The sequence below is a fragment of the Pelmatolapia mariae genome, linkage group LG2, assembly GCF_036321145.2.
Source record: "Pelmatolapia mariae isolate MD_Pm_ZW linkage group LG2, Pm_UMD_F_2, whole genome shotgun sequence".
Classification (NCBI taxonomy): Eukaryota; Metazoa; Chordata; class Actinopteri; order Cichliformes; family Cichlidae; genus Pelmatolapia; species Pelmatolapia mariae.
Window position 1 is genome coordinate 8,833,651 of NC_086228.1, and position 71,221 is coordinate 8,904,871.

At 48.4% G+C, this 71,221-nt stretch overlaps 2 protein-coding genes across 4 annotated transcripts in view; one reads left to right on the top strand and one right to left on the bottom strand.

Annotated features, from left to right (window-relative positions):
• Nucleotides 1-6,677: 6,677 nt before the first annotated feature.
• ppargc1b (peroxisome proliferator-activated receptor gamma, coactivator 1 beta) lies at nt 6,678-59,784 on the top strand. 2 transcript variants are annotated; one of them, XM_063492558.1, is made up of 12 exons: nt 6,678-6,892; nt 40,859-41,044; nt 44,947-45,141; nt 49,890-50,015; nt 51,356-52,319; nt 52,448-52,493; nt 53,209-53,273; nt 53,369-53,972; nt 54,186-54,243; nt 54,413-54,531; nt 54,757-54,884; nt 55,080-59,783. In XM_063492558.1, exons 1-12 carry the CDS (start codon nt 6,812-6,814, stop codon nt 55,169-55,171), a joined length of 2,664 nt encoding a protein of 887 aa, XP_063348628.1. In that variant the 5' UTR covers nt 6,678-6,811; the 3' UTR covers nt 55,172-59,783. The 2 variants fall into 2 exon arrangements, with proteins under 2 accessions (XP_063348628.1, XP_063348621.1); XM_063492551.1 differs by lacking the exon at nt 6,678-6,892 and adding an exon at nt 28,402-28,560 and having other exon boundaries at nt 55,080-59,784.
• Nucleotides 59,785-69,196: 9,412 nt separating this feature from the next.
• The window catches only part of pde6a (phosphodiesterase 6A, cGMP-specific, rod, alpha), a 32,398-nt gene continuing 30,373 nt past the window's right edge, over nt 69,197-71,221 (bottom strand). For both annotated transcript variants that reach the window (XM_063492577.1, XM_063492585.1), the window contains exons 22-24: nt 70,336-70,419; nt 69,994-70,162; nt 69,197-69,916 (exon numbers count right to left, since the gene is read on the bottom strand). In XM_063492577.1, coding sequence (XP_063348647.1) covers nt 69,873-69,916; nt 69,994-70,162; nt 70,336-70,419 — 297 coding nt within the window. In that variant the 3' untranslated portion in view covers nt 69,197-69,872. The remainder of the gene's footprint in view (nt 69,917-69,993; nt 70,163-70,335; nt 70,420-71,221) is intronic.

The window sequence follows — 71,221 nt, forward strand, 5'->3', positions numbered from 1 at the left end:
CGGTGTGTATGTGTCTTTACCTTTGACAATGCAGCATCTCACACTGAACGAGTGGGCTGGTTTCCTGTCTGAAGCCGCTCACGCTGGACGCTCAGTGGAAACACGTTTCTGAACATTGCTTTGACAGCGTGTCGTCTGTTTGTGTTTTGCCTGCTTGTCAGAGCACATCAGGGCGACGCTGTGGGCCGAAAACAGAACGTCACTTTGGCCGTTGCTAATAATCTGCTGGCGTGGACTCACTGGCACTCACAGTTGGCTAAAGCAGGGCTGCTCTGAGCCGCTACTGTGGAACGACTTAGAGAGTCATAGAAAGACAAAGAACACACTGCTGCTGGATTGGAAGGTCAAAGGTCAAAGAGGGCTGTTGAGTGACCATAAGGAGGCAAAACATTAGACACACAGGTGTGACCAGCAGGCAGACCAGGGCGACTCCTCTGGCTGATTAAACTGGCTGATTGATTGAGAAAATGAGCCTACTGATCAGCTGACCTCTAAGTCACTGCTCACTGGTCTGATGATGGTCCTGTTAGAGCCACGGAGGAACGTTTCGGGAGGAGCTACCTGTGATTGTCTGAGTAAATGGTAGCGTCTCACTACGAGCCTCGTTCCCACTCAAGTTACACTGACTTCGACTTGCAGCTTGGAGTAGAGGGGAATTGAACCATCAGCCTTCTGACTGGTAGTTGATCCGCTCTTCCTCCAGAGCAGCGTGCCGAGTTTGACACTAACTCGGCATAAAATGATCTCACTGAGATGACATCGTGATGGCTCCGCCCATGTGGAAGCATCCACTGACACTAACGTCCACAGCCGTGGAAATCTTGTCTCAATCACTTTATCCTCCACCTTTCATGACATAATGTCTCAGGTTGCATTTATTCTTTTCACACACTTGTTTTTGGTTGTTTGCAGTGATTGCAGAGCAGAAGCAGAACCACCAACCTTCCAACAGGTAGACAGCCCGCTCTTCCTCCAGAGCCACAGAGTTTAACTGATCTGCAGCTGTGTGTGATTACTTGTGGACAGGTTTGTTTCCTCAGCGATATATGATGCCAAAGGATCAATCCTAACTTTTCTTTAAATGTTCCTTAATTATCAAATCCACATTTAGATCAGAGTGATCTCTGAGCTATGACATTTCCTTGAGTGCTGGTGAGAAGGTTGTTGTCAGAAATTTATTAATGGTGTGCAGATGCATCAGTCCATTAAGAGTTTCTTTCCATGGAGGTGACACCAAGTTTCCACTCGGTAACGCTCGGCTCTCAGGCCTGTCTGACTCAGGGCTGCCTTTAAAGGAGCACCGAGCCTGGGCCAGATCCGCACGCCAGCGTGACTGCGGTGCGTGATCCTGACATGCAGCATTGATGTGAGGCATCAGCAGAAATAAGAAATGGTGACAGGTAACTCAGCGTTACCAGCATGCATGTTTTTACTTACTGTTCATGTACTGCTTCTACATGATGAATCCATACTGATGATTGTAGTCTCTGATGGTTCTGCAGAGAGCCACAGAGATCTGCTGAGAACAGAAGCACAGTGACCTGCACTCTTTGTAACATGAATGGTTACGGAATAACTACAGAAACACAAAACTTTATATTCTTGGTTAATCTGTTAAAATCTGTAAATGAAAGTGGTGTCGGTGTGAAGCCGTCTCCCTGATAGCCAAGGCTGTCACCGGGTGACATGCTGTACTTGTCCCTGAGGTCACCTGCCACAGCACAGACCTGTTGGTGACAGTCTGACCTTACAGATCAGCCTTTCTTTGGATCAGTGAGCACTCCATGAGGAATACTCAAATGTGAACGCACACACACACACACACGCACACGTCTCTGCTTACAGGATTGTGTTTAGTGCCTGTGCAGCTCACCGGGGCCCAGTCGGGCCCTTACAGCCCCTCTGCCGTCCCGAGTCGTCGCCTGGCTCCACAGGCTTCTGTTTTCTAACCCTCAGCAGCTCTTCCTTGTTTCTCTGGCTCTTTTTGTCTTATTCAGTCTTCACTGTTTGTACTCGGGGATAACAAAATCCGAAAGGAGCTGCGGGCTGTTTATGGTTGCGACATATTTCCCCAGAGAATCAGCACTTTTAAAGATGGTGTAGTTTGGAGCGTACACTCTTGTTCTGTTATGATGTATCTCGGTCTGTTCCCTGAGCTGGCTGAAGGCCTGAAATATGATTATAAAATGCAGTAACATAAGAAGAGGACAGCAGTGGAATGCAGCTTGGAAAGTTTGTTGGTATCTCAGTCACGCTGGCTGATTCTTCTAAGGACACCACCGACAGAAACAGCGTGCAGACATGGCAGCTCTGTAAATTATGGCAAACACTATTTTTACCAGCTGGCACAGCGGGTGCAATAACTAAAATAGTTTTACTCCTGCAGGAGGAAACAGGCCAGCCGTTCAGGACGCAGGGACAGAAACTGTTCGTCACCTGGGGTTGTGTTAGTTTTCTCTGGTTAAATAGCAGGATGCCGCGCCGAGGATAATAGCTAATGATGCATTTATTTAAAGACAAACACACTGATGGAAAAGTGTGCCTGGACTCAGTCACGGGACAAGGACAGCTGTTCGTCTGTGGACCATTGTAAGCTAACACAGGGTGACACAGCTGTCTGAGTCCAACAACTCCATCTGTTATCAGGCTTCACTTATCCTAACAGTATCATCAGGTGGTCGTCACCTCCCTCAGTCTGCCAATCAGAAATCTGCACAGAACTGATGGACAGAGGAAGAAAGAAAAATCTGAGGAGGTTAAACAGATGAGAGCTGAGCTGTGCCCCCACTCAGAGACAGAGCTTAACAGTGATCAGCATCAGAGCACCGGAGCTGACTCTGTCCTGCAGCCTGGGGAGGCTTTAAAGTTGTGTCTGAGTTTGGGCTCAGGGCTGAGTGAGGATCACAGAAAAATAGAGCAGAAATACGTTTCTATAAAATTCTCTATTTTTAATGATGCTCCTCACACAAAATCCAAACCTGTGACCCTCTGAGCAGCCCCAACCCATCCTCCAGGAAATGTGGCGCTACAGTCCAGAGATCTGATTGGTCTGCACCAGAGCAGGTTAGGTGTGTCTGTTACCTTGGTAACAGATGCTCTGCGCCTGCTCAGTAATCATTACCTTTGAAAATGAAATGCTGGCGTAGCCTCACAGAGAGCAGCTCCATCAAACATGACCCGGCGCTATGAATTGTGGGTGTTTTACTCAGGTAAAGCGTGCAGGTGTGTGTAAATCTGTGGAGACTGGACCAGAACCAAACGCAGGATATGAAATCGGAGCTTCAGGTGCTGCTGCAGACTTTGGAAACGTTCCTTAAACATTGTCTGAGCATCACTCACGATGCTTTTCGGGCATTGGCCTCTTCTTCAGTGGATCAGACAGATGTTTAAACCAGTATTACTGCCCGTCCCCCCTCCCGGGGTGTGGGCCATTCTTTCCAGTTGGGCCCAGGTGTAGCCCATCGTTTTTGCTTCTGCCTCGAGGTCTTGTTGCCGGGTGTTTCTTGGGTGGCCTCTCTTTCACTTGCCTTCGGGGTTCCACCTGAGAGCCTACCTGGTGATGTTGGTTGGCGGTTTGCTTAGAGCGTGCCCTACCTAGCACCATCTCCCTCTACTGGGAATTGACGGGTTCTTTTCCATAGTTTGATGTTTCTGATGGTGGGATGTTTAAACCAGTGACCTGCTGGAAACACAGAACCAAAGAAACCTGCAGGCCTGGATGGATCAGTCTGTTTAATCCATCTTCACTGGTATTTGCTGAAGTGTCTCATGTGACACACACATAAATAAGATATGCAGAATTATTCAGACATGTTTCCCTTTTTGTTGCAGTCACTTCCTCTCTTTTATGACACTCGCTGTATGCATGCTTTGCATACTTCTAACACTCGGTCTCTGCCTCGTGCTTGTGCACTCCTCACTGACATAATGCATAACCCGGCCCCGCGTTCATGCATTAAAGCACAGAAAAGACCAGAACTGTTGAGAAACATGAACATTCAGACCCTCAAACAGGCGGCGGGGAGGCTTCCCACAGACGTGCTCCTGTCCCAAACGTCCTCAGTCACAACTACAAAATAAGACTTGGATCGAGGAGCACGTTTCTGTGACCGACGGCAGAATGATAGCGAAAACTTGGCTCTGCAGTAATCACATTACAATCACTGTGTGCGTCTCCATTTTCCCGCTGCTTTCTATCTGGAACAGCTGCCATTACACAAACTCACAGCAGTCACAGCACATTCTGCAGTCTGCATGTCAATGAAGCTTTGGATTGCATCATGCAGCAATAATGGATCGTTATGTAATATTATGGACAACGTATCCTGGAATGCATTTTCACAATAATCTAATAATGTTATAGTACATAAAACACGCAGTCACATTAAAGTTGATTTATTCTGCTCATTTCCAGCTTCACTCTTTGTTCCTGGGCTCTATCAGGGCAGCTTTGCATGATTCACAATTCAGAATAAGCCTTCTGTATCCTCCCCCGTTAGTCCTCGGTCTGAAACGAGCTGTTTCTGTTCACACCTGGTGCTGCGTTAGTGAGATCCTCAATTTGTGACATCACTCAGATCCCAGAGGAGAAACGCTGTGATAAACGAGTGTTTAAAGCAGCCTCACAGGGTTACTGTTTATATACTGACTCATCATTAGAAACTTTGCACCGGAGCACGAGATACACTCACCAGACACTTTATTGGGTACACCTGCTAATACCAGTTTGGACCTGCTTTTTTTACTGAAAATCCCACCAGCAGCAGTCTGAACATGGACACAGGCAGGATGGATCCATGCTTTAAACTTGTCAGACCAGGAAATGTTTCTCCAGCTTCTGTTGTCCAGGTTTGAGAGTCTGTGTTAGCCGTAGCCTCATTGTCCTGTTCTTACTGACAGCAGTGACACTGGTGTGGTCTTCTGCTGCTGGAGCCCATCTGCTTCAAGGTTCAGAGACGCTCTTCTGCAGACTTTGGTTGTAGCGAGTGGTTATTGGAGTTATTGCTGCCTTCCTATCTAAGCAGTCTGTCCATCCTCCTCTGACCTCAGTGAGTCATATCCTCCCACAGAGCTGCTGCTAGCTGGATATTTCCTCTGAGCTCAGAGATGGTTGGAGATCAGTGTGTGAAATACTCAGACCAACAACCATGCCACATTCTTTCTTCATCATTCTGATGCTCGGTCTAAACTTCAGCTGCTCGTCTTGCCGTGTGATTGGCTGAGTAGGTATTTGTGTAATAATCAGATGAACAGGTATACCTAATAAAGTGGCCAGTGAGTGTATATGTTGGGGACGTTAAAGCATCTTTCTGGTATAACTCGGGGTAAAGTGAGTATGTGCTGACGTGGAGCTGACCCTGTGGGATGACTCAAGTCAGACACACCCGGCTCTGTGTACAGCTCACACTTAGTCTGCTGCTTCGATCTCACACAGAGAAATCATGAAGTCCGGCTGTATTTAGTGAGCTGGGAGCAAAGCAGGCTCACCTGCCCGGCCTGACTGACCGACGCTGAGCCCACCTGGCTGATTTACTCATTTAAGAATAATTAATCAACATAATCTCAATTACAACAAAGAAAGACTAAAGTAAATACTGCAGGCTGATATCGGCCCTGCTGATCAGTTTATCAGACAAAACATGAAGTTTCAGTATTTCACAGCACCTGCAAACCTGCCCCTCTTCTCCACCCAAAGATGGAGGTGGGATTGATCCAAATATCGATAGTACTGATACAATCATTGGTATTGGATCGATATGTTGTTTCTGTCCGCTAAGCTGACCCAACAGGCACGTCTACATTCAGGAATGCTAAAAGCTGTTTTGTTATTGCTGCTCATTCAGATGTTTTCAGGATTTGTAAATTGATGATAATTCATCCTGTAAAAGTGACGCCGCGGCTCAGAAGCTGGCATTATTAAAAGTGTCGGTAACACCGGCCTGCAGCATCACTGGCACCGGGGCACAGCGCCGAGGCCCTCACCTGAATGCCTTCGGCCAATGGCAGCAGGCTGACTCAGTGACTGACAGAAGTTGGCTTTACAGTTGCCTGGCAACAGCCACAGGATGCTGTCCACACCTGTGCTTTTCAAAACAGAGGCAGAGTTATGAAGAGTCCAGAGTGAGGAGCAGGTGTGTTACTGTGTGTGTGTGTGTGTGTGAGAGAGAGAGAGTGTGTATGTGTGTGTGAGGGAGAAAGAGAGAGAGAATGTTACTGTGTGTGTGTGTGTGTGTGTGTGTGTGTGTGAGAGAGAGAGAGTGTGTGTGTGTGTGTGTGTGTGTGTGAGAGAGGGAGAGAGAGAGTGTTACTGTGTGTGTGTGTGTGTGTGTGTGTGTGTGTGTGTGTGTGTGAGTGAGAGAGAGAGAGTGTTACTGTGTGTGTGTGTGTGTGAGAGAGAGAGATTGTGTATGTGTGTGTGAGGGCGAAAGAGAGAGAGAATGTTACTGTGTGTGTGTGTGTGTGTGTGAGAGAGAGAGAGAGAGAGTGTGTGTGTGTGTGTGTGTGTGTGTGAGAGGGAGAGAGAGAGTGTTACTGTGTGTGTGTGTGTGTGTGTTCGTGTGCGAGAGAAAGAGCAGCAGGGTCCGGGCAAATGACGTCACACAAGTTAAGCCCCCCGGGGGCCGCCTCTGGGTCCCGGGCCTCATGTTTGTCCCTGTGTGGGCGCTCAGGTACGCCGACCCTGACGCTCGCGGTCCGCGCACGTGTGGCGTGCGGGTGAGCAGAGGCGCCCCCTGCAGGCGCGCTCCCGCGCCTCTGCTCCTCCTCCCGCTATACTCTCCGCCCGGCTCCGCGGCTCCTCATTCAGTGGAAGATGGCGGACTGCGCGGCGCTGCTGGATGAGGAGCTGTCGTCCTTCGTCTTCAGTTACCTGACAGAGAGCTCGCGCAGCCAGGTGAGAGACCGTCCGTGCACATGCAGCTCTGCGGACCGGGGCGCGTGAAGGGAGCCAGCGGCGGCATCCCGACCCGGTCTGCATGCGCGTGGGTCCGGGTGTGTGTGTGTGACTTTGACGCAGTGTTGGAGGAAGTTTTCTTGTCGGCGCGCAGACCGGGACACGTGTTGTGTCCTCACGCGTGGACTGTTCGTCATATTCGGGATTAAAACTGGTGTGCGTGTGTGTGTCGGTGTGTGTGTGTGCAAGATAGTGTCCGTGTCCGTGTGTGGGAACCTCTGTCTGTGCGCGTCCCGCTCCGGTCTGCCGGTCCCGGTGCCGAATCCGGTGCTGGTGCTGTGAGCGAGGAAGGGCGCGCGGCTCCGCTCAGGTGAACTCAGAGCGTTTTGTAAGGCTTTGCGTAACCGCGCGTTACAAAACGTTTGTTTGGGTCACGTGGTGTTTGTCTCCGTTAAACCGGTGTGTGTGTGTGTGTGAGGGGGAGAGGTCACCGGTGAATCGGGGTGAGGATGATGATGATGCGTGCAGTGGACCCGCGTGTATCCGAGCAGCCTCGTGCTGTGCGCGGAGGGAACTCTGCGCGTGCACGCCCCTGAAATGAAAAATTCTCACGCGACACCGGAACTTATCGGCTCTGATCTCCATCTGCTGCGCGCGGGGCACACGCGCAAACTATTCCGTCTGTCCTTATGCGCGTGCGCGTGTGAGTGGAGATGATCGGGCTGACCGCGAGGCTGGGGGGGTGGGGGGATTTGTCACAGCTGATTGGCAGCTTAAGCAGGTTACTGTGAGTGTGTGTGTATAGAGGGTAGACTGTGGACTATTTATACACTTACATGTACTTTTACACACACTGTAACACACACACACACACTGTAACACACACGCTATAACACACACACACACACTGTATAGTACGTTACAAACACACAGCCTGGGGCAACCCTCACACACATCATAGTAAATATAATCCCACACATGTGTGTACTGGTGTGTGAGTGTCCATGCTGTGTGTATGACATATTTACGTGTGTGTGTCTCCAGCTGGTACACACACTCTGCAGTCTTGAGCCGTGTTGTTGTGAGCAGCCACACGTCTCTGGTGCTTCTGAGCGTGTGCGGCTGAACTGAGAGTGAAACGTGCGAGCAGAACATGAACAAGTTTGCTCTGAAACAAAATGGAGTCGGAGCTTGGCGTGGAGCGGCGAGGACAGCGATGTGGACGTGTGTCCTGCGAGGCTGGGCTGCAGAGTCCTTGGAGATAAAGAGCAGACGAACCAATCGGGTGGTTGTTGCTATCCCTACGCGGGTCCTGTACAGAGTGATAAGGTGCCGGTCCTCTGAGGTGCATGAACGTGTTAATATTTACTGAGGTTATTGGAGCAGGCTGCTCTCTCTCTCTCACTGTGTGTGGATGGCTCTCGCCCCTGCCGGCTGCTCATTGTAATACTACTCTACTCCTCGTGACCGGAGTTACAGAACAGGCCCGCTGCAGTCATGTGAGCTGTAGTGGAGGAAGGGAGGGGGGGAGGGGGCGTCACCGTGACGTAGGCGAGTGCCAGCACCGCCTCCTCCCCTCCTCCACCTCTTCTTCTCTTTTCATACTCAAGCTTGTCATTTCCTTTTCCTGTCGCCTGTCTTAGACCTGCTCCCTGCCTGCTGCAGCCTCTGTGTGTGCTGTTTCACTAACTCTGACTGCTCCACAGCATTTCCCCAGTTTGCTTTGAGTTCTTGATGAGCAAAGCAGCAGACGGCTCAGTGTTTGAAAGGTCAGGGCTGATGCTGTCCTTCAGTGTTTCCTCCCAGCGAGCGGCGTGCAGACAGGTCGCTCTCAGCTGGAGAAATGTTCACTGCAAAATGTGATTTTTGATCAAACGGAGTCAGCTGACGTGTGCTGGGAGAGCGCAGCAAGCAGCTTGTTCAGAGCTTAAATGAACTGTGGACGCCCGGGCCAGCCAGCCAACCCCAATCGCAGGGGCTGCGGGTGAGTCGGTGCTGAGCGCCATCAGGCTGCCGGCTGGATCAGGTGTGTAAAATGAGCAGCTGGCTGCAGCTGGACTCTGGGCAGGGCCGGCTCGAAGACACTCACCTTGTTTCACTGTAGCTGGTCAACGATTAGCTCGGCTCGGTGACTGTGCGTTTAGTGACCTCGCAGCCACAGAGAGTCATGTGTGTCGACTGATGGCAGGAAACGGGGGGACACATAGGCAGACGCTCCCGTCTTCACTGCATGTGCCTTGAGGTCATGGGGCACTGAAGTGGCTGCACCTGTTTGTGGGCGTCGTAAAAACCGTTCTGTGCTCCTGAAATAAATCCTGAAGCATGCAGAAAAGTCTGAACGTGCTCAGTTTAGGGTTGGAGCAGACGTGCCCCACCAGCCTCACCGCTGTGTCTGCGCTGGGTGAGATGCTCCACTCAGACTCCAGATATTTGAAGCTCGAGGACGCTGAGCATCAGAACGTCCTCTCAGGTATCCACACCAACCAGCAGCACACTCGTGGCTGACCTGGTGCTGTGCAGGAAGCAGCTCAGACAGTCTCTCAGCTGAAGTTTGGACCATTCTTGGTGTGAAGGCTTTAAAATGTGTGGTTAGCATCATGAAAAGGATCAGTGGCTGCTCACAGCTGAGTTTAAAAAGGCCCCACACACACTCTGTGAAGCACTCTGGGCCTCCGCTGGGCCCAAAGCCACTTGAGAGCTGTGATGAAACTGAAAATCGCTCTGTGCTGTTTATCGTGTTCATTTCATGGAGATTTAGCCCATCGCCACCATGCCTCTGAGTGCGTGTGTGTGTGTGTGGCGTCAGTGCACAAATAGCTGACAGGAGCAGTGATGAAGGGTGGAGATCATGAGAACCAGAGCAGGTGTGTTCCTCCTGTGATGCTCGGCCTGCCCGACATAAACCACATCAGTCTGCAGGTGGACTCTGACAGAGGTGAGCTTTGAAGTTCCAGGGCAGCGATGGATGCAGGCATCACAGCCAGAAGCAGACGGGATCTGCATCTCTGAAGGTTTTCTCCATTTCTCCTGGCCATTCTCCTTCTCTTATCTGTCTGTGGGAGTCGTGATGTGCAGTGCTGCAGTGCAGTGTGTTCAGCTTGCGGCCCTGCAGTGACTCACCTGTCACACACACACACACACACACACAGCGGCAGTTTTAGATGCAACGTGTGTCCAGAAGCGATGTGTGTGCTTACCATGCTGCTAATATACACTGCAGTAACTCGGTGTGGCTATTGGAACACCTGCCAGACCGAGCTCAGGGCACAGGAAATCAGCGGTTAGTGGGCAGGTTCCGAGCCAGTGAGAGCAGACCTGCTGATGGTGGTGTGGATCATGTTTCCTGTTGTGTGTGTGTGTGTGTGTGTGTGTTGGGAATTTGGTTTCTTCCTCTCAAATCCCTCCGAGGTTCATCAGGAGTCCGCCTTAGAGCCCGGCCACCTTTAACGACTGTGTGTGTGTGTGTGTGTGTGTGTGCGCGCTCTGCAGGTGAGCGGTCTCTCTGTAATGAATGATTCAGCGTCACAGATGAGATTTTGGTGATTTGTTTAATGCTGCGTTAGCCTCACCTGAGTGTTCAGGTGCTCTGATCCTCACGGTCATTCAATGGTGTCACATATTCCTGCAGATAATCAGCACTGACCTCCAGATTCAGGCCGGGCGAGCGTACCTCCTCATAATGTGCCGTTTTGTGTTTCCGCTCTGGACTAGCTGAGGCAACGTCACCTTTAGCCCAGTTTCCATAAACGGGGCTAGCAGAGGCTTACTGACCTCACAGCTGCTCAGAGCTTCTTCTTTAACCACTTGAGTCCGCTGTCTTCGTGCGCATCGTTTTCCTCCTGAAGCTGTGGCTGAGAGCCGTTGGTCGTGCTGTGGGTTGTTTTGGTCACTTTGAGCTCCCCGGAGGATCTCGTAGTGGAATAAATGTGTCAGCGATCCTCTCTCACATGCACATGTTCAGCGTGTAAATCTGTTCATTGGGGCCAGGTTCCAGGTTGTTGCTTTAATGCAGATGATCTGCCTTACAGGCTGTGCCATAGCTCACACGTTTCTCAGCTCTTCTGTTTTTCTGGCTCCTTCAGAGCGTCAGCTCACATCACTCCATTTAAATCATCACAAGCCATCAAAACAGTAACCACGGCGCTGCAGCAGGTCAAGCAGGGATGTCCTTTGGTACTGGAGCTTTGTTCTGACTTCTAGTTTGAACCAGTTTTGGCTTCACTCTGTCACTTCAGAGTCAGCTGATGCTGATGCTGAGTGTAACCGTGAATGAGGCGAGCTGAATTATGGGCACACAGGACCCTGGTGTCATTATGAGGTGTGAGCGGGGCAGGTTTGCGGGTCTTTGGCTGTGAAGTTGTGGGCTTGTGGTGGCGGCGGGGGTCCTGCGGCGTGCAGAGAGGAAGAAGATGCTCCGCAGCTGTTCGTTGGTTCTGTGAGCCGTGCGCTGTGCGGTCCACAATCGGCATGATGAGGATCTGACTGTGGTGTTGTGGTCCTTACTTAATGCCAGGAACAGGACGTTTCCTGTGGTAAAGTAAGGCGTGCGTATGTCTTTCCTCGTAACATCAGAGGTTTTTTCCTAAATTTTCCGAGCGTGGATGCTTCCACATGAACGTCCTTATCTAACCTGTACAGGTGATTTGTATTCTTCCCAGGGACCCGGTGTCAGGATTGATAGTGTCAACACGAGTGTGAGGCTGGTTGTCTTTGTGCACATGCTCCTGCTGTGGCTTTGTGTAGCAGGCTGATAGGAAGGTGAAGCAGAGGGAATCCAGCCTCCAGCTCAGGGCTGCGGAGGGAAACATGGAGGCCCGGAGGTCGCAGAGCTCGCTGCCTGCCCTACTTCCTTCAACTTCTCTGTGTCTCTTACCTGATTTATCACGGCCGAGGCCTGTCTGTTTTTAAAATGAAGGCAGATAGGTGACGAGCACAGTGTGAAGCCTGCTGTCTGTACAGGAGGAAGCATGTGACACATTTAGGAAATTCAGGGTGGAGCAGATTCTGCTGCCGCGCCGAGTGGACCTTCATGCAGCGTGAGCACTGCAGAGGCTTTGACGATGCTTGGGTTTGGGTTTGAGCTCAGACTTGTGGTGGGTGAGGTTCTGTCTGTGAAATGTGTCTGCTGCTGATCGGCGAGGCCTGGGCGCCTCTCTCTCTCTCTCTCGTTGTCACGCTGCCAGTGTTTTGGCTGGGCTGGCGTCGACTCGGAGGTATGGAGCTGTAAAGATGTCTGCGATGGGAGGACACAAACATCAGCTGCACCCTGGTACCTGAGTGTCGCTCCGTCCTGTAATCCAGCAGGATTACTGGCTGAGATTACAACTCATGCTCCGTGAGTTAAGGATTACAAGGTGGTTTCAGGGGTGAAGCCTCGCGGTGCAGTCCTGAAACAGGTCTTCTCCTTAGTTCAAGCATCACCGCGCTCGTACTTTCACACACATGCGCATGCGATTGTAGGACAAGGAGGCCTTGTGAGCGTCACAGAAGAAGAGCAGAGGGCAAGCCGCTTCGTGTGATAAAAAGTACGTCTCTGTGAAACCCCGGGCTTCAAACACTGCACTACACCTGTATCCATACCTGAGCCAACATGTCATCGGAAGCATGATCAGCGCTTCTTTAATTCTGAGCGTCTGGACCGAGTTAAAGTTGCACCTCCTTGCTGTCACTCGTGTCGTAGTGCTCGCAGTAATAACTTTTGGCACACCTGGACTAGCCTCGGCACATCTTTTCCCAGCCGGCGGCAGCTGCGTATGATGGGAAGTTTCAAGTATTCTGTGCCGAGGCGTGCCACAATCTCACCTGTACACACCTGTATTCATACCTGTGCGAGGCAGCCTGTCATACGTTCTCCTTGTAGCAGAGGACATTCAGGGCGCACGGCAGCGTTCAGCTCCGTCCAATCACACGTGTCTGCATCCAGTGCTCGCTCACTCCTCACCGTGAACCACGCTGTAGCACCGCCACCACCCAGCAGCTGCTCCACCTTACTGAACCTTCTCAGGGGATAAAAGTCACCTCACTGCTGCTAACAAGTACCTACAAAATACTACAGTAGTTCTGCAGTGGCATAGTATAAATATAATACTATACTGCAGCACACAAAGTACAACTGATACAAGTTGTGGCAACAACTGAAACAAGTACTGGCAACAGTATAGTAAACAGCAAGATCAAGAGTACTCCACTGAGTAGTAGAAGCTTTAGAAGCTGTTTTCTAGTAGTAGTAGTACTATAAGTACTTGTTTGATGTAGCTGTTGTAAAGTGTGAAGCACTGGTTTGTGTTGTTTTGGTCAGACACACAGCAGCAGGAGGCCGAGTATTTGTGTGCTTGTAGTAATTGTAAGCAGGAGGCTGATAGTACTGTGACTAGTAGTAGTAGTATTTGTAGTAATAATCATCTGACTGCTAAGCAGATTTGATGGTTTTATGAGCTAAGCACACACAGTTTATAGTATCAACAGAAGGACGGCTGGGCCCTCTATCTCCATGTAGGCTGTGTGTGTGTGTGTGTGTGACAACTCTCAAGGGCACTGGTGTAAATGAGAGAAAAGGTTAAAGGAAATTTCCATGCCATGGTGTAAACGAGCACGGAGAGAGAGCCAACACACAAACACACACACACACACACACACACACACACACGCTTGCATGGCATATAGCCGTAGTAACCATGTGCCAGGGGAAGGCGTGCTCAGGCTGGTGTGAACGTGCACACTGTTTATCAGCTCAGTTACTGAGGAACTCAGGCCATCACAGTCAGCACACAGATATGGTTCAGTACACACACACACGCACTTTGGTGCCTTTTATCCAAGAAGGAAACAACAATTAAAAATAACTATAAAAGGACTAGGTTTTAAAGTAGAGTAATAGAGAGGAGTGTGCGTGTTATAAATAGGTTTGGTGCGACAGATGCGTGTCCTTGCTGTCACCTCACAGGACAGATATCGGCCTCATTCAGAGCCGTCAGCTCGACTTCCTGTGAGTACGACCTCGCAGATGCCGGCTAGCTGCCCGATGCAGGAACTCATCACCAACTAGAAACACGGCGCTCTGGCAGAGTCCAGATGTGATGCAACTGTGACGCAGTCTCACCATAGTGTGATGTAACATAATAGGTCATAAACACCCACTGCTTTCACTGAAGGGCTCAGGAGAGTCTGCAGCTTAGTGATGGAAACTTTAGACGTGTGTGTGTGTGTGTGTGTGTGTGTGTGTGTGTGTGTGAGTGAGTGTGTGAGTCATGTGTGTGGGTTGTAAGTAAGCAGGCTCTTACCTGCATGCGGCAAGGAGAGAGAGAGTAGGGTGAGGCCTTCAGTGTCCTTTGGGATGCAAAGACACACATGCGTATACACACACACACACACACACACACACACACACACACACACACGTTAGCATGCGTGTGTAACGTGTGAGCACATGCTCCCAGTAAAACAGGATTGTTTTCCACATGGAAACGTTCCAGTCTCTTCTCCTTCGTACTTCATGTTCTGCTCACATTTACACCCCAACATGCTCCCTCCTTTCCTAACTCCTAACCTCCTCACCACTCCTCCCTCCCTGCCTCTCTCACTGACCCACTTCCTGAACGCTGCTCAGGCTTGCGTGACCACAGAGCTCAGTGCTCCAGTGCTATGTTACACACACACACACACACACACACACACTGCAGTGAGGAGTGAGGAGCAGCTGACTCTGTAACAGCTGTCACTGATCGTGATTAAAATCAATAAAGTATCGGTAACACGTGTAAGTGATTTTGTTACATGTTTATATTGAGAGTTTGTGGTGACATCATTACTGCTACAGTGTTACAGTTGGCACATACAAAGCAGCACCACGCCAACGCTGTCTGTACCTGAAACCTTTGTGAGTCTTGCACAATCAGGCGGGCGTGCTATTGGCACAAGCCTGGTTATTGGTATGAGGCAATGGAGTAATGGGCCACATTCCTGTTTGTCCGAATATGTGTCGAAACACGCGTGAGCGAGCAGCTGTGCGTGTCTTCGTGTCCTGAGTTTACTCAGCTGGGTTTACCTGAGCCAGGCTATGATCAAGTGGTGATCAGGTGGTCAGAGTTTGGAGGCTGATTTTATTTTTGGATTTGTGCAGCCAGAAACTGAAACATGCACATTATTACTCCTGTGAGAACGCCGTTAGCCTCCTGATCTAAAAACACATAAATCAGTCACACTGGGCTAAATCTCATCCTCTTGTTTTGAATGAAATCCTACATATATCACCATGGCGACCGTGGGAGTTGGACATAAAGCTGAGTGTGTGTGTGTGTGTGTGTGTGTGTGTGTGTGGTGATGCTGATCATTCGTCCTGATGCCGAATGGGCCGGGTCAGCCCATCGGGCTCTCGGTGGTGATTGGCTGGTGCACGTTAATAAACGCGATCTGATTGGCTAACTCATAATTTGAAGTTTAGCAGAAACGAAACGAAGCATCACGCAACTTCACAGTGAACGCTCGTCCTGACACTGATCACCTGGACTTCTGGAGCGCAAGTGGAGCAGGGCGGGCCGGGGCCTCCTGGGTGGAGCTTTCATGCTGGTTTCCTTCTCGGCCGTGTTGGAGGGTCTTTGCTGAGGCTGAGGGGAAGAGTTTTTGAATGTTGGCTGGACATGTTCTCTGTGTGCTCATTGGTGGTTTATCTGCAGAGCACACCTGTCCCTCCAGTCGCTGCACATCTTTCACTCCTGTTTGTCTCGCAGCAGCTTCTCTTCATATGAACACTTTTCTTTTCCTTCCTCGTGCTCCGCTGCCTTTCATTATTTCCTCTCTTACTTGTATCCCACTTCCACACACACTCTCTTACCATGACACATACGTGTGTGTGCGTGTGTGTGTGTGTGTGTGTGTGTGATGGATGTTTAGTCAATCAAATGTGGGATTTAGCTTGACTATATGCGCTCAAAAGCACAGACACGTCACATTTATTGCACGCTCTGTCTGCTCGTTACTGGGACACCAGAGCTATAGGAAGGCCTGCTGCCGAGCGGGTCCCATATTTGATCATTTGACCTGGTTAGTCCACAGGCTCTGCAGCGCTTCTGTTTAACAGGCATCGATGAGTGGGTGCTGGAGTACTGGTCTGGCCCAGTCTGGCTCTGTGCTGTTTTATACCGCGGTCAGAGCCGGCCTTCCTGCTCTCTTTGTGGCGTGTGTGTGTTTGGATGTTGTTATTCCCATACTGTGTGATAACGTAGCGCACCGCCTCCACCCTGTGTGTTTGTGTGTGTTCTGGTGCAATCAAAAAGCAGCGGCCATGGTCCGGTTCTTTATTCAGTGTGTGAACTCCTCGGAAACCAGCGGAGAAAAGCCTTCTGGAGTTTTCTGTGCTCGCCCTGCTCGCCCTGCTCGCTGGCGGTGCGCCTCCTCGATTGTAGCCACCAGCGCACCAGAACCTCCACCCGTACAGATTTGAGCTTTCTTGGAAACTGCCCTCGGCTTCATTTAAGGTCCCCTGCAGAAGTCCTTTCAAATCCAGGGTCTGTTTCTGCATGGCTGCCTGCACGTTAGTATGCAGAGCATACAGCAGCAGCATACAGAGCTCTGAGGTGATGTAATGCTCTCTTTGGCAGCCATGTTGGAGCCAGTGAAGTGCTGGATGTGTCCAACTGAGGTCGAGGAAGCACTGTTGGGGGGGTATGCAATGACTCCAGGTGGTATAGATGTCACTGAGCTCTAGCTTAGGTGTAACCTCGGTCGTTTCTCTGTTAAAAACTGTGTGATAGACTGCAGGGGGTCACAGTGTGGAGTGGGATGTTTAAACAGCCGCAGAGAAAAGTGCAGGTTTGCCGGATGATTCCGGATTCTGGGAGGTTAGCGACACGGCGACACTGAAGTTCTCTCTGAACTCTGAGGTAGCACAGCAACTCGCCAGCTGTCAATCAATCCCTGCATTAGTACTAGGAGTACTTACTGCATTACTGCAGTACTGCAGTAAGTACTCCTGCTGTGTATGATTGGCTGGAGGCAGATCTGCTCCCGTACTCTGGTACAGAGACTGCAGGGATGACTAACGCTTGCATAAGAACATCCTACACACACTCACACACAAACACACACTCGCACATCAAACACCCACAAATGTGCAAATTCACAGAGTGACATGCTGCACAGCCACAGTCCATCCCACCGGGTGAAGTGTGCGTTTCCGCGGGTGACGGTGAGATTTATGTTTGTGTGTATATAAAACAGAGGAATCAGGGTAGTGTAGTAATAGTGTGAGCTGGTGGCGTGAAGGTCGCTCTGCCACTATGAACAACACATACACACACACACACACACACACACACACACACACACACACACACACACAGAGGTAGCTCTGAAAGTGCTGCAGTAAATAAATTCATATTTAAATTCATATTTAAATATAATACTCTTCTTCAACACACACACGCTGGACAGGTGTGCGTGTGTGTGTGTGTGTGTGTGTGTGTGTGAAGGCCAGGTGACGGGTGTCTGCAGACACTCTGACAGTCTGTTTTCCACAGCGTCTGTTTGAGCCGTCGTGAATAATTTTCCCGAATATGAACAATGCAATCTCTGTTTGGTGCACAAGCAGCTCATTAGTGATGTCAGTAACCATGACATCACCCTTTGGTTTGTGACGTCTCCTTTTGCAGCTTTGATTTGAGCTTTTTGGACACCATGATGTTTCTTTTTTAAGAGACCACATTTGAATGAGAGTTATCAGATAACACGAACACAGTCTTTAGGTCAGGTGAAGCCTGGCATGACAGCTAGCAGCTACAGCTGCCTGCATCGCCATCCGCCTGTCAGTCAAAGAGGCCATGCCCCTAATACTTGAAACACAGCCGTTATAAATGGGAGAATTATCTATAGAGGCTAAAACCCTCTGTGTGTCCGGCTGTAAACACGTTTATTTTAACGTGGTAGTCTGTGGGACTGACTCACTGCTGCCTCTGCTGGACACCCGAGGAACGGCAGTCGTTGGTGCTTCTGGTTTAGAAGGTTGTTGAAGAAGAGTATTATATTTAAATATGAATTTAATTCTGCAGTGAAAAGAAAAAATCAAATGATCATTTTAAGGTCTCGGTGTGTGCTGCTGTTGTGCATCCTGCTGGGATTATTAAAGCTTCATATTTATTCTCTCCTACTTTAATTGAATCTGTAGTTTACCTGCCGAAGGATTAAAAATACTTGTTTCATAACAGCAGAACCGATAGAGGAGATGTGACAGGAACAGGTGCAGAAAAAAAATGATCTGTGTGTGTGTGTGTCAGACACAGAAAGGAAGCAGATCTTTTGATGGGACAGCTGGGAAGTTCAAAGCTCTGCAGCTTTACGCCTGATGATGAGCACACACACACACACACGTACACACTAACACACTTTCTGCTTTCTGTGCTTGGTACAGCTGCAGTGACACACACCCATCCACGCACACACACACACTTGTTGGGTCAGCCTCATAGAAGCAGGTTCACCTCTGCGGAGCCGAATTTAGAGATAAACCAGGTCAAAGGTCACAGAAAGTCTGTCTTTGGTTCTCTCTTTCTTTTCTACCTTATATGGCTCTGCTGCTGCTGCTGCTGTTGCTGTAGCATGAGACCGTCCGTCACGTGCACCATGCAGCACACCACACACACACACACGTCACAAACCAGCTTCTCTCACACACTCTGATTCTCGTTCATAACGGAAGCTACAGATGGAGGGAAGTTGTAGTGTTAGTATGGACACTGACTGATGTGCCCTTTAACAGCGTTATACCTGCACCAGTGGCTGATGGGTCCATGGTTAGGGTTAGGGTTAGGCAGGAACAAGGTCAAAGGTCGAAGCCCTGTACCTTCTGTGTGTGTGTGTGTGTGTGTGTGTGCTGAGTCAACATTAAAGCAGCGGTACGTTAATGCTTAGCTCTGTTTTTATTTTTCTTCTCTTTGCATTTCACCGTGCACGTGATGCTACATGTACACGCTCCTGACAGTGACGGATGGAGCTCGCTGCAGAGCCACATCTGCTGCTATGTTACACACACACACACACACACACACACACACACACACACACACACACACACACACATAGCCTATTTATAGCTGAGCTCTTGCATGTGTGTGATTGTCTCTCTGTTCTATTTCAGCGTGGGAGCACTTGGCATGCACAAAAGACGTGCCTGAAAAGCGGCGGTTGTTTTCGTGCTTGCGAGGTCACTGTCTGACCTACCTGCGTGTGTGTGCAAGAGTGATCTTATGAAACCCGATCAAAGGTGAAAAAGGTAAAGCAGCAGCACCAGACAAATGTTCTTTTACTTTTGTGTTGCACAGCAGCATCACCGTTACACAGTGATTGTGTGAGCTGGAGGCGGAGCCAGAGGCTGTGATTGGCTGATGTGTAAATCCAGGCTGAATTTTCTGAAGTCAGAGCGTTTTAGTGTGGACGCAGTGAGCGCTGACCGCCATGCACGTGTTCATGTTGTTGCTGATCTCTGAGTGGAAGCTTGTGCCTGGCTGCTTGGTGCAGATGAGCTCTTGAAGGAGAATATGCCAGCAGCTCAACGGGCTTCAGCTCCGCAGTAGAAAGTAGAATTAAGCATTCATGAAGGTACATTGGGTTAGGGTTAAGTGGACTGGCAGTCTGTAACCCCACGACTGCTCAGCATGAGAAGGACACGCAGAGCTGCTGCATCATCCACATCAGTGACTGTAAACACAGCTCCTCCATCACTCTGCACTTACAGTTTGGGTTGTCTGTGGGCGGAGCAATCTTCTTTTAATTGACTGTAATCAGCTGCTCATGGACTCACAAACTTTTAAAGCTGCGGGGTCATGCAAGATGGCTTGGAGCCCCTCCCACCAGGTGAGGCGTATACACCTGCTGCTCAGACGTATATGAGGGTGCAGAACACAAGTAAAGATTACACAGAAACAGATTTGAGCACCAGTCAGCTGAATTCTCCCAACGGCACTCAGAAAAGGAGGCCGAGCTTTTTGTTGGCGCAACTGAGCATAGAATTTGAGAGTTTGGGGTGAGAGAAGTCATTGGACATATTATGATAAAAAGATTTTATTACCATTACTTTTTTGTGGGTGGCTGTAGCTCAGGAGGTCGAGGAGTCCAATTAGAAGGTCGCTAGTTCGATCCCTGACTGCTCCAGTCTGAGAGATACTGGACCGTGATCCGAGTGTGAATGTTGGAAAGCACATCTGTGAGGGTCTGTGTTTGGGTCTGTGTTGGTCTGTGAGGGTCTGTGTGGGTCTGTGTTGGTCTGTGTTGGTCTGTGTTTGAGTCTGGCTGCAGTAACAGGGACTGTGTGACTCTTTCTAATACTGTGTAGCGCTGTCTCAGTCTGGTCTGTGATTGGCTGATGTATAAACTGAAAACTGAAGTAAAACGTTTCAAAACCAGCTGTCAGGACAGGTGAGGTCACGAGCTGCTTTGCTGTCGATGGCGGTCTATAAATAAAAGACGGGCACAGAGAGCCTTCAGCTGACTCCAGACCCTCTGACATGCTCAGTGAAGTCTGCTACACCTGCGGGTGGTGCAGGGGAAGGCTGCATGCTGTATTTATAGCTGCACTGTTTCCATGCTAAGCTCTTACATGTTTTACTGCATAGCAGCACACGCTGCATCCACTGACAGCGTGTCCTTCAGGCAAAGAGCTCACTGACCTTCATGACTGCTGCATATCAGCAGATATGGACAGCTGAGGGGTGGGGGTTACTGTGGGGAAAGGGCACCACAGCTGAAACGAGTGGGGAGAGGAGCGGGAGGAAGTAAGGCCACAGGAGAGGAAAGGAAGGTTAGAAGGAGAGAGACAGAGAGAGAAAGAGGAACTCTGCTTTTAATTCTGTAGAGAGCAGTGAAAGTCTGCCTCAGTGCACACACACACACACGGTAGTTTTTTGTTCCTCTTCATCACTTCGGCCGCTTCCTTGGAGACGATTCACAGATTTGAAAGCGAGGGGAGATAATTAATAGTGTTTATGCGTGTGTGTTTGTGTGTGGCGACCAACTCTGCAACACTGACCGTCTCCAAGGAGACGCAGAAGGCGAGAGAAGCAGCCAATATGGCGTAGTAAACCCAAGAAGTGTCCCCCTCTGTGTGTGTGTGTGTGTGTGTGTGTGTGCACCTGTACCTGCTCGTTTGTTGCCTAGCAGCTCTGTGTTTGACCCAGGTGCGTCTAATTCATCCTTCCTCCCTTCTTTGGTTCCTTCCCTGCTCACAGCTCATGTTGATGTTACCTTTGCTTCTCCAGTTTTCCTCTCTGGTTATCTGCTGTTCTTCTCTTTCTTTCATCTGTCATTCTGTTGGCACCCTTTTTACTTACCTTTCCTTCTTCCTGTCCTTGCTTCCTTCTGTCCTCGACTGTATGTGGACAGAGTGAGCACGATGGTGTTACAGGCCGAGAGTGACCCCATCCTTCCATCCATCCTCTTCCACTTGTCCAGTTCAGGGGGTGGTTTGGTTGGAGCCTTTTTGAACCGTCATTGGCAGAGAGGCGGGGCACCTGGACAGGTTGCAGGTCTGTCACAAGGCTAACACATAGAGACACGATTCACACGGACTCCCACAGCCAATTAGAAGTCTCCATTTGACCTAACGAGCATGTGTTTGGACTGTGTGAGGAGGCCGGTGGGTTTGAAACCAGGACCTCTTTCCTGTGAGGCGACAGTGCCAGCCTCTGCACCACCATGCCGCCAGCTTTCGTTCAGCTCGGCTTCACGCATGAACTCAGTGATTCTCGGGTGGAGGCTGCTGCGGCACATGGCTGCCCCTCCCTTAGCCTGTTTCAGCTGGACGTTTCTTCCTGTTAAAAGGGAGTTTTTCCTTTCCAATGTCGCCAATTGCCTGGTCATCTGATTATTAAGACTGCTGGGTCTGGGTCTAACCCTAACCCCTACAGTATGAAGAGGCTCGAGCCTGCGAGTGCTGAATAAATACACCTGGACGGGTGAGAATAATTAGCAGAACGCAACGATCGAGGATTGTTTCCTTTATATTTGTTGTGATGTGCCGGGACAAACGGTGTGTTCCCAGCCATCTGATTTGAGGCCGTGGTTTCAGACTTTACGGATTTCCTTTGAGCTTCACCTAAAGACGATTCCTTCCTGCTTTTTATGAAGCGTTCCAGACATTTTTCCCTCTTGGATCTTTGTGTGTTTTTGGTTAAACAAAAGCACAAAAGGCTCCAGACTCACAACAGCACACATTAGCTTTGCTGCCTCCAGGTAACCGGCCTGTTTTATCCTGAGAAATGCAGCAAATTACTCATCAAACAGCCGACTTCTGCTTTAGCTGTCACTGTGTGTGTGTGTGTGTGTGTGTGTGTGTGTGTGTGTGTGTGTGTGTGTGTGTGTGTGTGGTGAGAGAGTTGAAGGTTTGTGTTGGCGGCCGGCCAGCGGTGGGAATTACAGGTTATTTGTCAGAATAATGTTGTTGGCTGACTGCAGGAGTGTGTGAAGCCCCGTGGCTTTGGATCGTATATTTGGAGCTTTGGTAATTATGAGTGTGTGTGTGTGTGTGTGTTTACATGACAGTGGCAGAAAGATGGATGTGCATGATGAATGTTGTCAGCTCTGTGTTTGCAGCAGATCGTCTGCTCCTGAAAGGTGAAAGGTCATCACTATGAAGCTCAGCGGACTGACCCTGTGTGTGTGTGTGTGTGTGTGCGCGCTCCTGAACATTACGTTACCACACACTTAGAGTCCCCCCCCCCTTCCCTACACACACACACACACACACACACACACACACACACTTTTTTGGTGTTAAAGCTGCAAATCTCCCACCTCACCCAAACAAGGTCTGGTCTGGGTGTAATCCTGTCATACTGACGTGTAGATGCATTCTGGGATATCGGTAAAGGACGGGGCCTGCACAGAGGTGATAGCTGCAGATCGCTCCCATTAGCTCAGTTTGGTCGTATTTGTTAAATCAGATGTGGAAGCCAGGCTGAGTTTAAACCTGATCTCAGTGGGTGATATGATGAGTGCGTAAGATCTTGTGGTGTTTGTGAGGCAGACTGAGAAAGGGAACTGGAATCCTTACATCTACTGGCACCACATTTACAACATTTAAAGTCTGAATCCACCAAACAGAGTCTGAGTCGGTGATATTCAGGTCCAGCTTCTGCCGGCCAATCACGCGGCTTGCTGAGAGCAATGTTGCTGGGAAAAGTCACTGATTTGTTGTTGCCTTGTGAGCAGATGGCTCGGCCGTCTGTCTCCAAGTTAGCAGGATACAGATGAGTCAGCTAACGCACACACACACACACACACACACACACACAAACACACACTCTCTGTGGGGACTGTAGTGTCTTTTTCGTGATAGAAAATCAAAGTGTTTTTGACTGAAAGTTTAATGTTTTCTGAGTGCCAAGTCAAAACCAATCAGAGCGTGCGTGCTCACTCACTCTGGTCTTGAAAACACACCGTTCTCAGTAGAATGTGCTGCTGCTCTGACAGCAGCGTGTCTGTTACGGGCGATGAGGATGGATCTGGAGGATGTGTGAGGAATGAAGAGCTGCAGTTTGAATCAAACACTGAAGACAGCCAATCAGAGCAGAGAGAGGCGTTCCATGTGACCTGCAGCAGTGTGGGTCAGTGATCAGACTCAAGTTATTCTCTTTACAGTTCGGGTTGTTTTCCATCTTCTGGCTGAGCTGCCTCAGTAGTGACCCACAGGAAGTCTTTCCTCTGTGTGAGGTCACATGACACCATGTGATGGTCGGACTGCAGAACAGTGTTAGCTGCAGGCTATTAGCCGTAGTTTTGCATTGCATTGGTGACCCTGAGCCGAAGCCTCCTGCTCCTTGCACTGCTTCAGGTGTTTCATTTAAAACAGCTCTGAGGTATTTCTGTGTATTTAATCATGATGCTGCTTGGCCATCAGCTGAAATAACACACACAGCTCTGCAGTGAGAGTCTGACATGTTTACTTCCGGGACTTTGTAGCCATTGGTTGCAAGTTTATTACAACTTGACATAATTCCATAATTGGCCGAGTGTGACTGGGCTGGCTCGTCGTTGCCCTCTATGCCGTGATATGGATGCGCGTAAAGAGGTGTGCGGGGAGGAAGGGGTCAGGTGAGCTTCAGTAGGGATCAGGTCACATGGTACATGGATGAGGTCACTGTCAACCTGTGTTTCTGTTTCTCCACATAGGGTTCCTGATTGGAGGAATCAGCTGGCTGATGGCTGAAGAACGCTGAGCTTTCCGTGATGCGTGCAAATATAACACGCTTATTCTATGTGTGTGAAACCTGCTGGATCATCTTTACGGTGTGAGAAGCACACTGCAGAATCAGCAGCTGTGCAGTTTAGCATGTGTCACATCTGACACATGTTTTGAAATGGTGTGTGTGTGTTCGGCTGGAAGGCCTTTTGTTTTGCTCAGGGCATGTCCGCTGCTGGGATCGAACCTGCGACCTTTCTGTTAGACGTGGAGTGGGCTCAGAGGCAGTGGGAGGCAAGTGGAGCAGCCCCAGGCCTTTTTCTGTCTCTGTGTTTTTATTTACTGTCTAGTATGTGCCGCTCTTTGGCACAGCTGTTTCTCACTGTGCCCTTTTTAACCCCACAACACCAGCGCCCCAACACACACACACACACATACACACACACACACACACACACACACCAACAGTCCAGGATAAAGGTCAGAGTGCCACCGTCCAAGCTGCTAGAGTTACAAAACAAATTGTGGCGTGGCCTGGCGAGGAGGGGTGGAGGATACAGTGACAGCCCAAAACTTCACACACGCCCACACATGCACACAAACAGACACACACCAAGGATAAAGTGACACTGGAACATTGAACTTTGAACCTTTTCTCCCAAGAGCTGCTCACCTCCTCCTTTTCTTCCTTCAGTTTTATGTCTGTAGGTGTCTATGGGTGTGCGTAGGTGTCTATGGGTGTGCGTAGGTGTCTATGGGTGTGCGTGGGTGTCTATGGGTGTGCGTGGGTGTCTATGGGTGTGCGTGGGTGTCTATGGGGGTGTGTGGGTGTCTGTGATGGAGAAGGCAGGAGGCTCTGCTGATGTTTGGAGGTCTGCCTGCCTCTCTCTCACTGCATTAGAGCTGCTCCCTGAGGAGAGAGTGGAGAGATGGATGACGAGCGTGGCTGCAAAAATAACTTCCATATTTAGACTCGGAGAGGAGAGATCAGGAGCGGCGTGGGTTTCAGGACTGCTCGGAGAGCTGAGGCATCCTCGGGAAAGCTGCTGGTCCTGATCCGTCTGTAGTTTCAGGGATGTCAGTGGAATGAGAGCCTGCGAATCGGTCCTCTGTGGAACTGATGTCTGCACGTGAGCTCTGATAATTGATGCTCATGGCTGGTTTGTGACGATGCCGCTTTTTCCTCTTGGCTGCACTCTGACCTTTCAGCCACGTGCCCCAATCCTCCTAAGAAGGTTTAAAAATCTTAGATGAAGTATTCAAATCATTGTCTTTTACAGCGTGTCTGTCTGCCACGTAACATGTTTATGGGTGACCCACAGCTCTGTGGGTTTTACTGTGTTCACGGTGAAACTCGGGGGTCGCTGGGTGACTAAGCTTTCTTTAATGTGAGCGGATCGTTGGGTCTCAGGAGCAGGTGCGTCCACACATATTAAACACAAACTGGCTTCATTAGTCAGCGTCTGGAACGCGTTGAGAGTGGCAAAGGTGACTAGTGGCCGCGGTTTTGGAAAGAAGCTGATTGATTATTTGTTGTTGATCGATGGGATGTATTTGGCTCGTGGGCAGCCGTTAGTCTGTGTTTGTGTCAAAGTGAAATGTACAGAAAGGTACTCCATCATATTTTAATTCTGCCATCGCGTTGTGATTCAGCCTGGGTAAAAAGGTCCCATTGTTGCATTCAGGTGCTTTCAGGAAAGCAGGAAAAAAGATTCATCAGCAAAACAAACTGATGCAGCTTTAGCTGTTTCCTCCATGTTCCCATCTCCTCCGCCTCAGCTGCCCTTCTCGCACCATTAAGGAGTCGTGACTCTGTGGATGCAGGGAGGCATCGACTGAGAGGGAGGGGCGGGGGTGTGTCGTGATGCTCGGCTTCACCTTTCTGCTCTGCTACAGTGAGACAAGGTGGAAGCGATGGAGGGGTGGGGATCTGTGGGTGGTGGAGGAGAAGTGAAAGAGCACAGAAACAGAGTGAGGGGAAAGGATGATGGAAAGAGAGAGGACTCGCACGCACACATACGCGCACACACACACACACACAAACAGAAGGAGGAATTTAAAAGCTTGAATTTGCTTCGACCCCTTGATGAGCTGGCTGCACTCACACCTGTGTGTGTGTGTGTGTGTGATTGAAGGGGAGGCAGAGGTGTTGTCTGTATGATCAGTGCTTGTGTGCGATGATGTTTCTGATGCTCCTTAAAAGCTTTCACTGCTGTCTGTCCTCCTGCAGATCACACACTGAAACACACACACTTCCTACGAGTCTCATAACGACCTAGAGAAAGCAGCCGTGTTTGTGTGTGTGTGTGTGTGTGCATGTGTGTGTGCGTATGTGAGAGATGTCCAGCAGTGATAAGATTTTTCTATTAGTTACACACGACTCGAGCTGCCCGCTGCAGGAGGACACGTTCCATTAGAAGAGAAGTGAGAGTGCCCTGCAGACGAACTCTGGGTCACTGATGAGTGTGTGTGTGTGTGTGTGTGTGCGTGCGCGCGCGCGCGTGCGTGCACGTGCTCAGTAGGTGTTTTTAACTGACCAAGAACTGATGCAGCTCCGCACTGTAACATGCAGCCTGCAGAAACACACACACACACACACACACAGATTTGTTTATGTTTTTGTGCGAGTGCAAACAGGATGTGATTAGGCGTGTAATTAGCTGTGAGTGCTCACGGTTTCATGAGGTTTACACGTCTGAGCTGCGCTACAGACACACACAACAGACACACACGAGAGACACACACTACAGACGGGTGCAGGTTGAATTTGGTTCTGGAAGTTTCCCGGATCTGTTCTGGACTCGGATGCATGTGCTGTGACCGCTCCTGTTATTGACCGTGCCAGGAAGTGAAGGCTGATCGATTGGCTGTTGCGATTGATTGACAAGCAGATAAAGAAGTCCAGAGTGCGTGGATGTCACGGTAGCAGAGGGCAGCGGGGCCTGCAAGCCTCCAGCTCGTTACTTCACCTTCTCCGCCCTCAGCCCGCTCCGTGAGCTCGCCACCTTCCTGTCTGTGGTGTTTTAGTGTCAGGGAAGTGATGCCTTACACCTCTGTGAGTTTGAGTCCACCTGTAGGGGCTTTGTGTGCAATCAGGTGGTTCCACATGCTGAGCCATTATCTAATTTGACTCTTGATGATTGATTAAAGCCCACTGCTGCTGCTGCTGCTGCTGCAACTTGCCGTATTGCATTGCGAGGCGAAAGGATCGTATTTCCTCCCGGCATCCTTGCTCTGTTTGTCTGACGTGTTCCTGAGCCTCAGCGGTTCTTTAGTCACAATAAGTTGAAGGCGTGTGCTCTGCTGTGGCGTGCTGCAGTTTTGCTGACGGCGTGGTTATGAAGCAGGAAGGACGGCAGCGAGGCTGAGGAGGTGCAGACTCAGTTTGGTCCGGAGGCTGAAAATGAGATCTTTAAGTTTAGATTTGAAATAAGTTTGTGAACAAGTTTGACCAGCTGGGGTTAACATATAGTTGGCCTCGATTAATGAAATCTGATTGGCTGATGGGTCAAAAAGGCGTGACCGTGAGTTTAAATGAAAGTGAAGTAATCTGATTGGCTGACCTGTCACAGTTGAATTAAGGTCAGGGGGAAGTGATGTAGTTTCAGAATGAGCGGGTGTGGCGCCGTGCAGGCGTCTCAGATTCAGTGAAAACGGTTTCCATGCATTGGTCAAACGTGAGGCGAGGCTCCTGCTGCGCTCCTGCTTCTGTCTTGGAGAACCTGCCGCCATCCTTCGGATGGTTTAGGCTGTCTGAGTCTTCCTCATTTAATCCCAGATCGACTCAATGATGTCAGGGCGCTGTGGCGACCTCACCATCTGCTGCAGGACTCCTTCCTGTCACTGATGGTCAGGAAACCTCTGACCATCAGATTCCCACAGAATCCACCTGCTGGCGATGAAGCCTTCATCCTTCTTTGTTAGTTTCATCCTCCTTTACACACACACACACGCCCTCATTAACCCCTGCCCTGCTGACCTGCCCTCGCTGATGAGGTTCTCTCTGATTTTCTTAATCCTGTTAAGAGATTACAAACTGTGTCTGACTGAAAATATAGATTAACAGGGTGGAGGTGGAGGAGGGTGGAGCTGGGGGGGCTGTGATAGATGTGGATTACTGGAGGGTGGTTGGTTGCACATTAGTGGGATCAGTGTGAGCGATGTGAGGTTGAAGTTCACAGGAATAATTTGGGGCAGTAATAAAATTCAGAACGTGTCACAGGATGAAGAGGAGGAGCAGAAAGGCATGATGGGTACTCCTGCTCCTTTAACAAGCACCTCAGTGCAAAAACAAGCATGTGGACTGCATGAAGTAAGAGGAGGAGGAGGGGTGGAGGCAATGCTGTAGGAGCACAGGGAGGTGGATGAGCTTGGGTCGGGTGTGTACGTATGGCTGGGATCAGCTCCGCTAATGGCTAGCACAGCTTTGAGGAGCCTGTCAGATCCTCTGATCCCTGAAGACTTCGCAGACATGATGGAAGCAGGTGCAGGTACAGCTTCACAGGTGAGAGGTTAAATAATGAGCTTTAGGAATCCAGGTGAGAGCAGACCGGGGCGGGGCTCAGAAACAGGGCAGGTAAAATATACAGCTGCTGTTGTGTATATTTCACAGTAAAAGCCTGAGGTATAAGATTAAATAAAGTAATTTCATCTGGAAAACTGAATTCAGAATTTTAGTGGCAAGCGATGTAGTGATGTCAGCAGAGGTGTGACATCAGATCGTGGATGGTCGGCAGTGTTCTGTCGGCGAGGGTTTCCTGCGATGAGATAAAAACACGAAGAACGATCCCAGATTCAAAAATAACAGGACAGAGTATTAATATGTGTCAGACCTGGGACACGCACATCCACACAGGTCCCATCGGAGGCACCTGACAGACCTTTACCTCAGTTTTTACTCTAAACAGTAAGTCGGGCCACAGAAGAGTGTTCATCGATCAGCCTGCGTGTGTTTGAAGCCGACCTTCGTGCCGCAGTGCCATCGAGCCTTCACTGCCTCTGAGAGAGGAGGCGAGTTGGGCTGATGGATGGAGAGCAGCTAAAGGGCGAGCTGCAGCGCTCTGGAACGAGATACTGGGATGGCCGGACACCTGAGACTGGAAGTGCGTAGACACTGAGGGATAAAGCGTGCTCAGTGGCACTTCAATCAGCACAGGTCTCTGAAAGGGAAACTGTGGAGGATACAGAGGACACTCGGTCTAAGCTTAACTTCATGTTTCTTTAATTTATCACGATGAGGCCTTCCTCTCCATGTTTAGCTGTGCCGGCGGTCCGTTGGAGCGTCTCTGTGTGTTCAACTGGAAGTGGAGCCAGTTCAGTTCAGTGTGGCCGACTCTCCTCTTTCATCACCGCGAGTGTTCTTCCTCGTTCTCTTTCTCTCTGCTCTGTTCTCGCTTTCGAGGCGCCGCCTGAATGAACTGAGCTGGCTCGGCCTCCATGCTGTCTCAGCTGCCACCAACACTCTTATACCTGAGCTTTAAATCGGCCCTCCCCCTCAGATCCCATTACCCAGCAGCCCTGCAGAGCCAACTCAGCGGCTCTGCCTCCGTCCGCCAGCCGCTCGCCTTCGTTTTCCTCGCTCCATCACCGTTCTGCACCTTGCTGTCACTCCACACTGTCTGAGTGTTCACACTTTGGGTCCAGATGTTCTCTACTGTTGCAGGGCTTTGATTTTCTGTTTATTGGTGTAATTAAAAAACAACTGCCCCCGCCCCCCACCCCCCTGTCTCAGACTTGTACCCATCAGCCCCGAGAATAGTTGGATTTAGCCTTTACTGCTAATCTGAAGTCTTACTGGATCTGCCTACATCCCAGGAAGCCCAGTCAATAAGTCCAGCGACTGCCAGGCTGTGTCTCACAGATGGCTCTTTAGCTCAGGTGGATATAATTTACCTGAGGGCAGGACGGGACAACAGGAAGAGTGTTAGCACAGCTCCGGCCTGTCGAGTCTGGTAAAGACTGTTCAGCTTAACGTGCGTATTTCCATCCTGGCATCATTAGCCTCTTATACTCAGGCTAGATTTAGCCCCACGCCTCTGCTGCTCTTCCTGCCTGAGAGGTGGAGGAGTCGTGAAGGCGGGGCGGGGTGTGGGGGGTGGATGAAGCCAGATTAGGTTTCAGAGCGACAGAGGTTGGCTGGAGGTGAGATCAGTGTAACGGATCTGCCAGCAGGAAGAAAGAGAGACAGGTAGACGGGCCGGATTCCACGACGCACGTAACCCGAAGAAACCCAGACTCTGTTTGTTAACCCTTGCGAGTCCGAGCCACGACGGACGGGTGAACCCGAACCCTGCATACAGACAATGTTTGTCGCATTGTCAAGCTGGACAGGAAGTCTCTGACATGCGGCTCATTCAGCGAGCAGAAGAGACGCTCACAGAAATATTCCCATAAAAACCAAAAACAGAAGTTTTGTTTCTCAACATTGAAACTGAAATGAATCAAAATGTTCTGATTGGCTGACTTGTGCCTGGGCTTCTGGTTTTAGACTTAAGGAGAGGGATGAAATGAGGATTTGGAACGAAGGGGAGGAAAAGAAGAAAGAAACAGAATCTAGAAGCGTACTTTTGGCTATGTCAAAACAGAACAGCCTGAGGTTGAGCACTTCCCCACGTCGCGCCCTTGACCACAATGTGTCTGGTCCTCACTTCATCTCTGCTAAGGTTGGGTCATTGCTCACATTTGAAGCTTGTGGCAGTAACGAGGGAGGGCGGAGCTTCACAGATGGACCAGAGACATAAAATTATGACAGTTTCATGAACGCTGAGTGGGACTGAGTGTAATTCGTCAGAGCAGATTCAGGAGTTTGTGGTGCCGAGCCTGCACGAACAATCTTAGAGCCACAGCTAACAGATAGTTAGACGTGAGGTGGTGAGATGCTCACTCAGCTCAGCAGGAGGCTGTTATCAGTAGTGGTGCAACGGATCACGGTTGATCCGTAATCCGAACTGATCCCACTCCACGGTTCGGCACGCACGTGATCCGAAGATTCGAAAAAGAAGAAAAAAAGTATGTGTATGGTGGTCAGTCTGTCAAGCGGTAGTTATGGCCAGCGATAGCGGTCCAAGTGGAGGAGCAGAGGAGTTTGCGGCATTTAAGCAGCCCTTTGCTGCCCAATCCAACCGGGCTAAAGCTATTACAAAAGCTACTGGGGTGTTTAGCTGCAGACGTGAGGCCATACTCCGTTGTGCAAAACAAGGGGTTAAACTATGATGAACGTGCTTGAGCCACATATACACATATATAAATACAGAGTATACAAAAGGGATAAATAGAATAAATAGGAATAAGAATACAAGGGAACGGCACATTTCAAGTATTGTGACTCTATTACACCGTTGGATATCAACTAAAACTATTGCACAGGGAAAAGGCACTACAGCTTACTTGTCCCCCCCTCCTCTGTCCCCCTATTTCCCCTCCCTCTCCCCTCCAGCGAGGAGTTAAACAGTTTGATAGCATGTGGGACAAAGGAGTTTTTAAGTCTGCTCGTCCTTGACTTTGGGAGAAGCAACCTCTCACTGAACAGACTCCTCTGGTTGTTTATGGCCATGTGCAGAGGATGCCCAGCATTGTCCATAATGTCCATATTGCACCTTAATTTATACGTGGAATGAGTCTTGAGTTGAATGTTTTTTAATAGGCAAAAAATACTTAAATAAGTAAATGGCGAGTCAAATTTTTGTCTTTTTTTTTCTATTTTTGCTGATCCGAAAATTGATCCGATCCGTGACTTAAAACCGTGATCCGATCCGAACCTTGAGATATTTGATCCGTTGCACCACTAGTTATCAGTGTTCCTGACAGTTTCCTACAGCTGGGTTAGAACTCCAGTAACTCTGCAGCTGGATTAGATCGTTAAACTGAGATTAATCACCTCACAGGTGAAAGATGCTTCACCTGTGACGTCTTTGGGCAGAGCTCTCACACAGAGCATCCACCAGAGTTTAGGTCTGATCACACTGAAGGTCATGACCTTTGGTGCAGGCCGACACACAGACATAGTCTCGGCCGACCGTGGCTCTTTATGACATCATCATCACCACCCAGAAATAAAAATCATGTTGAAGGACGGTTTCCCCCTGCTGGAGGAGGTCCAGGGTTCCTACTGGGAGATTTAAGAACGGACACCTGTGTGAAGCCGGAGGAGAGGGTGGGGCTCTTCTCAGATCTGTGATCACACATTGTTTCAGTCCTGCTTTAAATATACAACGTAAAAATGGCACCTCAGCAGGACAAGTCATTATACCCCGCTACACACACACACACACACACACACACCCTGAAGCAGCAGCAGTGATGGGAACAGCCAGTACTTCACAGCACTCTGGTTTAGCAGCATCTCACTTCCTCCTTCAGTTGGCCTCAGTTGTACTCATCACTATACACACACACACACAGACACACACTCCTGTGTGTCTGGCAGCAGCTCCTCGAGTCAGCAGCACTCTGTGGAAGAACTGGTCATGAGACCAGGATAAGAGCTAAACATAGTAACAAACACACTATGACAGGACACACACATACACACCTATTACAAGTGTGTGTGGTTTACATACACACACACACACTGTAATAGCACATTTACGTTGTGTAAAGTTTGTTCTTTCTCCTCTCAGACAGAAAAGAGGAAGTCCAGAATCCAGACTCTGTTCCAGCTCTGAGCTGTTTGTCTTTGTAAGGAAACAGAGATCTGGGGGTGGGGCTTTCTCTTGTGCACAGACACACCTGTGACACCTGTCCCATCAGTGCCTTGGAAATTCTGATGGACAAACGTCCCGTGGCTCTGTCTGAATGAGTGTGAAGAGCTCGGTGTGGTAGAGCAGGTCGTTTCCCTCCTGCTGCTGCTGCTGAGCTCAGGCTCCACCAACCTGCTGTTAGCGAAGGGCAGCCAATCAACAAGGATGAACTAAAGTTCTGCACGGAGGCTCGGTATCAGAGAAAGGAGGATTATTTTGAGCTGTGAGTTATGCAGAGCTGCTCTGTGAGTCCCCATGCAGCAGAATGGATGGATCAGAGATCTCAGCAGCCAAGCTATGTTACAGCAGCCTGACAGAACCATGTTTGCATGTTTGTGGCATCATCTGCATGTTATTGGTCAATCAGCAGATTAAAGTTGAGTTTACACGGTGAGCTGTCGCAGGAGGAGGCGAGGGAAAAACTTCTCGTGACAAATGGACTAAACGCTCAGCCTTGGCATATACCCCTGTGAGCTTTCACTGTCTCACTTTGTGCCTCAATAATCAAACGGCACGTAATTGGCTCTTTGTGGGGGGAGGAGGGAGGGGCACTTTTTTGTCTGCTGTGATTAAGCTCATCCTTTCTGTACTGGCTGCGTGGAAGTTGAAATCCTTCCACTGCTCGCAGGTGTGTCGCAGTCAGCCTTCAAACAGACCCTGGGACTGCGATCAGCTCCAGGGATCACTGTGTCAGCTTGTGTTCTCCTGCTGTGTGTGAGCTTAGTGTGGTTCTGTGGGCCGTCAGATTCCTGCACGAAGCACTTCCTGTCGAAGTGACTTACAACAAAGTGGGCGTTGAAGGTGCCCCAGCCGGGCGCACTGCCTTATCTCCTCTATGTCAGTTCTTTGTGCGGAGCTGGGATGTGATTACACCTTCTCCATCCGCCGCCTCTCATCACCTTCATGTCTGTGCCACGCCTCCTTTTCCTCATTACAGCATCTGTCAAAGACGAGCTTGGGTCATTTCAAGTCCTGATAAAATATGTCCGTAATCGCACTAAAGCCACGGGGAGCAGACTAATCGTGGGTTCGCTGCTCAGAGGATCAGGAGTTTGAGAAAGGTGTCGATCCAAGGATCGATTACTTCCGTTTGTGTTCCGGGATTATTTCAGTGATTCTGCAGTGAGTGCTGTTGCAACATCAGCTGTTTGGTAATCTCAGCTGATCCGGAGCTGCAGGCCCTGAGGGCAGCCCGGTCTCTGAAACTCGCTAACCTGGAAACACCACCCAGTGCTCCGCTCTCAGCCTCCTGCGGTGTGCAGTCCAGAGAGCCTGACCTTGTATGGTGTTGGTTGTGTGTGTGTGTTTGAGGGAAGTTGGGACAGCTCTCACATGACCGGATTTGTGACTGACCTTGCGCAACATTACAACAGGCCTGCGTCCAGCTGCCAGGACAGCAGCCGAGCTTTGATTCCTGTGTGTGGATCAATAAAGTTACACGTTATTATCAACGCTCCACTATTTTTATTGTCGTGATTTTTGGCACAAAGTTTGGAGGAGGTGTGATGCATGTACAAAAACATGACAGCCTAATTTCACTCAAGTTATGAATCACCAGAGAAGCTAATGTTTGTCCCAGTTGTGTGTGACCTCCTCGCTGCTCGTGATTGGCTTGTGTCCTTTCTGGACCCGTCTGCAGATAGTTGTGTGTTCTTTGTGTTCTTGCTTCATATTTTTCTTAAAGAGTTAAAAACGCGTTCAGCTTTGAAGGGTGACCTCAGCTAACGAGATGATTTCAGCTTGTGTAACTCTGAGTCCAGTGGAAAGACGCGGCGCTCGCGCTCAGCCAACCCAGAGATAAGCTTTGAGGAATCTGAGTGTTTAAAGATAGAAACGAAGGATGCTGGAGCTCCACCGCAGAGCCTCGCTGGCCTTTCCACATCCACTCTCTCCTTTTAGCCCAGATAGCTCTCCCACGTGCAGGCATGCTATAAATAGCCCAGGTTTAATGCGCGATTGTCCCGGCGGACTCTTCGTGCTGGTAGCGTCTCGCTGCTTTTGCTCAGGCACACATTAACCACAAATGGATCCCACCACACCTCCACCCCCCAAAACAGCAGAATTACACAGTGAGGGCCTCCGGAAGGAGCTGATAGTGAGCAGATCTCAGAGGTCAGAGGTCAGGCTCATTCATTTGCACATTACCTCTGCTGTTCCAGCACCGTTCACGAGGCGGAGGCTCAGCGCAGAGCCTTCGTCTCTGCCTGTCAGTAACTTCAAAGGTGTGAGTATTCTGCATTAATTTCATGCCCATTTGTTTAATCTGCCCGTTCGAGCAGTAACGGCTTCAGAGACACTCTGAGTGATGCTGACGGGCCGTGGTGTCAGGGAGGAATAAACCCGCCTCTGCTGCCGTTTGCTTTCAGAGAGGGGGATGACGGAGCGCCGTGCTGTCACTCAGCAAAACCTCTCATTTAAAGTCACATCTCAGGCTCCTCGGCACGAGTCAGGACCTGCTTTGTGCAAAAGCGGGCACGTACGTGCTGCTCTCACCTTCTGGTCACTTTCCCTTCTCCCTCAACTGATGCTTGATGACTGCAAAAATTTGAGCCCTGACTTCGATCGGCAGGAGTTAAAGCTCCACCTCCTCGCGCTCACCTGAACTCGACCCGATATGGGGTCAGAGTGTCAGAGCCGGCGTACATTCGCAGCAGTTGGAATAAACGTGGGCAGCGACAGAAAGGCTTCAATGAAACACGAGCAAACATCTGCTCTCAATCACACGCAGGTCAGCAGTAAATCACTGCATCAATGCCTTAAATGGGCGTCTGGAGGCTCTGAGAGCCTTCCTGTAAATGCTCTGACGCAGTTTGACTTTTGGACCTGCAGTGAATCCCCTCACCTGATTGGATGCTGCACACGTGTTTATGTTTGGTTTGTATCTTTGCAGAGACGGTTAACACGAGCCTCCGTAACCAATCCTTCCTGGAAACAGGAGCAGAATTGCTCCTCGCCGAGCTGCTTCCTCCTCCCGGCGTCTGATTCATGTCAAGAAGCTTTCAGGGTCTTTGTCGCTATTCAGAGTCAGTGCAGCACTACAAGCATGCCGCAGCCTCGTATCGCCTTCTGCTGCTGCATCGTCACGTGTGCACTGATGTTCTGGGACATGTTCTACATACGTGGGATGTCCCCATGTGTGTGCCTGTGCATGCGTGTCATGTTCAGGGATGGTTTTATTGATTGATGGCTGTGGTGGAGGGAAGGGAGGATGATGGAGGGAGGAGTGGTAACATTCAATCAGACTGTCCTCTGATGGACGAGGGTAAAAAGAGTATACGAGAAAACTGTAAATGGAGAAAAGGGCAGAGGAGGGAAGGCTGCATGATGGTAGGGATGAAGAAAGGATGGGGATGAGTCAGAGCCACGTGAGGAGGATGTGAGCTGCATGCTGAGGGAGGTTCACGCTCAGTGAGGTGAAACACACCTGCATCAGCAGCGGGGGGAGGGTCTTACCGAGGGCGTCCTCTCTCTGTCACTCCCCCCTTCCTCCTCCTCCTCCTCCTCCTCCTGCTCAGTGAAGTCATGACCGCTCTCCCCCCCTTTCCCTTCGCTGCCGTTATTCTGACCTACATCTTCCTTCCTGTGTCCTTCTTCTTCTTCTCTCCTTCAGCGCGTCTTCTGTTTCCAGCTCCGTTCATCAGCTCGTCCACCTCTCAGGTTCCTATGCTCTCTGCTGATTGGCTCTTTGATCATGTCTCATGAGTCGTTTATGAAACCGTAAACACTATCAGCTGATCTTATCTCTTCCATGACCCAAATAAACACGCTGAATAAACACTCATAAACCAAGATGCACAGCGAGGCGGTGAGCTGAGGTCAGAGATCACTGAAGGTGTGTGTGTGTGTGTGTGTGTGTGTGTGTGTGTGTATGTGTGTGTGTGTGTGTGTGTGTGTGATGTAACTATGCTTTGATTTAAAAGTGGGATAAAACACGCAGTCCAAAAACAGCCAAATATTAAAATGATGAGGCAGCGGGATGGGAAGAGGAGCGATGAGGCTTTTATCATTTCTGTGTTCTGGCTGTCGATCGAACAGCTGATTGGGAGAAATATACGAATACTGTTAATTGCTTTTATGAAAAATGTGTTCATTCATGGTGATCGTGAAGAAGAAGACGGCTCAGAGCTGCTTTGTTGTAGCTGATGGTGGTCTGTCAGCTGGACAAGTTGCCGATGTGGACTGTGTTATGTGTTACAAACGGAAGGATGCTCCTGCACAGTTCCAGAGATTCCCAGAGCGGATCTGAATGTCTCAGCGTTGGGTCTAACTAGTGCTGGGCGATATGGAAAAAATATTTATCACGATATGAATTATTTTATATCACGATAACGATATATATCACAATATACGACCTGACCTGTGGTCATCTAGAAAGTACGCAGTCTGTAAACAGCGAGTGCAGAGGGTGCAGTCTTTGTTTTGAGTTACCGTAAAGTATGTCGCAAATCCGGGTGCACGTACAGCAGCACCAGCTCGCAAACCACGAGATGGAGTTTCTTTGCGAAAAATATCTTTTTTTTTATACTTTATTTTTTCTTGCATAAAGTTAAGAGCATGTATAGTGAGAAGACAACACTAATATATTTGCCACAGGCTATTTAACCCTTTAAGACCTACCATAGAACCAAGTCCGCCAGAGCTTATCTTTATGTTTTTACATGCTGTAGTGCCACTTGTGGGAGTATTTCAAGTTTCCATATATCAATACAACCGTTATAGCCCAAATTTTAATAATATGTATGCATTAAGTCCATAGTAACTACATAAATTGCAAAAACTTGTAGTGCAATAAACTACAAAAAAATTGAAAATCGTTTTTGTTTTGTTTTTTACATATATTTCTAGTTAAAAAAAAATTTAAGAGGTGTATCCCTCAAAACTGTAAATACAAAAGTTTCCAACCACGAGAAATTTATTTTGAGTGTCTTCATAGTTTTATTTTTGAGATACACTAATTTTTATATACTACAGGAAAAATGAAAATAAATATTATAATGCATCAAAATAAACTATTTCCAACAGTGTAATTTGAGTTCTAAGCATCCCAGAAACGATACAGAAAAGCATAAAGTCAAACATGTCTTTTAAAAACACCAACATAGGCTTATAAGGCCCTTTCGCGAAAATGACGTCACTTCCGGTTTCGGGCAGGTAATGGCGGACATGCGATAGTTCGGGCTGACGTATATGCCAACGTAGGAAGTCTTATGACCGTGGCAAAGCCTGTTTCTGGAATATTATCTTTTTGTTGCTGCAAGTTTGGAATATTATGTTTTTGTTGCTGCAAGTGCTTCTTATGCAATTTTTGCAAAGTTATATGTGGAAGGAAACCGTGACCTTGGACAAGCTAATGGCATTAGATGTAAGTACAACTCCTCCAGTTTCACATGCAAAAAAAAAAATATTGCACTACCTTACGTGGTTCCAGTTCTACAGGGATTTAAAAATAGTTAGGTAAAACGGAGTGTACCTGCTCCGACCGGTTGTAAAGGGTTAATTATATATTTTATGTAATAATTTATAAAATTTGGGTTAGTACGATATAAACGATAGAAGACAAATGGCACGATAGACACTTTTCTATCGTCCACACGATATATATCGTCATATCGCCCAGCACTAGGTCTGACGTAGAAGTGTGCTATATACACTTGATGTATCACGAGTTTTTCCACGTACGGTGGTTAAAATATCTTCGAGAAGAAGTTGCCGTGGAAATATTAAGCTGTCTGCATGTAATTCACTGTGAGGTTTTTTTTTTTCTCACACGCTGCGAATGCTCACACTCCCAACCGGAAATCTTCTACCTGTGCTGAGCGTGCGTGTTTATATCCTACTACAGAGGGAAAAATATGGCAACAGCGGGAGTTTGAGACGGGCGAGGGAATGAGGCTCACTGTCACTTGGATTTCACGAGAAGGATGTTGAACAAAATGCGGTCATTTCTGAAACATGCCGTAAAACTGTTGCCGCAGTGCCACGAATTTATTCCAGCAGCTGAAAAGTCGTCCTCTGCAAAACAAAGACTGTTTTAAACTGTGCATGTGAACATCTCCATGTTACAAGCACAAAAGAGAACCTTTGTAAGTAATTTTGTCTCATTAATTCTTGTTTGTGATCGTTTGTTTGTCGAGTGTTGACCACAGAGACAGACGTACTGTCACTGGTGAAAAAGCCTCTGTGTGCACATGATGCTTCAAATAAAACATTTAAATTGAACGAGTGCAATTTCAGGCCATATGTGGTTAAATATAACATTAAAACATGTAACATAGTCTGACGGTGGGTCCAAGGATTTCACCCTGATACCTAATGACAGGATACGCCTCCTCAGAGCTTCGCTGACCCACCATCTCTCTGAATAGATGGTGGGTCTCTGAACTCGGAATAAAAAGTGTTCCTTTCATTGTGTGAGCAGAGAGCACTGCTCGTGTTGAACGTGCTAATTTGGTTAATTTCATCACCACATCAGTGGTCTCGGCTATGCTAGCATGGCAGGTTTCATAGAAACTGTCACGTTTCTATGAAACCTGATAGAAACGTGACAGTTGCTGCTGGGACAAAGTGTTCTGCACGCTCAGACACAAACGGGAGAGGACGAGTCGGCTACAAACTGAGCTGCTTTGTGTTTGAGGAAAGCTGATCTGTTTGAATCAGTTAAAGACGTTTAACTGGTCGACCCAGTCTGCGTGTGTGTGTGTTGTGGTTTCCTTATCATTCATAAAACAGGACATTGATTCTGTGTGTCGTCTTCATGCAGACATTAAGGAAGGAATGTTTCCTCCTTCCCTCAGAGACCACGCAGTCATTTCCCATCACGGTGAGTCACGCACACACACTTCCTGCTCTTCGCAGTGACGTGGCTCAGTGTGTGTGAGAGGCTCGGCCTGCCGTGACTGTGAGCCACATGGTACAGAGTTTAGAGAGGTGATCTCAAGGGTAAAACACAAACACGAGCACAGTTTACCTTTCCACATGTTCCTGAGAGCATTTCAGGAATTCTTGATTAGGAAGCGGGATCTGAAATCGTCTTGTATGGGCAACGGACATTTTCAGGGAGTGAGTTTTTCCGAGGGGGGCTGGCCAACGCTGAGGTTTTAGAGAAGTGTTTGGCAGTTCCTGACTTTATGAAGGATGAAGGCTCTGGTTCCTTCAGGCAGAGGCTTCGTGTAGGTGTCGAGTGATTTGGTAATGGGAAATGATTCTTGAGGTCTTGTTACCTCAGAGGTTGCGAGGGGTCAGAGGGTGCCTGCTGAGGTTCTTTATGTCCATAAGAGTTCATGTGGAGGTTCCTGTGATTTGATGTGATCGTAGGAGATCCTCGTTGTTGATTACTGCCTGGAAATAATCTCCATTCCTCTGCTGTGTGTCTGAGCCTAGGCCTCCTTTTTTTTTTTCTCTTTCGGTGTTTGCAGTGAGTGACGAGCAGAGCTCGTACAACTTTGAGATATTTGTCACTAAAGAACATCAGAAAACAAAGTTATATCAACCATCCGCCTCCTCGATCAGAGTACACATGCAGCTCAGTAAAACCAGCACTCATCACATGTGTCACTGTGACCACAGTGAGACGTGCATTAATAGATGAAGACCGTCCACATTGGCCGACTGTACATGTGACAGACAGTCAGTGCGATCCTGAGGTTGAACCTCCTCTAATGTGGAAGCCTTATTACATCTAATGAGCAGCTGTTGATGAGAGCTCCTTGTGATGCTGACAGCGAACAGTGATTTACAGTGCAGACTTTTATCCAAAGTGCCTCTCACTTTGAGAAAGGGCGGCTTGATGGGAACTGAAGCTCTGACAGTACAGCCACACAGAAACATTCAGACTCATCGGAGTCGTGGAAGGAGAACCATCTCCACGTTTGTGTTTCAGAGAGCACAGATAGCATCATCCACTGCTTAAGGCAAAGCAGAGCAAAAACACACTTTTACCCAGCTGTGATCTTTGTGACTTGTGCTATTTTTTTTGTATCCCGAAAGAACCCAGGCTCCTGGGAATGCTGCTTTGATCTCGATGTTTAACTAACGTGACCTCTCCTTCTCTTTTTCCGTCCTCAGTATGGGGAGGAGGAGGTGTGTTCGGACCGTCTGGACACCGACTTCCCGGACATTGACCTCTCCCAGCTGGACACCAGCGACTTTGACAGCGTCAACTGCCTCAGCGAGCTGCAGTGGTGCAACGATCAGTCGGCCAACGCGTCGCCAGCCTCCATTCACTACAGCACAGCAGACGAGCTGTTCGAGGTGAGGTTTCTGTCCTGAAGCCGGCGCCTCTTCTCTAAAATACGTCTCCTTTTTCGGCGTCTTTCTTTTTCATACCTATGCTTGTTATCTTTCTATTCTTGGAAGAGCTGGTGGTCAGAGGGAAATGAATCTTCGTCCCTTGTTTAGTGTTGAGACAAAGTTGGTGTTGTGTGAAGGACTTCCCAAATACTCCCTGCTGACTCCTTTAGCTGCACAGTGTACAAAATATGTGCTCTGATATTATTTTAGTGAACTGAGGCGAGCACGAGGTGTCAGGCTGGAATCAGCCGGCAAACATGTCCACGCGCTGCAGGCTTGTCTCAGCACTTCACACCAAACAGAGGCTGAATCTGTGCTTTTTGTTTTGGCACCTTCTTGTTTTTTCAGACCTTTTGACCAAAGCTGTTGTTTTATGAATTAATTCAGCTGTTAATTGAATCTCACACGTGCCTTTCGTGGAATTGGGTCTCAGAAGCATGTTGTTAGAGAGCCAAAGTTTCCTATGCTGAAGTGGGTGTAAAACCCAAAGCCCTGTCTTGACCCTTGTGCTTAGATGTGGACATGCAGCGTGTCTCTGCGGGCCCAGCCAAGAAAGTAGTTCCCAGTTATGCTGTGTGTAACACGATGATGCAAGCAGCACATCTGCTGGGCCGCTGAAAGCCCGAGGCTCCGGTGTCTGGTGCCCTTCCTGGATGAATTCAAGGAATACCCTTCTAATCTTTCTTTATCTGCGAGCCGGCCCTGGATCATTGATCGTCCATAGGTTTGCAGTCCCTGCAAAATCTTGCAGTCCCATTATGGAGGCTAAATTGAGAGCACCTCGAGAATAAAAAGACAATAACGGAGAGATAAAGTAGCATTTAGGTCCACATCATCTGCTGTGTAATGCAAGTCTGCTGATGGAAATTGCTTTGATGCTGCAATGTGCCACAGAGAGTATTGGTTAAATGAAGACAGGCAAAGCATTATGGGAATTCAGGTAAATAAACACCCACAGCCCCTGTCTGCACTCCGAGCGCCTCAGTTTTATTCTTACTTCGATCCACATTAGCTGATGCCTGAGCGACTCTTTGACTTCCTGCTGCTGACACGAAACTAAACTTCACAAGATCACAGACGCACAACACAGACAGTTACAGGCACAATCATACAGCACAAACACAATCACAGACACACAACAGACAGTTACAGACACAATCATACAGCACAAACACAATCACAGACACACAACAGACACAGTTACAGACACAATCATACAGCACAGACAAAATCACACACACACAGTCGCAAAGACACAATCACGGACACACAGCACAGACACAATCACACACACAATCGCACAGACAGTGTCACACACACAATCACAGACACAATGACACCAACACAGTCACACAGACACCATCACGGACACACAGCACAGACAAAATCACACACACAATCGCACAGACAGTGTCACAGACACCATCACGGACGCAGGTGTATTCATACTGAGACGTTACAGCAGTGAGATTCTTCATGTCTAACAGCAGCCGACTAATAAGAAAATACACGAAGAGGAAACGGGCGCGTTAATCTCACCGTTTTTCTGGTTCTTTGTCTCGATCAAACACTGCAGCTGCTGTACTTCCCGGCCTTTGTGTTATCGGGAGCTCTTTGATGGCTTCATGGCACTTTTTCCTCTCTGTGTTTGTCACCAGTAACTGCTCCTCCTGATGCATTCTGGTCTGTGTTCACTCATTTTTCGGTTTCTGCAAACTCACTCTGCACATGTACAGCTTTTAAAAACACAGCACCCCCCCCTTCATTCCTCTGATTTGTTATATTTCAGTCAATATTATATTGATCAGACTAATACAGCAGTGTAGATGGTCAGACCGCGTTTGGTTATGAACACGAGTAATGAATAGAGTGATAAGCAGGCACATGAAGCCCCCCCAGTGTCTCTGCCCCTCTGCTATCAGTCAATATGGTGCTTATTTACGGTCGCGTGTCGCAATCTCATCCCCAGCTGGAGGTCATCGATCGTGTTTGTGTGACTTAATTTAACCTCAGAGTGCAGAGATCAGGAAAGGAAAGAGCAAATTGATTTAGAATTATGATTTTAGCAATAAAAGCCCACACACGCTCAGTGGACATCTATTTAGCTGTTCATGTGTCAGCCAATCACACGGCAAGACGAGCTGTCGAAGTTCAGACCGAGCATCAGAATGATGGAGAAAGAATGTGGCATGGTTGTTGGTCTGAGTGTTTCACACACTGATCTCCAACCATCTCTGAGCTCAGAGGAAATATCCAGCCAGCAGCAGCTCTGTGGGAGGATATGACTCGCTGAGGTCAGAGGAGGATGGACAGACTGCTTGGAGCTGATAGGAAGGCAGCAATAACTCCAATAACCACTCACTGCAACCAAAGTCTGCAGAAGAGTGTCTCTGAACCTTGAAGCAGATGGGCTCCAGCAGCAGAAGACCACACCAGTGTCACTGCTGTCAGTAAGAACAGGAAACTGAGGCTACGGCTAACACAGACTCTCAAACCTGGACAACAGAAGCTGGAGAAACGTCTCCTGGTCTGACGAGTTTAAAGCATGAATCCATCCTGCCTGTGTCCGTGTTCAGGCTGCTGCTGGTGTGACTCTCAGTACCAGCTGAGCATCATATAAACTCCGTAGCCTGGCCGAGTGCTGCCGCTGACCACGCCTATCCTTTTTGACCTCATTGCACCGTCTTTAGCAGGATAACAAAGCTCTGTGTCTCAAAGCTCAGATCATGACCGTGAGTTCACTGCACTCAGACAGCCTCCACAAACACAGATCTCAGTCCTGCAGAGCAGCTTTGAGATGCAGGAGACACATCTGCATCAGCTGTGTGATGATGTCATGATGATGTCAATCTCTGAGCAGCTTGTTGAATCTGAGCCATGAAGAATTAAACTCAGTACTAGCAGGTGTACCTAACAAAGTGTAAGTTTGTCTGTATTTTGATTGTCAGGTAAATGTAAATCTGTTTTTCTGTGACTGTTAAATTAATTATTGCTTTTAGCCAATCAAAGGCTTTCCTCTGCTGATGTAGCACTGTGTAGATTCCCGCAGAGAAGACGTGAGCTGGCCTGAAGATGGAGAATAAATGTAGGAATAAATAGTTTTGGCAGCTGGGGACAGATGGATCTGGATGATAAAAGAGAGAGACAGATGAATGAAGCTCGCTGGCTTCCCGTAGGCTAGCCGTGCTATCGCCTCTCCACCAGACTCTGCTCTCAGCAAGATGGCAGCTCATCAACAGTAAACAACTCCTGTGTGGATGTCACAGGAGGGCCGGCGGTGGAAAGAGAGCTGAGCTTGGACTGAAATTACACATAAACATTATTTTCTCCAAATGAGACAATGTTCATGCTGAAACATTACAGAAGTGCACATACAGCATTGCAGAGAACTTAGTGTCGTACTGACGGAGATAACGAGGTCAAAGGTCAGAGTGGAGTCACCTGACCTGTGATGTTATTGTGATAAATGACACAAACGAGAAGAAAGAGTGATCAGAATGTATGGGGCATTGTTTGGGGAGTGATTCAGCTCCCAAAGAGTCCAGTCTGAGAACCAAGACATCTGTCCATCCATCCATCCAAACATACATCCATCCATCCATCCATCCAAACATACATCTATACATCCAAACATCCATCCAGCCACCCATGTATACATCCATCCATCCATCCAAACATCCATCCAGCCACCCATGTATACATCCATCCATCCATCCAAACATCCATCCTTTCAAACTCCCACCTATAAGAGTATGGTTTAATATGAATGTGGTGATGATGATAGATCTGGTGTGGTGGATTAATAGTGGATCTCTGAGGTTTGTATCTGTGTTCCTGATCCCGCCCATGTTCTCTTCCTGCAGATAGAAGAGGAGAACGCGGCTCTGCTCGCCGCGCTCACCGACAGTTTGGATGGCATTGTGGATGCCGAGGTGGGTGGACTCTCTGTGTTCCCCGCCCTGGGGGAGGAGCCCAGCCAAGAAGAGGAAGATGGTCTTTCTCTCAGCGCCGAGGACTTCAGCCAGCCTCTGGGGTCCGAGACCGAGGACCCGTCTCTGGTAAGAACACAGAGCGGCGTGAAGCAGCATCAGAACTGTTTCTTTTGTCTCTATTCTGGGTCTGGACCTCAATTTTCCACATCTCCCTCTGTTATGTTTGGTATATTCATCTCCTGTTTCTCTTTTGTCATTGGTCTGCAAATCAAACGTCTCTCACAGCCCAACAGACATAGATCCTTTAATGCGAGCTTCAAACCATATCCAGCCCTCGTCACCCCGACGTGCTCAGCCTCTCCTTTCCCATGCTCTCCCTGCAGCTTTCTCCCCCGTATCTCCGTCTGTGTCGCGTTCACTAACCTTCATGTTCCCCTCATCGGCCTGCGAGGTTCAAAGTCTGCCTTTAACTGCAGGAAAACAGAGCAGCACAAAGTAACCTTTCATCCTGTGTGTGCGTGTGGTGTGGGGGTGGGGGTCCCGTTTCTGGGAACCAGAAATTATTTCTGTCACACAAATAGGGTGAAATGCTTCAGAGAGAGCGCCTTGTAGAGGTTTGTGTGAGAATGAGATCTGGTCATAAATGATGAAATCCTGAAAAAGAATAAAGTCTGAGATGTGTTGAGAACAGCGATACAACAGATTCTTACAGCGAGCTGCTGACCTCAGACTTAGGAAACTTTCAAAGTTGTGTGAGTGATTTGACGATTCTGCAGACCTACACAGTCTCAGGACCATGAGTTAGGTGGTCTGTGTTGGTCTTTGTGCTGAAGTGTGTGCGTGTCTGTGTGTGTCCCCTTTCTCCTTTCACTCAGAGTCCCCCCCTCCCGGGCCTCTTCCTTGTTCCCTGAATCACTCTTCCTGGAACAAATCCTGTTCTCTTCCCACTTGCCCCTCCCTCTGTTATCAGCCCTTGCCTGCACCTGAGCCCGTCGCCTCCTTACCAAAAACTCTGAAACCTGTTGAGCACCCCCTGCTGGGCTCAGCCTGGAGGTAATTGAAGCAGGAAGTTATTTGACTGCTCGTGCGATTACCTCCAATGCGGTCTTGTTGCTCTCGTCACAAACACAAATCCACCCGCTTCCTCAGCGCGCAGTGCTCGCAGGCTTTTCTTGTGTGCTCTGATTTAGCGGCAGCTGACAAAGATGCTATTGTTTGGCAGTCGTGAGTCATGGCGGATGTCTGAATACCTGCAGTGTAAATGTTTACCAGCGTGCTCTGACTTCTTTTTGCGCTGATACGATGAGGCCATCTATAAAACCAGCCTGTCGATCCACATTTGCTGGGCTCTAAAATGAATGCAGTGATAGACTGTGAGATAAGAACGGGTCAATATCCTTTATGGAACAATAAAATATGTTCTTACAGCAAAAGAAGACACCATTGAGTCTCCTAAAATCAAGCTTTTTGGATTGAACTGCTCTGCAGAATTATACCAGCAAATGAATGATGGCGCCTTACAGTGAATGCAGCTCTGCTGCAGTGTGTAAGCCGTGAGGAAGCAGACTGAGCGATGGCAGCAGATCAGCCGATGCTCTTCTCTGGTACAGGGTGCACTGTAGTAACTGCTTTGGCCTCAAGCCACTTTATACTAGAGTAATAGAGAGAAAAGCCCAACAATGAGACAACCCCCTATGAGCAAGCACTTGGTAACAGTGGAAAGGAAAAACTCTGTTTAAACAAGAAGAAACCTCCAGCAGAACCAGGCTCAGGGAGGGAGCCTGCCTGCTGTTACCTCTTCAAACCGCTTTGCAACCCACCCCACCCCAGCACCTCCACTTCATGCTTTTACTAACTTAATGTAACTGACACCTGCTCAGATCTGTGCCGGGGTCAGATGTTGGTGCTGGGGTCAGAGGTCGGTGCGGTGCAGTATAAAAGAAGGAATCTGTGGATTTTCATGCCTTGTGCTTCTCACGTATGTATACAGAAGGACCAGGAGGTCGAGGAGCGCCAAATATAAATGAGACGTTCTGTTCCCCACCTAAATAATATCTGAACACTAAGACTACAGAACCACAGACACTAACAGACACGTAGGTGGAGCCTCGACAGTGTTGGTGTAATCATGTCCAGTGGGCCAGACACCATCCTTGGTGTCTGGCCCCATCATCGTTATCCCTGTTCATTTAAAGGTACACTGTAAAGTGTGTGCACCCACTGCGAGCTGTTTTAGTGACACCACTGGGATTGAGTGTTCAGTTTGACAACATGCAGAACACATCACCAACGACACCTTTAGGAATAATACTTATATACAGGGTACTAAGCCAGAGGTTTTACTGTATGACTGGAGTACTCTAGTGTACTAATAGTAGTGGGGACGGATCTGAGAGGCATTAGCAGGAAAATAGGGCATTCCTTCCAAATTGGTGGAAATTGCAGTGACGGTAAATGTTTCAGTAATCAGGACAGTTTGGCTGTTGAGGAAGCCAAAAAAGAAGCAGTCAAGCCTGTGAGCGCTGACGGTGAGTGTGTGCCGGCAGGAAGTCGGGCGTCACTGCAGGCGGTTAAATGCAATGAAGCTTTTGTTTGGTGCAAAACAGGCCAAAGATAGCGAGCTGTCACGCCACGACGTGCCGTCGTCTCTGCTGTCTCACACGTTTGTCCTTGAAGCTTCGGCGGTCATCAGTCAGCCGGAACTCAGGTTGTAAGCAGGAGACCCCGAAGGTCACAGAAACGCCAGCTCAGACTTCATGACTGTCGCCGCCATTTATTCTTGAAGTCTTGGTGCACTTTTGATAATATTGATCCAAAAGGTCCACATGTAGAAAACTCCAGAGCAGTTAGATTGTGACAGATGCAGCTCTGAGACACACGGGGCTCCATTAGCTTTAAATTATTACACTGCACAGGGCTGCGTTTGACTTGAGAAACAATTTAAAAAAGTGAAGGTGTTCTCATAACATTTGCTAGATTTCGCTCACAGGTGCAGCAGCCGGACATCCATGCAGGCAGAGCAGCCTCCTAACAACATTATTCTCTTTACTCTGTGTGTGTCTTTGTGCTGTCACATGACTGCTGTCACTGTGTTCAGGCTTAAATGAGGCGGCGCCCTCTACTGATAAATCCTAGAATCCTAAATTTTGTTCCAAAGTCTTCTAAAAGTCGTGTCTGTGTGGTGTGATTATAATTACATGACATATACGTATACAGCTGCATAAACAGTGACAAGTTCAGTTTCCTCAGAGCTAAAAGAGCCGTGCAGAAGCTTTTAACATGTGTTTTCTCTGCACCGTGTCCCCCTCCTTCGGTGCTCGTGCACGCTCTTGCAGTTTGTTCACACGTGATTGGCCCTCGGCTCTTTCTTCCTGCCTGTTTGTCCCAGTGTAGAACAAGGCCTCCATTGATGAGGCCACTGAAGCTGTGGGAGGTGTCCAGAGTAGAGTAGAGCGAAGAAGAGTAAACTGTGTGTTTGAGGGCCCCGGATGCTTTCAGTGGTCCAAACAGACACAAACCTTCAGTCGCCACTTTCGCGCCCCTCAATGGGACTCTGAGCGGAGCATCAGCACGCGCTCAGAGCCAAATTGGCTCGCCCACAAAGAGCCGCTGTGGCCCATTAACGATGTGGGCGACCGGCCCGCTCACCCCGACCCAGATAGTATCTGTGCTTGCAGCCAGTGCTGACGGCTGGTGATGATGTGCAGCGTCGCTCACAGGGACACAGCTTCTAATGCTGACCTCCAGAGAGTCAGCCGCAGCATCACGCCATCATAAACGCTCTGCACGCCTCGCAGCAGGTCTTTATATAACGTTGCTTACCTGTGACAGCCCCAATCAGAAACAGAGTTTTTATGAAGCGGCAACATCCGTGAGTTTCTATCAGCGATTCAGACAGACCCAACCCCTGACCCAATCCCTGCTGTCAGGAGTACTGCAGTAGTACAGTATCAGTGAGCTGGTCACACATGCGAGCTGTGCTTGTGTATAATTGGCTGATAATTAACAAGCTGAGGTCGTACCACAGGAAGCTTCTCGTCAGCTGGTACAGCTTTCAGTTTTACAGCAGCGGCTCACCACAAACTCTGGCGAGCTCAGAGAGACCGCCGCAGCAACAGAACCAGGTCACGGTTCTCCAACCTCCAAACCGTAAACCAAACCTCAAACTAAAATCAGAGCTGAGACTCGTTCGCCTCGCTGCAACACACTGAACTTTACTGTGACTGCTCTGATGTGCACACTGTCAGCTGACCACAGCCGCGGTCAGCTTACCACAGCTGCCCGCTTCAGCGCGTGCTGCTTCAGGAAATCCTCCGCATGGCTCCGGTCCTCCTCCTGCAGAGCTGCATTTTCTGCATCGTCTTCTGCAAAAGGAGCTGATGGAGCTGACATGAAGCTCAGACCTGCACTGAAGGGGTGACGAGGACAGTGGGCGGGGCTTGGGGGGTGCTAGTGTTAATATTCAGCTGAAGGGTAATACTGGGGGATGATGAAGGACAGGTTGGCTTCATGCCTGTAAGAAGAGTGTGATGGAGGGATGAAGGAGCAGTCGTGCTTGGTTATTATAGAAAGAGAGAGTTTTTAATGGGAACGTGAGCGTGCCGTGTCGCTGTCAGCTTTAGTCGAGTGATAAATGTACAGTATGTTGACCCGGCCTGCATGTTACTCTTGTACAAACATCCATCAGCGAAGTGTTAACAGCTGACAGAACGTAGATTAAAAACTGGCGCATTCATCTCTCTGTGAGCCCTCTCCCGTGTTTGTTTTTACTACATTTGTATGTCTGCCTCGCCGTTGTGCACGCGCACAAAGTGGCGCTCTTTGTCTACGTCATGAAGACATCTCTGAAACCTTTTGATTTTCTTCCTCCTCAGCTGAAGAAGCTGCTGCTGACGCCTCCCAACATGCCTGCAGGCATGGACGTGCACAAAGAGGGCGTGAACGGCCATCGCTACTGCAACAGAAGCTTGCGCCTTCGTCCGGTCAGACCTCTGCTGAAGGTGAGACACTTCCTGTCAGTACATGCTGTTTAAAAGTTCACTACTTGTTGAATTAGCTTTTCAACAGAGCAACGAATTATCAAAACTAAATTCTCCAGTCTCTGGATTTTTACAATGAGTCGACGCAGTACTCGTGGCTGCGTAGGTAGTAGTACATCAGCAGTAAACGGTACGGTACGAAGCAGTTTTTACAGATTGTTAAGCTGTAGAATAAAAGCTTGCAGAGACCTTCCTGAGGAGAGGATGCTGCTGATGCTGGACAGAGTTCACAGAGCTGTGGGCTTTAGCTTTAGAGCTGCGTAGCTGTGCTGTGGCAGATGGTGTGAGGGCAGCAGTGAGTTATGTGGATAAGCCAGAGCTGCACGCAGCACAGGCATTAAACGTGAGCCTCTGTGCAGGGCAGGAAACCGCTTCCATGTTTTGTTGTGTGGGGCTTCATTTTTCGTTTCCATGAACAGCTGCAGACAGGAGAATGAAATAAAACAGTTCATCTGAAGCATCAGGATGTAGTGGAAGACTACAGGCTGCTGTAGTTGCATCCTTCATTACTGCATAGCAGGCCTTAACTGTGTTAGCTCACAGCACCAGTGCTACAAGTGCTGCAGACCAAAAAGTTGTTCCACAAGCTTTTAAATATCTAGGCACAGAAAGGCCTTTTGACTTTTCCTTTCTTGTCCTTCAGATCGTGTTTTTGTTTCGTCCCGATGGCTCGTTTTCTTTAAAATGCAGCTTCCAAATTCCATCAGATTCTCTGAGCCACCTGAACATGCCGTCTACCAGCACACTGGCGGCAAACACAAAGCAATTCTGAGAATTGTTGTAGAATTTGAGTCTAATTACACTGATCCTTATCATCTGTTGTGATAACAATCACAACAGACTACAGCTACTCTGTAGCATTGTGACGTAGTATGGCTTCAAAATCATTTATGGCACTGATACTGCCTCCTGTAGAGGGAAACAACATCGACTGTGTCGGAAAATCAGAAATTGATCCATTTTTACAATTATTTTATGTTTGTTTGGCATCAGAGCGAGGATTGTTGCCATGGATACATAATAAAGTTACGTTATAGTACATTTTTACAGTGAGCCGAGCTGTTTTTGCTCAGCAGTGCACACACAGAGCTGAGCATCATCATATATCCCTCGCATGTTATTTTTTCCTACATGCTCACGTTGTTTCTCACCCTTTGGTTTATGCTCTTGGTAGACTGTGGTGCTCATTTGGGCAGTGCTTTTTGCAAGTTGTTGGTAGACACGCCCCCACCGCCATGTTTTTTTTTATCCTGTATGCAGAGCACTTCCTGTTCTCACCGCTTGTTTGTCTCCATCTTCAGAGTGACGTCCCTCAGGAGAGGAAGCCCCGGGCGGTGCGTCCCGCTGGGCGTCTGTGCACAGAGCTTCACCGCCACCTCACCACCACGGAGGACACTGCGGCTCCTGACACGGAGGAGGATGACGAGGAAGAGGAGGACGAGGACAGTGAGTCTGAGGAGGAAGAAGAGGAGGAGGAGTCCTCCAGCAGTGAGGCGGAGGGAGCGGCAGGCGTGGCCGCTGCCCCCGCTGAGGCACCGAAGCCTCAGTTCAGCTCAGAGAAGGAGCTGCAGTCTGTGGTGGAGCTGATCAGGTACATGCACACCTACTGCCTGCCCTCGCGCAAGCAGCAGGGCTGGGATCGTAAGGACCGTGACCTGCCGCGGCCCCGGGCCCGACCTGAGGCCCCCCGCTCACCTGCCACAACCTCTCACAGCAGAGTGGTACTGGTGGCTGGTCCCGGGACCGGCGGGGGCTCGACTGGGTCAGCCAGCGCCACCCCCAGGAAGCTCCCCTTCGCTCGGCGAAGGGAGATGAAGGCAGACTCCCTTCTCCGCACGCTCTTGCAGCAGAGCAGCTCTTTTGACGTGAGCAAGCCTTACAGACTGCACCGCCCACCCTACTCCCGCAGCCCCGACCGAACGGGAGAACCCACTCCCTCAGGCCTGGCCCAAACCCCCACCTCCGCCAACCCCAAGCCAGACCTTGAGACCCCTGAGAGGAGAAGCCACTCCTCTGAGCCACCACGAAGCCTGGAGGAGACTGCAGACTGCAGCGGCTCCTTCTCAGTTCGGCGCTCACGGCGGCTGGCATCGTTTCCCAGCCGCTTTGCCAAGAGGCTGCGGCCTGAACGGGCCAGGGAAGAAGACAGGAAGGAGGGACGGGCGGGGCTCAAACTGCCGCCCACCCAAGCTGGAGGGGAAAGCGCGACGGAGACGCTGACAGGAAAGCTAACGTCCAGTGAGCTGAGTCACCCCTGCTGCCACGGTACGTCACGCACGTCCTCCTTCGTTCGTGAAGGCGGGGCCTGCGAGTGTGACCTCGTCACAGCAATACTGACCTACATGCTGATGAGTTTGTACATGGCAGTGAGAGGATTTTTGTTGTGGTTGCAGAAAAGCCAGCCTGCCTGTGTCTGCCTCTCAACACAAAGTCTGCAGGGTGAGTATCCACAGCTCAGAGTACCTGTAGGTTTCATCAGGCAGGTGCACCTTAGTTATTTAGGCCGGAAGCTTCACTTTAGGTTTACTGATGTTGAGCTGACAGCAGTGCAGAGGTGACTCAGCAGGCGCTCCACGCTGAACATACTTCAGATTATGATGCTGAGAGGATTGTTTCAGCTGTACTAATCTAAAGCCTGTAAACATGCAAATGACTGTTAATCACTTGGAAACCATAAAAACCTGCATTCATTAGTCTTTTTGGGTATTTGCTTAATGATCTTAATTGTAAAAAATTGAATGGTTGGCAGTTTGTCAGTGTGCGCACTGTTTGGGCTGACACTAAATTTAAGGCTCCGTGCAGGAACGCAGGGACATCACTTACCCTGCAATGAAACGGTCTCTCACCAGTTGAGCTCACTTTTACTTCAGTATAAAAGATGCTCATGTTCATCAGAAGTTCTAGCATAAGGTAACCAAAACAGGAAGAACCATCACATTCAGGCTGCTCACCTGTGGGTCTGATGAGATTTCAGGATAAAAGGCTTCAGCACCATCCATGGGACCATTTCTGAACTTATAAGCCAGACCCAGATTCATCAGGACCCTGGCTGGTTTATCAGAATTTAATTTGGGCAGACAGAGTACTTTTTTGAACATTATTGAATGGTGATTGTGTTCTGGGCTCTAATGTGTCCTCTGCTTTGATCCGGCAGAGAGTCCCAATACAGCACCAAGGCCTTCGAGCAGACGCTCAGCGTGGACCTGTGCGGAACGGCGGGTAAGCCTCTTGCTGCTGGGGCCCCACGTGATGACATCATAGATGCACATGCTGTTTCTCGCTCATGAACTCAAGCCTTTGTCGTCCCCACTCAGGTCTCACCCCTCCCACGACCCCGCCTCACAAGCCCGTGGAAGACGAGCTGTTCAAGCCGGCAGACGGAGGAAAAGGTGGCGGTGGTGGAGGCGAGCCCGCCCACCCAACTTCAAACAGCAGCGCTGCCGCAAAGACCTCATCCTGGGCGAGCCGGGCTCACCACCAGCGGAAGCTGCCGGAGCAGACGGAGCTATACGCTCAGCTGAGGCGCATGGGCCAGGCCGGCGAGGCTGACGCCCACCGCGGCTTTGGTGACCACGACTATTGTCTGCTGAGCCTCGGCGAGAGCTGCAAGCGTAGCGCTGCCATCTTTGGCGCCATGTTGCAGGGACGAGCAGAGAGCGAGAGACTGGGCGTTCCAACTCCCAGAGTGGCCGAGGAGGAGCGGGAAGGGAAGGAGAGCGAAGACGGGCTGGTGCACCCGGAGGCTGCAGAGCCGCGGGAGCAGCTGACATCGTCATCGTCACCTCCGTCAGACCGCCAGTCGGAGGCCGCCACACCGCCAGCTTCTGAAGAAGAGGCAGAGGGCTCGTTGGTGTCTCGCTCGCCCTCGCCCATCCCCCACATGTGCCCCGACTCCCCCTCCAGCAAGACAGACTCCAGGTAAGACGGACACGTTGTGTGTGGGGGGGGGGGGGCCGTGGAAGGTAGAAGCAGAATCTCAGTGACTCTCACATTGTCAAAGATCAGAGGTCATTATTTCTGGAACACAGGTTTTTTTTCTTTGCCGCATTCACCTGTTACCTGCTTGTGTCTTTCATTTTCACCATTTTGTGTCTGTCCTAATCTCACATTCAACCCCCCCTGCTCTTTCAGTGAGAACTCGGAGATTTGTCCTGACGACACGCAGAGGATCAAAGCCAATCCTGACGAGGTACGTTCATCGTTCCAGAGCCTGAGCGCTGATGTAGCCACGGTCAGGTGTGCCTCTGCGTACCTGAGAGCGGCTCTGCGCTCGGCCTCCCCTCGCTTTAGTTCCCACATCTTTCAGTATTCTGTATTGTCCTTTGTCCTCACTGTTGCCATGGTTTCCCTGTTGCCAGGACAACTGCCAGGTGTTTTACATCCACAACCTGCCGAGCAGCGTGACCCAGAACATGCTGAGGAAACGCTTTCAGGTTTTCGGCAAAGCAGAGGACTGCAAAGTCATCATCTGCAACGAGTAAGTGTGTGTGTGTGTGTGTGTGTGGGCCACCTCCCTGTCGTGGAGTCTGTCCCGTGATTGGCCACGGCCCCTAAAAGTCAGAGAGGGTCACTTCCTGAGGGGCTCATTAAATGTGACTTTGAAAGTTTGTATCCAGGATGTCACTGATGAGCTTTCTGTGTCTGCACCACGCCTTAAAGCATCAGTAAGCTAATGCACCACCTGTCCTCTGCCGGCCTGTAGGGAGCGCTGCGGGGTGATAAAGATCCGCTCGTCGGGCGTTCAGAAGCACTGGAGAGAGCGGGAAGGTGTTTTCCAGAACGGACCGGTGAGCCCGCGGAGGCTGACGAGGAAGCGCTACATAGACCTCGGTAATGAACGCACACAGCAGCACTCACAGGTGCACTCAGTAACCTGGGCAGGTGTGTCAGTCATTAGTGCTGCAGAGGAAGAGCGCTTCAGCTACCGCAGAGCATCCTCCCGCCTGTAGAGGCAGGGCACTCACCCAGCTGTGGTTTGTTTCCCAGCAGCACGCCTGACCTGAAGCTTTGCTCTGTGTGTTTCAGATGAGGCGGGTCCCGGCCCGGTCAAGAGCAAGTACGACGCAATGGACTTTGACACTTTGCTGAAGGAGGCCCAAAAGTCCCTGCACCGCTGACAGAAGAGGTCCACCGTCTGGCCAGCCTTAGTAAAGAGCATCAGCCCTGCAGCGACGCTGCTCTGCCCTCAGACTGACTCCTGGTTCCTCCACGCAAGACGACCTCGCAAAATGTTTACATTTTTACCGTTGGAATAAACCATGAGGACCTCGTTTTTTTAAGTTCTTTCACCGGAGGACACTGCTCATAAACGAGGCGCCGCTGGGACCGCGGAGCGGCGCAGGGTCACTTCAGAGAGATCGCTTCTGTGCTGCTTTCTTGTCTGCACCGGGATGCCGTCGCCTCGCCATGGACGAGCGGGCATGAGAGACCCCGTAGCAGATCCTTGCTATCCCTGCGTGGCGTTGGTTGTTGTGGTGTGTGTCCCCATGTGTTCGTCGTTCTGTTTGTTTTGTAAAAAAAGAGAAACGCCCCTCTGAGGTCACGACAGGCGACTCTACGAGCTGCATTTGCTTGTGCGGTCGCATAACCCCAAAAAAGAACCTGCTTTGTTTCAGCGACAAATTGTGGATGTTATTAATTTTAAAATTACTGTGTGTGCGTTATGGACAAAGAATATAAGAAAACATTTAATGTAATCATTTTATGACTGAGAAAGTTTACAAATCTAATATGAAGAAAAAAAATCATGTTTTTTCCTTTTTGTAATTGTAGTGCTTCCTTGATTTGATCTATGCACTGTAAGGACGCACCTGTTTCTGCTGTCCCGCCCTCCGATCTCCGCCATGCTGACGTTACGGCTGCTGCTGCTGCTTCACACACGAAGGCTTTCGGGATATGGGAAAAGTGTTCCCGCACTCGTTCACACACACTGTAATAAGATGTGAGTTTACTTGAACGTGACGCCTGGAGGCGTGGCCTGAGATGGAGGCATAGGTACAGATTAGTTTGCCCACATCCATCAGAACCAGGACGAATGTTGGAAACACTTTTCCCAGATCTTAGAGCCTCCCTGTCTCCCTGATGGGAGCCACGTCCATCCCCCCCAACCGCCAATGCAACCGTTACTGTTTACATCTGGACAGCAGCAAGCGTGAGGAAAATGGAGAGCACTCTGTACAAATCCAGCACTTTGTCCAGTATTCACCCCTTGAAGCTGCTCATCAGCCCCATGGGGCCGAGAGCTGCCCGCGGGTCACATGTGCGGGCCGGCCGCGGCGCGAGCGTTGCCCTCGACAGCACGCAGAAGGATCGGCTGGTCTCGTGGAATGTATTCGAGGACTTGAATGTAATCGTGGCGTTTTCCCCGTTTCTGCTCGCCCAAAGATTGTGGAGCTCTCCGGTGCTTGAAAAGGCTACACCGGCAGGGCTGCGTGAGCCGCTCCGGCCTCAGCGGTCGTCCGCTTGCGGCCGATTTACATTCCCGGCGCAGCTAGCAGCAGCAGCACGCCGTCAAAGGGAGAGAGCCTCCACAGCTGCCGGCGAGGTGGCATGATATGGCCCGTGGACGAGCAAGGGGCCGGCCGAAAGGGAAGGAACAGAGCGGGGGTTTCCCGCCTGCTTCAGATGAGCATCTCTACCTCACATCCATCTGCCCCCGCCCTTTGTCTGTGTACGCTCTCCCCCTCCTCTTTTATAAGTGTCTGTCACTGGTTTCTTTGCTCGGTGTTCTCGGTGTGGGGCTTTTCTCTGCTGATGGGCGGTGTGGGTGGGGTTTTTTTAATACTGCGACTCCTACCACTACTAGCCATGGTGGGGGGCTACTCTCTGTATCTGGGGCTGCCTCACGGCGGTCCTCGGCGTGTCTGTTTCTTCGAGTCTCGACCATGTCCTTGTGTAGCTGAGTGTTTCGTCTTCGTCTCGTGTTTGAGTTGGACACTACTGATGCTAACCCTAACCTGGGCCGGGCCAGGGGGGCGGAGCAGGTCAGGTTACCCGTCTTTCCCTCGTTCTTCCTCGGGAACGCGCCCAATCCTGATCTCCTGCTCATCCTTGCTCCTGGCCCGACTCTCTCTCTCTCGCTCTCTCTCTCTCTCTTTGGGTTTGAGGGTTCCGGGTCTTTCCAGACTCCTCCCACTTCTTTCCCCTTCCTCTTCCTTTCTCTATCTAATCGACTTGTTGGTAACACACAAAAAATTGAATGTTTACATCACTTGATTCTCGTCTGACTTTATTAGGAACACACACTAAGTACAAAGGCGCCTTATTCAGTGTTTCAAACTAAAACAGCAAGCAAAGTGTCCCGGGGGGCCGCACCCCTCCCCCAAGGCTCACTGATGTCCAAAACGTATACATACTGATGGAGGAACAAGAACACCTGAATGAGTATTTGTGCTTAGTATGTATACTACTCAAAAGTGAGAGAATGTGCTGGTTTACATGTTAAAAAGAAATATATGAGTATATAATGTGTACATAGCACTATGCCTCATTGTAAACATAAAATGTATTGTGTGTTTTTGTAAAGGTGGTGGGTCACTGTTGATTCTGAATCAGGCGGGAGGTGCTGGTTTGGGTCGGGGAGGAAATCCAACACTGTAGTTCCCTTTAGTCCGTCACACTAGCACGTCCCATTTCTTTGCTGTTTATGAAACGATTCGTTTTATTTTCAGTTTTCTGAAAAAGCAATTTAAGATGCAATACGTAATAATCATCTGACTACAGCCTTCCTCACATCCTGAGGAAATAATGTGTGTGGGTGGTGCTGAGGCGTACTGCCGGATGTTCTGTGCGCAGACCGCGGCGGGAGGAAAGCGGTGCGTCGTGAACGGCCTGAATTTACTCTTGCACAAAATTGTCACAAACGGTGAAACGGCGTTTCCCATCAAAGAGCCAATGGGAAGGAGTTTCTGTCGTGTGTCAGCAGCAGCCGATCCACACCGCGACCGGAACACGGGATGTGAGAGGGGGGAAGCAAAAGGAAGCTGTCGCCGGTTTGACCCGTTAAACATCTGCGCCCGCCCCCCCGCAGAGGCACAGGTGTGTGAGTTTCTGGCTGAGGTTTCCGCCCTGCTTTTAATTTGAAAATCTGAGACCGAGAGGGGTTTCTGCAGTCAGTCCTCCAGGTGAACGACATCAGCTACCCCCGTCTCCAAACGGCAAGCCTTAAAAACCAGCCGGGGGAACCACTAGCTTTTATTATTACTGTTTAACCTCCTTTCCAATCCAACGTGGTTTATTATTAAATAATTACTGACGTAATTACAACTTTTTTCAATAGCCATATTATAAAAAATATATACATATATATGAATATATATTTGTGTGTTTGTGTAGATATCTAGATGATTATATACTTTCTTATAGAAAACTTTGATGTTGATCATTCTCCTGAGTGTTTTGAGAACACATTTCAGCATATATATATAAAAGTGCTGTCTGCCTGGTCTAGGTCCTAGGTCAGCAGGCAGCAAATCCAAATAATTAAAAAAAACCTTCCAAAGGGAATACCCTCGTCACAATGCAATACCTTTCTTTCCACTCTTCCTTTCAGAAAAATGGGAAATGGCAAGAAAATCATTTGTTAGGCAGGTTAACCAAAAAAATTTTAAAAAGTCTTCAGTAATAAAGAGCTTGGCTCGCAGCTCGTGGAAAAACACGTAACGTCTTGGGTTCTCTACGTTGGCGACGCCGTGGCCATTTAAAAAAAACAAAAAAAAACGCGTCCACCCACGCCTCATTTCACGTCTCGTCGGGTTTTTGGTTTGAGAATGGAGCCCAGCATCGACGCGTCTCTATCTGCTAAATGTGAGTTTGGAAACTCGACAAAGGGCATACTTGTTTCATCGTTTCTCATTTCTATTGATTTCCTGTCTATTTACATCTAATGACTATCAGATTCACAAATTCTTATTTTTTCTTTTTTAACTTAGTTTTTGGTAAAAGACAAAAAGGTAAATACTGCTAGTGAGATTTTATATTTTTACATATGTTGGTTTTATTTCGCGTGTCTTCTTTTTTATTTATATGCCACTTAGTTTGGACGTCTTTGGTTTTGTGTGAATTCATATGTCTGCAGAATGTGGAGACAAAGGCATTTCAGTATTTTTGAATTGTTAAAATCTAGTTTCATAGAAGCGGAGTATCTGATGTTATAAATTATATTTTAATTCATGTAAATAGTTTAAAACAGAAGATTATGGCTTCCTTTTAAACTGAATACATTTCTCTTCAGAGATTGTTTACATTATGAAACTGTAGAGATGTGCTCCTCATATACTGTATAAAGTACATATATTCATTGATTTGCCTCCAAAAATAAAATCCTAATGAACAAACCTTCAGTGCACGTGCTGCTTTTTGGCACAAACGGGCGAAGCCACCGGAACACCACCCAGGTCTCCAGCCGTTTGTCGAGGCCGAAAATTGGAGCCACCGACTCTGTCCCACGTGAACAAGCTTTTTCTGCTGTTTTAATGCAGCAGTCTGTGGTTCGCCAGGTCGTCTAAAGGTGCTTTACACAATCAGACCTCCCCTGTAAGCAGCGTTTGGCGACGGTGGGAATGAAGTTAACTCAGTTAACTTTCTCCCTTTTAACCGGGAGAAATCTCCAACCGAACTGGGGTAAGGGAGGCCTCCCGGCTCTGTACAAATCCATCACTTCTGCCCCTTGTCCAGTAAGACATTTACTCAAATGTCACTTCTGAAAAATTACTGCAGCTCATATTTCCAAAATCGTCTCTGGAGCCAAAAGTGGTTAAGGCTAAACTCTGTGACTTGGCACGTCGTGCACGGGGACGCTGAGTGCATGTCACAGTAAACTACGCTGACGCAAATAAATTTTAGCCACTGTGCCGTCCGTTTGACTGACGAGACACGGTGTCTGTCTCCTGAATCCAAACTGGAAGCTGGTTCCACACAAGAGGGGCCTGAAAATTGAAGGCTCTGCCTCCCATTCTACTTTTAAATACTCTAGGAACAACAAATAAGCCTGCAGAGTGAGAGTGAAGCGCTCTAATGGAGTGATTTGGTACTATAAAGTCATTAAGATAAGATTGGGCTTGATTATTTAAGACCTTGTATGTGAGGAGCAGGATTTTGAATTTCAGAGCTGAAAAACGAGGTTGGCTTTAAACCACCAACCACTGCAGTTCCTCTAGCATCCAGCAGAGGCAGCAGTGAGTCACTCCCATAGAGTCCCATGTTAAAATAAACATGTTTCCAGCCTGATACACAGTCTGTTCTGATCTCTATAGATAATTTCCCCCTTCACAACAGCAGGGGGGCGGGGTTTCTGTAAGTCACATTACGTGTTAAAGTTTGCACAGTTAGGGGGTGTGTCCTCTTTAACTGACAGGCTGATGGTGACAGGTGACTGTAGCTGGATTGTTGTCACTTTGGTTTCATTTTGTGGATGGGGCGGAGTCACACCGGTCCAGATCTGGAGGATGGTGCATGCTGAGTGGGATTCGATGCAGATGAGCTGCCTGTGGGGGTGTGTTTGTGCTGCAGCCCTGCGAGTGCAGGAAAAACAGTAAAACCTTAATGAGCGTGTGCCTGGCCATGGCCTGACCTGCTCTCTCTCAAACACAGGAGGACAGGCCCTCTCTCCAGTCTTCCCCTGGTTAAACAGCATGCTATTAACAGGCCGCTGGCGAGTTTCTGGCTGGCTGGGCCGTGATTCACACGTCACTGAGCGCACTGATGATTGCGCACGAGGCAGCACTACACCAGCACTGCTGCACTCGTGCTCTTGACTCTGCTGCGATTCCCACGCCAGCAAAAACACAGAAGAACATCCCAGAACCCGATCCTGATGCGTGGGGAGCGTGGAGGCAAGAAAGGAAGGACTAAAGATACGAATATCTGCAGTTTGATGTTCTGATTGTCCAAATCCACAGAGGTGTCATCGATCCTCTCGGTGGAGATCGCACTCTGTCTGTGAGCTCTATGGTGGGCCAAAGTTCAGAATTACATTCTAATTTCAAATCAAATATATTGAATATTGAAATTGGACTTAATTACAGGGAAATTACGCCCTTAGTCGTAGTGTTACCCAACAAACCACGACCACAGGTTTACGCTCCAAGCTACGTATTCTTCGTACTCTCTACAACCAACCAGAGACACTTGGGCTGACCGAGCAACTAGGTTACACAGCTTTGCATGCTTTTATTGTTTAATTTGTTTGCATGCACTCTCTCTCGTGTGATGCAAATTCATCCGAAGGTCTATAACTGGCGATGACATCATTACTTCACTGGCACTGAGGCCGTGCTGTGTGAGAAATAAAGAAATCCAACTTTTCCAACTGAAAAGCAATACAGTTTTTAAAAGTTAGAGCCTGGAGCCTCGGACAGTGAGGTGCAAACACAAGCAATCATCCCAATGTCGGTGATCTGGTCACGAGAAGAGGAACCTGGTACCGTTCTCTCACCGTTACCAGCTCCTCTCTCTCTTGAGCTCAGGTCCGAGCTTCGTCACGCTGCGCTCAGGCTCACAGACCGATGTAGTGACTTGGGAAACTCTAACAGCAGAGTGTTAGAGCACAAATAGTATTTCTGTAATTAATGAGGCCAAATATCAACCTGTCAATACAAGGATTAAATCCAGCAGCAGCGTGTCCTCGGTGTATAAGAGCCCAAATACAGCTGATATATACATTAATGCGTGATTAAACAGTTAATACAGATGTTTGTTAAGCATCTGCCTGTTTAAAACTTTGGCGATTAATTGCACAGCCCAAAGCCAGAGGAGAAAGCACGCAATTGGAAATCATCCTGTCAGCCATTTCCTGTCACGCTGTCCTCTCTGTGGCTGTTTCTGTGGGGCAGTCGTGACTGCAGCAAACAGAGCTCTGCACTGCAGTTATCAGACACACGCTGTCATCCCCAAGCTTCAGCTACGCTCTGACGGGGACACCAGGACGGAGACGCTGCTGCTGAACCAAACCTCAGTACCATCCAACAGCCTCCCACGCTGATACACCTGGATATGTTTATCCATTTGAGCCCAGCAGAGCTACGTGTTGGTACATAAAGGAGGAGAAAGGACTCCTTTGTGTGGGCAGGAACGGGAACTCCATCAGGCTGCTCATGCATGTTTCCAAACTGTGATGACACGCCAGCCTCATGTGGCTTGTAGGCGGATCATAGACACCACTGACTGGACCTCATGTCAAATAGGTGATATAAATATAAACCATAGAAGTCTGAATACATCTATGAAAGACCCGACAGCCTTTATGCTCGTCTTTCGACACTTCACACTTTCTTTTGATGTCTTGGCCCCTACCCTGGTTAAATGAAGGTTTCATTACAGTTAATTATCCATCCTCTGTTCTTAAGTAATGTTGGACAGTGTCCTCTAACCTTGGCCCTACAAAAGACTGGAAGCCTGTGCAGACTGGACCCCACCCCGACGTCAGCTGTGATAGGCTCCAGCCCCCTGCGACCCTGAATGAGGTAAGTGGAAGAAGCTGGATGGATGATGTCCCAGAATATCCAGAGAACTACTGTAACATGGTGCAACATGAATGAAGAGATGCAGGAAAATTCGGTGAGCTGGTTGTTATGTAGCGAGGTGGGACGAGTCTCCTTCCTGTTTGAATTTAATTCAATTCAGTTTTATTTATACAGCACCAAATCACAACAACAGTCGTCTCAAGGTGCTTTATACTGCAAGGTAGACCCTACTATAATACATACAGAGAAAAACCCAACAATCCACATCTGCACCAAAGGGTAAAACAGTGAAATGTGGAATATTAAACATTAGGTCTCTCTCTTCTAAGCCTCTGTTAGTACATGAGTTAATAACTGATCAACAAATCGATTTACTCTGCCTTACAGAAACCTGGTTACAGCAGGATGATTATGTTAGCTTAAATGAATCAACACCCCCGAGTCACTAGCGATCAGAATCCTCGAAGCACAGATCGAGGGGGTGGCGTGGCACACCAGCCCATTAATCAACCAAAGACCCAGACAGATTTTTTTCATTTTAAATGTTTGATCTAAGCTCTGCTAATTCCTTATGTCATTCCAAATTCTTGTGCAGGACAAGCATTTGTTAATTGGCCACGGCCGCCGGCATGTTTCTGCTGCTGTTTGTGTAAAACATGTTTTTGAATCAAAAAGAATCATCTGATGTCAAAGTGCTTTAAATCTGCAGCTGCTTACCGGTAACTATGGAAACATGAACCGTGAGACAGAGGGGATTTGTGATTATCTCGTTGTTGCTGGGATGGACTGGTAAACGGGCTGGTTCTTATGTAAAACCCAACCTGCGCGCGAGCCTCCTACACCACGGACTCTGGGTGGTGTTGGATTGGGCTCACAGTAGAAAGATGAGTCGGACAGAGGTGTTCAATTTGTGGCTGTGACGGCCGTTTATTCAGACACCCTGACGTAAACCACCACATCTCTGCTGCTGGCCCTTGCAAAGCAATCACAGTAACCACTCTGCTTAATTATTAAAAGTAAAACAAAGAAAACCAAATGTATAAAACATAGTCATGTAAACGAGGCCAGTTCCTGGGTCAAAGCTATTAGCAAAGTGTAGCTTAACAGCTAATGCTTTGTCATGCATTACTTTGCATGAACACACGAGAACACAAACTCTTCGCATCCCATCAGCCGCCACATAAACATCTCATTAAACTCATTATCATGAGACTAAACTTAAAAAACACTGAGCAGCAGCACGAACTATAAACAGGAGCCTGTTAACAGGGCATGCACAGCTCAACAGTGACACCTGATTTATCCAAGTAACTACCCTAAACTTATCGGGGGTTAGCATGTTCTGCTCCGAGCAGGTAGCATGGTCAGACGTGCAGAAGAGTTTCCCACGAATGTAGTAGGATGTAAGCCCCCCTTTAGGACATGCTACGTTTTAAATGTTGTATGTAAATAAATTAATAAATAAAAATCAGATGAAGGTGTAGACGACACAGGAATGCCTACGACTGTGGCATGTTTAGCCGTGTCACCGGTCTCTAGCTACGTGCGTAAAACACGATTAGGTGGAGTGCAGTCTCTGCTACTGAATTCAAGATGGCGGGGGAACATGGTGGCATCCACAAACCGGCACCCACATGCATTTTAATAGATTCATTCCACGTTTGTAAGAATGCATCAGTTTGCTGGAAGATTATTATAATTACACTAACGTGTACTATGATGTTTTCTATGACATAAGCTCACAGAAGCGACCGATGCAGATTTAAATGCACTTATTAATAAACAGAAGCGTGAGATCACCAGCATCCACTGTGGAAATGAAAACAGTGACAGCAAAGGGAGAACCACCGTGATCACAGCACAGGCTGCAGGCAACACTGCTGCTATAAATAGAGCCGGCTCCCTGCAGCTCTGCAGTCACCACGGCCCCCTAAGCCCCTCCCTCCGCCTGCGTCACAGCCCAGCGCTTCACGCTCCGCTGATCACCATCACCGTATACGGCAATCCTGCCAGCTCCCAGCATGCCTTTACGTCACAACAGCTTACGTCATGCACAAGTGACGCCATCCTTCAGATTGTGCATCGATGCTATTATTAGAAAACTACAGCAAGCGTGCGAGGAAGGCAGGGAGGGGCGCGTGATGAATACAGCTCCTGCTTCACCCCCCCCCCCCCCCCCACCCCCCCCGCCCGACGGAGGCTCCAGCAGCTCTCAGCTTCCATTCTGCTGCTCACACACCAACACACACACACACATTCATATCTTAGTGAGGACATCTAATTGACATAATGCTAAATCTTGTTTTAACATATGGCATAGAAACTGAACATTTAACAAAAACCCTCTCCTGTCTGATCATTTCCTGATAACATTCAAATTTACAATAATTGATTACACAGCAGTGGGGAGTAGACTTCATCACAGTAGATGTCTTTCTGAAAGCGCTGTAACTAAGTTTAAGAATATAATCCACCCACTGTTATCATCTTCAATGGCCTGTACCAACATAGAGCAGAGCAGCTACCTGAACGCTATTCCAACAGAGGTCGATCATCTTGTTAATAATTTTACCTCCTCACTACGTACAACTCTGGATACTGTAGCTCCTGTGAAAAATAGAGCCTCACATCAGAAGTACTTGACTCCGTGGTATAATTCTCAAACACGTATCTAAAAGCAGATAACTCGTAAGCTGGAGAGGAAATGGCGTGTCACAAATTTAAAAGATCATCATTTAGCCTGGAGAAATAGTTTGTTGCTTTATAAGAAAGCCCTCCGCAAAGCCAGAACATCTTACTATTCATCACTGATTGAAGAAAATAAGAACAACCCTAGGTTTCTCTTCAGCACTGTAGCCAGGCTGACAAAAAGTCAGAGCTCTGTTGAGCCGACCATCCCTTTAACGTTAACTAGTAATGACTTCATGAACTTCTTCACAAATAACATTTTAACCTTTAGAGAAAAAATGACTTATAATCATCTCACAGATGTAATATTATCCACAGCTACTTTCAGTACCATTGATATTCATTTAGACTCTTTTTCTCCAATTGATCTTTCTGAGTTAACTTCAATAATTACTTCCTCCAAACCATCAACGTGTCTTTTAGACCCCATTCCTACAAAACTGCTCAAAGAAGTCCTGCCATTAATTAATGCTTCAGTCTTGATCAGCCTATTTCTAATAATTGGCTATGTACCACAGGCCTTCAGGCTGGCTGTAGTTAAACCTTTACTTAAAAAGCATTCTCTAGGCCCAGCAGTCTTAGCTAATTATAGGCCAATCTCCAACCTTCCTTTCATATCAAAAATCCTTGAAAGAACAACTAACAGATCATCTGCAGAGGAATGGCTTATTTGAAGAGTTTCAGTCAGGTTTCAGAGCTCATCACAGCACAGAAACAGCTTTAGTGAAGGTTACAAATAATCTTCTTATGGCCTCTGACAGTGGACTCATCTCTGTGCTTATCCTGCTAGACCTCAGTGCAGCTTTCGATACTGTTGACCATAATATTCTATTAGCACGATTAGAACACGCTGTAGGTATTACAGGTACTGCGCTGCAGTGGTTTGTATCATATCTATCTAATAGACTCCAATTTGTACATGTAAATGGAGAGTCCTCTTCACACACTAAGGTCAATTATGGTGTTCCACAGGGTTCAGTGCTAGGACCAATTCTGTTTACATCATACATGCTTCCCTTAGGCAGTATCATTAGCAGACATAGTATACATTTTCACTGCTATGCAGATGACACCCAGCTCTATCTGTCCATGAAGCCAGGTAACACACACCAATTAGTTAAACTGCAGGAATGTCTTAAAGACATAAAGACCTGGATGGCCGCTAACTTTCTGCTTCTTAATTCAGATCAAACTGAGGTTATTGTACTCGGCCCTGAAAATCTTAGAAATATGGTATCTAACCAGATTCTTACTCTGGATGGCATTACCTTGGCCTCCAGTAACGCTGTGAGGAACCTTGGAGTCATTTTTGACCAGGATATGTCCTTCAACGCACATATTAAACAAATATGTAAGACTGCTTTCTTCCATTTGTGCAACATCTCTAAAATTAGAAACATCTTGTCTCAGAGTGACGCTGAAAAACTAGTTCGTGCATTTATTACTTCCAGGCTGGACTACTGTAATTCATTATTATCAGCATGTCCTAAAAACTTCCTGAAAAGCCTTCAGTTAATCCAAAATGCTGCAGCAAGAGTACTGACAGGGACTAGAAAGAGAGAGCATATTTCTCCTGTTTTGGCTTCCCTTCATTGGCTTCCTGTTAAATACAGGATTGAATTCAAAATCCTGCTCCTCACATACAAGGTCTTCAATAATCAGGCCCCATCTTATCTTAATGACTTTATAGTACCATATCACCCCATTAAAGCACTTCACTCTTGCACTGCAGGCTTACTTGTTGCTCCTAGAGTATTTAAAAGTAGAATGGGAGGGAGAGCCTTCAGTTTTCAGGCCCCTCTTCTGTGGAACCAGCTTCCAGTTTGGATTCGGGAGACAGACACTATCTCTACGCTTAAGATTAGGCTTAAAACTTTCCTTTTTGCTAAAGCATATAGTTAGGGCTGGACCAGGTGACCCTGAATCCTCCCGGGGTATATTTCAAAAATCTAAATATTTCCTACACTCAAAACTCTTCCACGTCTTCAAACAGTCTGACTGTGATGTCATCACTGTGATCTGCTGGTTATGGCCAGTGTTAGGAAGGTTGCTTTTAAAATGTATTCCACTACAGATTACAGAATACATGCCCCAAAATGTAGTTTGTAACATATTCTGTTAAGTTACTCAATGAGTAATGTATTCTGAATACTTTGGATTACTTAATATATTGTCATGCTTTTTACAACTACATGAATGTAGCAATCACATCCTGCAAATTCGTGTTTATTCTTCTCTACCAATTGGCTGTTAAGCCCAGATCTCCCTGAATAAGCAGTATATTTACTGTAGAGGAGCAAAGACTTATGTTAACATAAGATGTTAGCTTGGTGGCGAGTAGCCTTCAGTAATAGTAATAAATCACACAGCATTAGTACATCGAAGATACTGAAGTGGCAACCCAGGTAGCTACCACAACTAAAACAAGGTAGCTGCTGTAAGCTAACATTAGTTTTTAAAAAAAGAACTTACTTGCAGATGTTTCTTTAGGTTGGAGACTTGATGCTGAGAGCACCTTGTAAAGCACTTTGTGACACATGTCTGTGAAAGGTGCTATATAAATAAACTTTACTTACTTACATACTTACAACTTGGTTGCTGGCAAACAGAGTTTGCATTGCACGCCCAGATTTGGCCCATCCCTTACTTCTTTAAATGTGAAGTGGTGTGGGAATTTCCAAGTAAGAAATGCATTCCTGCCCGTGCACTGCTAGCTCTGTTGTGCTGGCTCAGTGTAATCCATTTATTTCAACAAAGTAACTGTATTCTAATTATCACCTTTTTAAACGGTAACTGTAATGGAATACAGTTACTCATATTTTGTATTTTTAGTACATAACACCAGTACATGTATTCCGTTACTCCCCAACACTGGTTATAGCGGTTTTACCTGCTACCATCTCACCTATTGAGATGGTTCAGTTTTAAAACAGATTTTTCTTGGTTTTGAAGCTACTTCCTGCCTCTGTAATGGTGAGTGCTGTGAGTGAAGCTCGGGTTTTCCAGCTGTTTGTAGGAGTCTCTCTGTGAGCGTCCTCATGTGAGGCCTAAGAGTCTGCACAGTTCTCACGTGCACAGCTGTAACGTCACTGATTAGTTGTAGTTGAATCTGAAATCCAATCCTTACTCAGAGAGAGCATGTTCCTACACCTCAGACAGTTAAATCATTTCTCAGCTTTACAGCAGCTGAGGCCATTACTGTGAAAGTACATCGCTGCTGTAGTATCCACGGATAGGTATGATGTAGAACACAGCGCGTCCCTGTCCTGTCTGCCATACCTCCACCCAGTCACAGCAGATGGCCGTCCCTCCCTGAACCTGGTCCTGCTGGAGGTTTCTTCCTGTTAAAAGGGACTTTTTCCTCTCCAAGATCACCAGCTGCTCACAGATACAGGGTTGTCTGAATGATTGGGTTTCTCTGTACCTCTTTACTTTTACAATATAAATATCCTGACGCGACTGTTTTTGTGATGTGGTGCTATTTAAATTACACTGAATTGAGTTTGCAGGTAAAATACATTTTACCCAAAGATTCTCTATAATAGTGAGGAAAAATGTCGTTACGCAATAAGGGATGGGATTTAGTGGAGTATTTCACCAACAAACATCTGAAAACTTCTTGTGGTGGAGAATAAACCGGGTTTGAAGCATTTGTAAATCTCTTTGCTAAATTCTTCCCAGCCCTCTAAAACAGTTTGATCCTCTGTTGTTGAGGCTGGCTTCAAACTGATGCATAAAAGCAGCAGGATGTCGGATTTTGTGGCCGACGTATGTTAGTCAGATGCTTGTTAGGTCACAATCCTTTAAGCTTGAAACGATGTAAAACATTTCCACTGATTCTCCTGGAAATGAAAAGAAAGTGTGCTCGAGGCCCAAGAAAGAAACTAGTGAGCAGGCAGACATCCGACAGATACTTTCTAGTACAAACTCATCTACACACACACACTGAAACACACACACATGCACACACACGCTGACACAGCTGTCATTCAGTAGGGAAATAGTCAGAAATCTTTACTAATGTCTGCAAACAAGCTGTTTCTCTTTTCTTCATTACAAAGTGAGCGTCTTTGGTGTGTGTGTGTGTTGTGTGTGTGTGTGTGAGCAGTCAGTGCGCAGACACAGAAGTGATGCATGTTACATCCTGAACATGAATGCGACACAGGTGAGTGAGGGACGACTGAAAGGCTCCCATCACTACGTCAGCTACAGGAAATGATGCAAAGAAAAGGCAGCAGCTTCTATTTTACAGCCTTCTAATGAATCACAGAGTTCTTATTGTGACTCTCTGACAGTGTGCACATGACCCGGGACACATTGTCAAAGCAAAATAATACAGAAATGGTTTCTGACATTTGATTCACAGGCTGGAAATATTGTTGTCGCAGTCTTCAAGAGCATCCTGCGATGTTGGGCTCAGCTTAAGGGCCTTGCACTGTGATCCTGCACTAAACCGATGGTAAATGTAAAAAACTGTGATTCCCACAAACAAATGAATGCAACATGAAGCACAGAAGAGCGAATGAGACATATTTTACAGCAGACCAAGGACATTTATGAAGCGGCAGCTGCAGGAAACAAGTGTCCAAAGCAGGAAACGACCTCCCAGCGAAGTGGGTTCCTCAGGTGCGGCATGTCGAGCCAGCCCGGCGGGATACCGCGAGCAGCTCTAGCTGAGAATGCACGTCTTTGACTGAGACTGGGCCGCGCTCGCTGCAGCAGGAAGGAAAGGAGAGAAGTTCAGTGTTCAGTCAGAGTTTGGAAAGCTGTGACGCCTGACCGCCTCCTACCTTGTCTGGCTGCCGCAGCTTTCTCAGCCTCCTCCTCCTTGGCTTTCTTAGCCGCCTCGATGGCAGCGACCTTGGCATCGTGCTCCTCCTTCAGGGCATTCCACTCCTTCCTGTTGTTCATCAGTCGCTCCAGCATCGGGGTGATCTCCACGTGGAAGCGACTGAACTCCTGGGGCGACACAAATCAGACGCATCAGCGTTGCTCAATCCAAACCGCTAACGCTTCTTAAATGACACAGAGAGCCAGAGCGGCTCATGGGCCATATGCTGCTGCTCCACACTTGCAGATGTTTATCTGAGTGGAAGCAGCAGCTGTGGGTGTCTGAGTGGGTGAGCTCTCACCTTGTACACAAAGGCGCAGACAAAGTCGATGAAGCCACACTGCAGCTTCGGAAGTTCGTCCGCTTTGTTCCTGTCCATCATGGGCTGAAGGAGAGAGAGAGAGAGAGCTGATGGCCTCATCATCACTGTGGCCTCAAACACCTGTGAGACTCCTACAGTGTCCAGCTCTGCTTCTGCAAATGATGTTTATCCACCTGCTGAACTCTCAGTGGTCAGCTCGTCACGTTTTCCTCTTTAATGACTGCCGAGTTACTGCACAGTCCTCAAACCATGCACAAAGCCCTGACTGTGGGCTGAACTGGAGACCAAGGTCTTGGATGCTTAGTATTTAAAAATACATTTAATACAGGGCTAATTATACAAACATGAAATGATGCAAGCTTCTTTCAGACAGGCATCACCTTTAAAACAGAAGCTGCTACATTCAAGCGTCATCTTTCGGGGAAATGCTGAGGCGAGCCCTGAAAAGGTCACGATGGCTGCTGGAAAAGCCTCTGCAGAGTCCTGTCAGACCACAGTGAGTCACATGACCTCTGTGGCACAGGAAGCTCTCCCTGCTGACACCGCTTAAGATTAACTCAGAGCACCGCCAGGTAAGCGTGGAGGGCGGTGCTTCAGGTGTCTGAAGGGCACGAGAGAGCAAGGCAGGGGAGAACAGGAAGGTCGGAAAGGATTTGGTCAGACACAGTCACAGCTCTCTCTGTATCAACGCTCCACACGATGGCTCAGCACCACCCGCTCAGCAGCGCCACAGGGACGCCAGTCTGTCCTTTCATATTTGCTCCCCATCACTAATGAAACCCCGTGGATTCGGTCCACCCACCAAGTCCTCCCCACCTCCAACTTCAGAATAAACACATGGAAATAACTGAGTGGAAATGTGTTT

What these genes read in the sequence shown, in the direction of transcription:
- ppargc1b (XM_063492551.1), top strand. Translation starts at nt 28,468, where the DNA reads ATGGCTAGCACAGCTTTGAGGAGCCTGTCAGATCCTCTGATCCCTGAA. An exon ending in CGGTCAGACCTCTGCTGAAG is followed by an intron (nt 50,016 to 51,355) that starts GTGAGACACTTC and finishes CTCCATCTTCAG; the next exon opens with AGTGACGTCCCTCAGGAGAG. An exon ending in TCAAAGCCAATCCTGACGAG is followed by an intron (nt 54,244 to 54,412) that starts GTACGTTCATCG and finishes CCCTGTTGCCAG; the next exon opens with GACAACTGCCAGGTGTTTTA.